The sequence below is a fragment of the Hemitrygon akajei genome, chromosome 17 (assembly GCF_048418815.1).
Source record: "Hemitrygon akajei chromosome 17, sHemAka1.3, whole genome shotgun sequence".
In the NCBI taxonomy this organism is placed as follows: Eukaryota; Metazoa; Chordata; class Chondrichthyes; order Myliobatiformes; family Dasyatidae; genus Hemitrygon; species Hemitrygon akajei.
Window position 1 is genome coordinate 2,451,767 of NC_133140.1, and position 72,089 is coordinate 2,523,855.

The 72,089-nt window shown below is 43.8% G+C and overlaps 1 protein-coding gene across 3 annotated transcripts; it reads right to left on the reverse strand.

Annotated features, from left to right (window-relative positions):
• Positions 1-32,422: 32,422 nt before the first annotated feature.
• LOC140740922 (CD276 antigen homolog) lies at positions 32,423-44,862 on the reverse strand. 3 transcript variants are annotated; one of them, XM_073070557.1, is made up of 7 exons: positions 44,761-44,862; positions 44,217-44,534; positions 37,008-37,286; positions 35,698-35,808; positions 35,195-35,238; positions 33,768-33,875; positions 32,423-33,687 (listed from the first exon to the last, which is right to left on the reverse strand). In XM_073070557.1, exons 1-7 carry the CDS (start codon positions 44,813-44,815, stop codon positions 33,520-33,522), a joined length of 1,083 nt encoding a protein of 360 aa, XP_072926658.1. In that variant the 5' UTR covers positions 44,816-44,862; the 3' UTR covers positions 32,423-33,519. The 3 variants fall into 3 exon arrangements, with proteins under 3 accessions (XP_072926658.1, XP_072926657.1, XP_072926659.1); XM_073070556.1 differs by having other exon boundaries at positions 35,195-35,241; XM_073070558.1 differs by lacking the exon at positions 33,768-33,875 and having other exon boundaries at positions 35,195-35,241.
• Positions 44,863-72,089: the final 27,227 nt, after the last annotated feature.

The window sequence follows — 72,089 nt, forward strand, 5'->3', positions numbered from 1 at the left end:
AGAGAATAAACTAGAACACGGTCAATACTACTACGGCACTGTGAAACTGTGTAATAGTTCCTAATAGATATCGACGGGGGAATTCATAGAGAGTACGCTGCTGTATTTTTCAGAATCATAACTTAAGGCAGTATATATGGTCGCTCACAGGGGTAGAATCATAATCAACGGTTCTTCAGACGGCCTGAGATCACCAGGACAATACAAACACCTTCTCAGCAGTTCGTTGACTACAGCGTTTATCACCAACATTCGTACAGTCTTGTTGATAATCTATTGGTCTCTTTACCTCCCTTTGAAATTCGATTCTCGACTTGCTAACCTGAAGACCACACTTCGTATCAACAACTGCTCCTCAATGAGGATCAACACTGGCGCTCCTCGGGGATGTGTCCTTAGCCCACTTCTCTACTCACTCTATACCCGTGACTAAGTGGCTAGGCATAGCTAAAATGCCATCAATAAATTTGGTAATGATACAACAATTGTTGGCAGAATCTCAGATGGAGAGGGGAGGGTTTACATGAACGAACTATATCAACTGGGTGAGTGGCATTCCAACACTAACTTTTCACTCAACGTCAGTAAGACCAAAAAGTTGAATGACGACTTCAGAAACAGTAGGACGAGGGATCATAAATCAAATATTCAGATTTGGAGAGAGTGGACAATTTCAAGTTCCTGGGTGTCAATATCTCTGAGTATCTAACCTGGTCCTAATATATCGACGTAGCTACAATGGGGGCAAAGTAGTGGCTATATTTTCATTAGAAGTTTGAGGAAATTTGGTTTGTCATCTAAGGCACTCGAAAACTTCTACAGATGTACGTAGAGAGCATTTTGACAGGTTGCATCACCATGTGGTATGCTGGGGAGCGACTACTGTACTGGATCGAAAGAAGCTAAGTAAATTATAAAATGAGTCTGTTCTACCATGGGTACTAGCATCCGTAGTATCGAAGACATCTTCAAGGAGCAGTGTCTCCGGAGGGCTGCGTCCGTCGTTAAGGACTTCCATTACCCAGGACAAGTCTTTGTCTCATTATCACCGTGGGGAAAGATGTATAGAAATGTGAAGACACATTCACAGCGATTCAAAAAACCTTTTCTTCCTCTCTGCCATCCGATTCCTCATGGATAATGAGCCTATGGACACTACCTCAGTGCATCAGCACTGAACTCCAAGGCGAGTGGAACTGAGTTCAAACCCAGCCGGGTCCCAGCCTGGACAGCAGCTGTATCTGCGCGGAAGAAATGCTCGGTAATCTACTTCTGATTCTTGCAAAGGAAACCCTATGAATCGGACTCGACTTAATAAATTTCCCGACATATGCCGGCGATTATATGTACATTCCAGGATTTAATTCTCCAGATAAAAAGCATAAAATTACATGAAATTAGAGAAGAATGCCCTTTCGGAAATTCACTGTTCCACCAACAGTAAACAGTAGTTATTCAAACCCGAAAGGAAGAATACTATTGTGGATGGAGAGGCGGCCCCTTATTATACTTTATCAATATCTAACGCGCTCAGTGGTTGCATTTGTTTAAGACACGCCGAGAGAGAATTACCGTGTACAATAACATTCGTGCCATTGCCTTGGGACAACTTTCCTGTCCAGTCTCTCACACTGCAATAATAGATTCCAGCGTCCCTGAAACTCACTCCAAAGATATGGAATCCGGAAGACCCTTGCTCTGAACTTATATTTATCCTTCTGTCTGCAGTGGCATCTATAGTTCGTTGTTCTCCGACTTTCTTCCAATAAACATCCACCAGTAAGTTCTGAGCGAAGATTGGGTAGGTGCAGTAAAATGACACATTTGCACCCTCCGTCTCAGTCACCTGCTCAGGAAATTGGCGCAAGTTGAACGAGCTCCTGTCAGCAACTGTCAGAATAAAAAAAACATCGTCATCGGACAATAATGTTGGCTTTATTGACAAAAATATTAAAATAAAAATTTGTATATATAATACCACTGTGACTGAATTAGATCGATACGGCTGTGAGTGAAGTAAATCAATTTAAAATAACAAAACCGCAGTTTACTTCTTGGGCAGCTGCTCGTTGCCAACTATTTGTGAATATCTCTTATTCTGGATTAACGACGGAAATGTATACATACCTGTGAAAGTAATCTGGAGGACGAAGAGATTATGCAGCATATCAAATATATGCATTTTGAATAAAAGTGATGAAATCAGTCCGTGTTAACTGTACAATATATCAGAAGTTTAATCACATAACACAGTGATAAGAAGCTTCCAGAGGGTCCTGTGGAAATGGTATTGCAAATAGACAGCACAACCCTTACATCTTGGTTTCACTTTGACGTCATTGCGGCGAAATGCAGACGTTTTAAATAATAGCCGACCTAATGGTACAGATGTTATGAGGAGGATACGAAATGAGATTGGGCATGTAACAGAAATATGTCTGGAGAAAATTGCATCTGGTGATAATTCCATTAGTTTGATTATAATTAGGCGGAAAGATAGGTTTGTTCCTTGCGATGAATATTTAAATTAGATGTAACCCCCAGGTTCAACGGGCTGCTTTAGTCTAGGAGACAGTCGTCGCCCCCGCCAAACTGGTAAAATCTCGATTGTGTGGATGCTGTTGCAAATCAGTCCCACGAAATAACGAACAGTACACTATATGCAATTAAACGATTGAACTTTATAATTCTTATTTTGACGATTAGGGTTAGTAAAGAAAGCAAAAAGAAAAGGGGCCCATTTGAAGGAAACACTCTAATGCACACGTTGGACCTCACGATTTTCCCGTCCACTCGTTCTCCAACGATTTCCGCCGGGCGTCGTCGACTCCCGATCCCATTCCAAGTCCACTCCGTCCTCTAGTCTATCACCTCTCCCTTCTAGCATTTTCTCTCTACATCCTCCACCAAACAAAAGCCGCGACTCCTTATTTCTCAGGAACACAAGAAAGAAAAAATGAGGTATGAAGGTAAACTAGCCAAGAATATAAAGGGTGACATTAAAAGCTTCTTTAGGTATGTGAAAAGCAAAAAAAAAAGTTAAGACCAAAATTGGGCCATTGAAGGCAGAAACGGGTGAATTTACCATGGGGAACAAAGAAATTGCAGATGAGTTGATCAAGTACTTTGGATCTGTCTTCACTATGGAAGACACAAACAACCTCCCAGATGTAATAGTGGCCAAAGGAACTAGGGTAATGGATGAACTGAAGGAAATTTATATTAGGCAAGAAACGGTGTTGGATAGACTGTTGAGTCTGAAGGCTGATAAGTCCCCGGGACCTGATGGTCTGCATCCCAGAGTACTTAAAGAGGTGGCTCTAGAAATTGTTGACGCATTGGTAATCATTTTCCAATGTTGTATAGATTCAGGATCAGTTCCTGCAGATTGGAGGGTGGCTAATGTTATCCCACATTTTAAGAAAGGGGGGGGAGAGAGAAAACAGGGAATTGTAGTCCGGTTAGCCTGACGTCACTGGTGGGAAAGATGCTGGAGTCAATTATAAAAGAGGAAATTACGGCACAGTTGGATAGCAGTAGAAGGAACAGTCCGAGTCAGCATGGATTTACGAAGGGAAAATCATGCTTCACTAATCTTCTGGAGTTCTTTGAGGATGTAACTATGAAAATGGACAAGGGAGAGCCAATGGATGTCGTGTACCTGGACTTTCAGAAAGCTTTTGATAAAGTCCCACATAGGAGATTAGTGGGCAAAATTAGGGCACATGGTATTGGGGGCAGAGTACTGACATAGATTGAAAATTGGCTGGCTGACAGGAAACAAAGAGTAGTGATTAACGGGTCCCTTTCGGAATGGCAGGCTGTGACCAGTGGGGTACCACAAGGTTCAGTGCTGGGACTGCAGCTGTTTACAATATACATTAATGATTTAGATGAAGGGATTAAAAGTAACATTAGCAAATTTGCCGATGACATAAAGCTGGGTGGCAGTGTGAAATGTCAGGAGGATGTTATGGGAATGCAGGGTGACTTGGACAGGCTAGGTGAGTGGGTAAGTGTATGGCGGATGCAGTTTAATATGGATAAATGTGAGGTTATCCACTTTGGTGGCAAGAACAGGAAGGCAGATTACTATCTGAATGATGTCAAGTTAGGAAAAGGGGAAATACAACGAGATCTAGGTGTTCTTGTGCATCAGTCAATGAAAGCAAGCATGCAGGTATAGCAGGCAGTGAAGAAAGCTAATGGCATGCTGGCCTTTATAACAAGAGGAATTAAGTATAGGAGTAAAGAGGTCCTTCTGCAGCTGTACAGGACCCTGGTGAGACCCCACCTAGAGTATTGTGTGCAGTTTTGGTCTCCAAATTTGAGGAAGGACATTCTTGCTATTGAGGGAGTGCAGCGTAGGTTCAGAAGGTTAATTCCCAGAATGGTGGGGCTGTCATATGTTGAAACATTGGAGTGACTGGGCTTGTATACACTGGAATTTCGAAGGATGAGAGGGGATCTGATTGAAACATATAAGATTATTAAGGGATTGGACATGCTGGAGGCAGGAAGCATGTTCCCGCTGATGGGTGAGTCCAGAACTAGAGGCCACAGTTTAAGAATAAGTGGTAGGCCATTTAGAACAGAGATGCGGAAAAACTTTTTCACCCAGAGAGTGGTGGATATGTGAATGCTCTGCCCCAGAAGGCAATGGAGTCCAAGTCTCTGGATGTTTTCAAGAAAGAGTTAGAGAGAGCTGTAATAGATAGCGGGGTCAAAGGATATGGGGAGAGGGCAGGAACGGGGTACTGATTGTGTATGATCAGCCATGATCGCAGTGAATGGCGGTGGTGGCTAGAAGGGTCGAATGGCCTACTCCTGCACCTACTATCTACTGTCTATTGTAAAAAGCTCCCCCCGTTGGACGCCGCACATTCCAAAGCCCCCGTTAGTCATACCCAAACACTGCTGCTGCAGAGGTGTCATTACATTAGCAGTGAAAACTTTCCCAGGGCGTGGCACTCCCCACCCCACTAAATTTACTCATGTCCTCATGACTTTGAGATAATTTGCCAATCCCTTCAGACAGAACACAAAATCCAACCCAGGTGTAAAAGGCACTGACTTAGCTCCCCAAAGCAATAGGGGCCGCAGCCTGTTTCCCCGCTGCTTCAAAGGCAAGCCTATCCAGTAGCCTCCTGATATGTGAGACCTCGATAGTCCCACATCCACCTCTTCATGTTTCGACACTACTGGGGATACTTCTGGTCTACCTGGCAAGGCCTTCCGCGCCTATCACTCGTGCCCACCTGCAACTCGGACCGCTCTGTCCATTGGTTGAGCCCCGCTTCATGCTCTTCCTAGGTGTATCCTAACACTATGAAGTCATCGAGATACACCAATGCTTCAAGAAAGTTCATATCCCCTATGACCCGCTGGAAGGTTGCAGAGGCACCCGATATGCCCTGGACAGCCCTTCGAACGGGAAGAATCCCCGTGGACATATAAATGCCGTCTTCTCTTTGTCAGCCTCACTCATGGGGATCAGGTAATATCTAGTCCTCAAGTCCAGCACACTAAATGACTTTGTACACACAGACAGGCCAGTGCGTCTTCGATCCAAGGGACCGTATACTGGTTGGGGATGGTAAGCCTGTTCAGAGTCCTATAGTCCACACATATCCGTACCTTCCCATTCTTCTTTCTGCCCAACACTATTGAGGACGCATAGGGGCTTCTGGACTCGATGATGATCCCAGCTTTCTTCATCTTGCACAGGTGCTGGCTAACATCTTCCACCTCTGCAGAGGCCAGTCGCAGCGACCTCTCTCTGAACGGGATGCCCTCGGTCACCCGGATAGTGTGAACAGAGCTCTTGGAACAACCCACATCAAACTCGTCAGTGGAAAAGACATCTTCCAGCTTCAACATCTTCTCTATTAACCTGCTCTTCTAACCCGCAGGTACCTGTGAGTCCCCAAAGTTGAATAACCCAGCTGTCAACATTCCCCTCTTTGCCCATAGGTTCTCCCCGGCTCGTCTCACAGGGACACTAGACATTGCCGTCACCGGGAAAAGATGCGCCAGGAGCAACCCCCGCTTGAAGGTGACCTCCCTCTTCGCAGTGTTTCTGACAACCACTCCCATCTTGTTCGCCTGTACAACCGAGGGCTTCTGCAGTTCGGGCATCACCCAGTACCCCAGCAGACACTCCCGAATCCTCCTCGTGGTCTTACAGTGCACTCACCAAGAGGGCCTTGCCCTCGGGCTTTCCGGAAAATTTGGAGTTTGGGGTTTTCCTTTACTCTTGCTGCTTCCCCGGGCCGTAACATGATTGGCTTTGACTGGGTGAACCACACAGTACCTCGTCTATATTCGCTGTCCGGCCCAATGCAGCGACGAACTTCCTCAAAAGCAGCTCGAAACACCGGGTGAACAGACAATGTTCTCAGGAAGCTCTGTCCAGCGTTCTCGTTACAGGCTTCCATGAGCCTCATCACAGTAAGAGCGTTTGGTCGCTACAAGAATTGAATCACCGCCCGTCTCAACGGGGACCGGGCAGCCTAGCGCTAATGTATCAAGGCTCTCAGCCACCCCCACATCAGCCTCCGAAAGCTCTAGCTTCACTGACAATTAGCCATCATACAGATAACCAGCCGCACTAAGACCCCAGATCTCTAGTGCACTGAATGGCGTCAATGTCTGTAAAATGAACGGTACAACAAAGTGACTTGCGACTCTGTGTCAAGTATGGCTCTAGTATAAATACCTTCTATCTGTAGCGATACGCTGGATGTTGGCCCCGCTAAGCCTTCAGGAATAAGTTTCTTTGATTTCGGTGTTCCTAGAGATATTGCTAGCATTGTGCCCCTCCCAACCCCCATTACGCCTTGTTGTCCCTTACTGGGTCTCTCTTTAAGGATTGCCAACGACTCGTTCTGCTTAGGTACCCGGGGACTCCCTCTCCGCAGGGTTTCCTGTCGTTCACACTCCCGCCGGAAGTGTCCCTCCTCACCACAGTTATAACACACAATACCGGCCGCCCCTTCCCTCACTCCTCAGAAACGATAGAACCCTGTCTTTGAAATTTCCGATCCTAGCTACAGGAAGATTGACTTGTGATTCGGCCCGCCCCGCTGCCGTTACGTCAGAGCTAGTCTGCAGTAAAATTAGGTCTGTGCCTCCATTTTATCAAGCCACCGCTCTGCAATCATAACTTTGCTGACAACTTTAACAGTACTTAACAGGTGAATTAACAATTTATTCGGAGTACGAATATCTACCCCACTCAACACGCACGCATTAATTACCGGTAACCCCCTGTGGATGAACACCACCGCTCTATCCGGCAGCATCCATACTAGCACAGACCTAACACACTGTTTAATGCTCAGGGCAATCATACAGCATCCAACGAAATCAACCCGGAACGATACCTCCACAACTGTAACACTCAGTTTCGGGGGGCTGCGTTACTCTAGGAGAAGACAGTCGCCGCCTCCGCAAAAGAGGTGGATCTCCTTTTGTGTGGATCCTGCGTGATAGTTTTTCCCTGTTTCAGTACTACGAAATAACGAACAGTGCACCATATGCAATTAAATGATTGAGCTTTATAATTTTTAATTTGACCAAAAGGGTTAGTAAAGTAAACAAAAAGAAAAAGGGCCCATTTTAAGGAAACAGTAGAATGCGCACGTTGGAGCTCACGATTTTCCCGTCCGTACGTTCTCCATCGATTTCCCTCGGGCGTCGTCGGCTCCCGACCTCATTCCAAGTCCACTCCGTCCTGCACTCTACGACCTCTCCGTTCTGGGATCTACTCTCTCTATCTTCTGCCGAACAAAAGCCCGCCACTACTTCACTCTCGGGCACACGAGAAAGAAAAATTCTCCACTCCTTGGACGTCGCACATTCCAAAGACCCCGTTATCTCTACTTATAACCCAAACACTGCGGCCACAGAGAAACCATTACATTAGCAGTGAAACCTTTCCCAGGGCGTTACATAGAGAGTGGGCAATATGACAGGATTGGCTCAGGTTCTTTTCTGGCAAATGAATGAGAGGTCTTTGAAAATTTTGGGAGTACCTGTCAGAATAAAAGGCAAAGCAAACAGGTTTACGGACCCTTTGTTTTCGAGAGATATCTGAAGCCTGGTTTAAAATAAGCAAGAATTACATAGCATATAGAGACAGCAATGAGCAAATGGGGTACTTGACAAGTGTATGAAATGAAAGAGACAATAAAAAGCCAAATCAGGAGGCCATAAGTTTGCGCTATCAGACATTGTGAAGGGGAATACCAACATTTCTACAGATACAATAAGAGCAGTGGACAGAACTGGTCGTCATGATAATCACCATCGTCATGTTTACATGGAATCGAGAGAGATGAGAAAGATCTTACAAGGCATTGGCGTCGCTGCATTCGTATTGACAACGATGAGCTCATGAATTGATTAACAAGGAGGAGATCTTGGACGTCCTGAGCCAAATTGGGTGAATAAATCCACAGAGCTGACAAGGTTTCTACTTTTACCCTGATAAAGGTGAGGTGTTTCAGGTTGATAGTGTGGTTGAGAAGGATTAGTGATGTTTGCTTTTATTAGTCGAAGTATTTTTGACGATGGAGCTATTTTAATGTAAGACACAGATATGGCAGAGGAACTGAATGCGCAATGGTATCACAGTGGAAGATATCTGCAGTGTACCGGACGTTTAAGAGTGTCAGGGAAGTGAAGTATGTGCAGTGAAAATTACGACTGAGAAGGTGCTCAGGAAGCTTAAGGGTCTGAGCATGGAGAAGTCTCCTGGACCTGATGGAATGCACCCTTGGATTCTGAAGGAAGTAGCTGTAGAGATGGCAGAGTCATTAAAAATGAGCTTTCAAGAATCGATAGATTCTGACATAATACCGGATGACTGGAAAAATTCCAAATGTTACTCCGCTATTTAAGAAAGGTGTGAGGCAGCAGAAAGGAAACTATAGAACTGTTAGCCTGACTTCAGTGGTTGGGAAGTTGTTGTAATTGATTGTTAAGGATGAGATTACGAAGTACCTGGAGTTACATGACAAAATAGGCCAAAGCCAGCATGGTTCCCCGAAAGGAAATTCCTATTTGACTAACCAACTGCAGTGTTTTGAGGAAATTATAAGCAGGGCAGACAAAAGAGATGCATTAGATGTGCTGTACTTGGATTTTCAGAAGGCGTTTGACAAGGTGGCGCACATGAGGCTGTTTAGAAAGATAAGAGCCCATGGAATTACAGGGAAGTTACTAGCGTGGGGGGAGCATTGGCTGGTCGGCAGAACACAGAGAGTGGGAATACAGGGATCCTATTCTGGCTGGCTGCCGGTTACCAGTGGAGTTCCACAGCGGTCGGTGCTTTTTAGTGATGTATGACAATGATGTGGACTATGGTATCAGTGATTTTGTGGCTAAATTTTCCGACGATACAATGATAGGTGGAGGAGCAGGTAGTGTTGAGGAAACAGGGCGCTTGCAGATGGAATTATATAGTTTAGGGAAAAGGGCAAAAAAGTGGCAAATGAAATGCAATTAATGGGGACCTAATTCAAAATGCAGAAAAGCAAAGGGATTTGGGAGTCCTTGTGGAGGATACCCTCAAGGTTAACCTTCAGGTTGAGTCGGTGGTGAAGAAGACAAATGCAATGTTGGCATTGATTTCTAGAGGTATAGAATATAAGTGCAGGGGAGGGCTCAATAAGTCACTCGTTAGACCACACTCAGAGTACTGTGTGCAGTTTTGGACTCCTTATTTTAGGAAGGATATACTGACAGTGGAGACTGTTCAGTGAAGATTCACGAGAATGATTCCAGGAACGAAAGGGTTACCACATGAGGAACGTCCGGCAGCTCTTGATCTGTATTCCCTAGAGTCCAGGAGAATGAGGGCAATCTCCCAGAAACATTCCGAATATTCAATGGCCTGAACAGATTAGATACAGCAAAGTTATTTGCCATGGCATGACTTCAGGATTGAAGGACATCCATTTAGATCAGAGATGTGGAGAAATTACTCTAGTCAGAGGGTAGGAAATCTGTAGAATTTGTTGCCACGATTGGCTGTGGAGACCAAGGTTTTCCGTACATTTAAGGCAGAGATAGATTAGTCAGATGGCACGCATCGAAGGTAAGAGAGAGTAGTATCAAAGGCAACACGAGTGAATCACGAGTGATCAGACATAACTATAGTCGTGTACTCAATTTGTCTAATCATTGGTATCAAGGAGCTATCTATAAAGAAATAGTCTAGCCTGGAACAGGAGTGGTGAACATGAGAAAAGAAAGAAAATTGCCTAAACAATGGATTCATATTTGTTCCATATAAGGATCCATATAACGATGTTGTTGCATAAACGTCGAGCAGACCTTTGCCATGCCAGAAGATGTTCCCCGAGAGCTAAACCTATCAAGCAGTGGGTCAACAGCACAGTTCAAATCTCCTGAAAAGATGAGCTGGTATGATATTCAGGTTAGGTATTAATGACAAAACCTTACTCGCAAAATGGACGTTGTCCCAATTCGGAGCATCAACATTTACATGACAGGTATCTGAAAATGAGATCCAGAGACCATAATAAAGCAACAATTAGGGTCACTGATTACATCAGATGGTGTAAACTGCATTCTTTCGGTGATTAATATTGCCACCCCCCTGGACCTGTTATTAAATCTGGAATGAAAAACCTGACTAATATATGCATTATGGAGTCTATTATGTTCTTCCACACTTAAATGTGCCTCTTGTAGAAATAGTATATCTGTTTTTAATTGTTTCAGTTGAGAGAAAACTTTAGCTCTTTTAACAGGACTATTGAGCCACTCTATGTTCCAAGAAATAAACCTCACAGGATGGCCTCCATCTGTCATATGGGGGACGATGGGAATGGACCCAAATGCAAGACACAGACACTGAAGTACTAGGAACAGGACGGGACAAGTCGCAGACTAGGCTAGGGAAGCAGGACCAGGACGAGGGACTGGGAACATGGAGCCTGGGCATGGACTCCGAGACTGAGTCTGGACAAGGACCCAGAACCTGGGTCTTGCTTCGGGCTCAGACCACAAACCAACGAAGACGCGACGAGGCCTGGGTTCTTAGAGCTCGGAGCTCGAGGCTTGGGTTCGTGGAGCTCGAATAACTCGGAGGCAGACTAGGAACTGTACATCAACATAGAGTCGGGACTTTTCCTTTGACAAGCCGGGACTCATCTTAAACAAGACACTAACATGAGACTGGACAGTACATAGACATAGAGATGGGACTTATCCTTCGACAAGCCGGGACTCAACTTTCACTCTACACCAAGGTGGGGCAGGTCCATCCTTCGGGTAGTGGCAGAATGGCCTGACTTACCCCACGGGGCGAGGACAGGAAGAGACAAACACCGAAGAACGACAGACAGTTCCATCTCTGCATCGGGGTTGCTCAAAGTCGCAGTTACGGCCAGCAACCTTGGCTGGCTACAGCAACAACCGGATCCCTACCGAGCTCAGAGTGGCTACGGCCACCCAGCTGGCCCGGGAAATGGCCGAATCCATACCGCAATGACAGCTCCGACTACTGGCAGCAAGGTTCCAGGAAGCAATGGTTCTCCTACACGGCCTAAAGACGGCGTGGCCGTTCTAGCCTTCCACCGGCCGTTTTCTCCTAGGAAATATTGACAAGACGACCCCCCCCCCCCCCACAGACCACACTCAATCCCAGGGCTACTTATATTCCCAACCAACAAGATGAGCATCAGGTGCTTATGGTTAAGTCCAACCAAAACAAGGGGCAGCCGGAGGACCCGGAGTCTGGAGTCCGCAGATCGGACTGTGAACCAGAATGCAGACTTTGGACCAGACTATGACACCATCACCATCGCCCATGTTAACCATATCAAAAGACACACAGGGCCCACAATCCAAAACAGTGCAAGGGCACAAGCTGCACACAATAACACACAATGAAAAAAAAGTCTGGCCAATCTGTAACAGAAATGAATAAGCTGCCATGGTGATCCCCGAAAACACTGCCCCCACCCCTTTACACAAACAAGAAAAAACAATAAATCCCCGAAACCTAGATCTACCTCCTCAACTGAGGATGATCATAGGTATTACCGAACAGAAAACCTCCAAAGCGTTCCCCATACAACCAAAAATTTCAATCTATCTAGGGTGGCTCTCCTCCTTAAAATTTGTACACTCACTTATTCTACCTTTGATATACATATAGGCTAAAGTTAACGCAGGTCAAGCAAAGCATAAAAAAACTAGGAAACTCAACGCCAGAAATGCAAATCCCAAATACTTACAGTTTGCTGGTTGAAAGTTTTTGTAATCAGATTCCGCAACATAGCTGTTCAACCCGATCGCGTTCCACAAATTAAACTGGAAAAAAATGAACAAAGAAGTGAATTGCGAAAAATAACAGTTCACCTTGCGGTGGTGGGGGGGGGGGGGGTGGTGGCTTCAATGCTGCATGAATAACCTAAAAAAAGTCATTGCTCTTCTCATTCTTCTTCTCCCCAGCGCGAATGGTGAAATCATTTGGCCGCCTCTGGTGTATCGAAATAATGCTTTTTACCTTCATGGATGACCTGGAGCCGGGCAGGATACAAGAGGCCGAACCTAAGTTCTTTCCCGTAAAGCAGGGATATCATCTCCTTGAAAGCTGCTGGTCTTTTTTTCCCCAGCTCCGCCCTAAAATCTTCACAAAAAACATGCGATGCCCGCTGAAATACAGCCTCTACTTCCGTCTATTGATGATGCTTTGCTTATCTTGAAAGAAGTGAAAGGGAACCAGGAATGTTCTTGGTCTCGTTTGCTTGGCTTCAGGGACGCTGGATGGTTTAGGCCCGACTCGGTGAGCACACAAAAGTACGAGAGGTCGTAGGAAGAAATTTGTCCCCAGCACTTCATCAAAAAAACTCGGTCATAAATTTAACAGGGTCCGAACCTTCCGAATTTTCAGTAATGCCGACCACTTTCAAATTGGATCTCCGCGACCGATTTTCGAGGTCATCTAGTCTCCCCTTCAGAAATGCATTTTCGCTCTGCAACGCTGCAATGGGAGCTTCGGCTCTCGCCAGTCGGTCGCTATAATCACTTAGGCCATCTTCAACCTCACGAATGCGTTCATCGTGCGACTCATAAGACATAGTTTGTTCCATGGTAGCATTCACTGGTGACAAAGCATCTTCATGTTCTCTTTTTAGGGCAGAATGCACCTCTTGCGTCGTGTCAGTAAGAAGTACTAAACGAAGCCTCTCCAAGTCATCGGGTAGCGCAGGACCAGCAGCGTGCAACGGCACCATTACTGTAACATCAGCTTTCTTGCTCGAGGCTTCGATATCTTTTCCCCCAGTTTTACATCGAAGGTGCAATTTATTTGCCATTTCAGTGTCCAGCAACATCCCGGGTTGTTCAGAATGTTAAATATTCAGTTATCTCGAGCATACGGCAAAGATGGAAAAAATGTTGAATTTCCTCATGGGGATGAATAAAGTATCTATCTATCTATCTATCTATCTATCTATCTATCTATCTATCTATCTATCTATCTATCTATCTATCTATCTATCTAAACAGGTAGATTTTCAATGAAAATCGGGAGCCACACTCACACACCCCTACTCACTCCATGCTCAAGCCGAAAGTCTCCTGAAAGCAACTTCGCGTAGATTCGAGTGGATTCAATAAAAAATTATATCACCTTTGGCGGCAGTGTTCCAAGGTATCTTTCTTAACGCTACTGTCACAGGATGTGAACCACTTCAAAAGGGCGCTGATCATACGATCGCCCGAGAGGGGCATGGCAGGTGGTTCAACGACTATCTCCCAGTGCAGGAGTGCTATGAGAGTTTGGTTATGGCCTGAATCAATTCCTTCCTTAGCATGGAGCTCGACCCGCTAAAAGTTGCCAAGCACCACAATATGTCTAATATCACTGGTTTGGCATTGGATAATCTGAACATTAACAATACCTACGTCAGCTTGCTGTTTATTGATCACTGATCAGAATAAAACATCATATACTCAGTGCTAGTCAACAAGTTCCAACACCTGCACCTCTGCACTTCCTTCTGCAAGAGGACTCTTCACTTACTCATCAGATCACCGCATTCAGTGCGGATCGAAAATACTTATTACTGACGATTAACACTAGCACATATCAGAGATCCTTGTTTAGCCCACAGCTGTGCTGTCTCGTTATGCAGTTATGACCGTGAAACTAAGCACATCTACTCTTAGATGGTGAAGAGGAGTTGGACAGGAGTGAAAGCGATCAGTTTCTTCAGTGGTGTAGCAGCAACAACTTTGCATTAATGTCACTAGGACTAAGGAATTTATTGTGAACTTCAGGAAGGGGAAGTCGGAGAAACAAATACGCATCATTAAGGATTCAGCAGTGGAAAGATTGAATAGGTTTAAGTTCCTGCGTGTCAGGTCTCTGAAGATGTATCCTGGGACTAACATCTTGGTGCAACTACAAATAAGGCATAGCAGAAGCCATATCTCATTAGGAGTTTGTGGAAACTTGGTACATCACAAAAAACTCTCGAAGTTTTTTTGCAGATGCACCTTGAAGACCATTCTACCTGATTGCATCACCTGCTGGTATTGAGGGGGCACAGCGTAGGATCGGAAAGAGCTGCAGAAATGTGCAAACTCAATGAGCTCCATGATTTTCGTATTCTGAATGAACTCTAAAGAGAATAAGAAGTATGTGTACAGAGCCAGTGTTCTGTTTTGGGTCTCAGATGTGGGATTTCCAGGAGACTACCAGCCTTGCCAGTGGCCACGTCTGCGCCAGTTGCATCAAGATACAACTCCTTAGAGACCATGTTAGGCCACTGGTACTGCAGCTCCATGACCTTCAGTAAAGTTAGGGAAAGTGAAGCAGTGATAGATAGGATCTAGGCGGAGATAATCACTCCAAGGCGACATGAGACAGATAAATGAGTGACGAACATGAAAGGGAAGGGAGACCGTCAGACAGCGGAGAGCACGCTTGTGGTCGTCCTTCTCAACAGTAAGTACTCGATTTTGAGTATTGTTGTAGGGGGAAGCAACAGCTGCAGTACCTCTGGCACAGATTCTGGCTCTGTGAGTCAGAAGTTTAAAGAACTGAAAAGGGCAGCAGCAGTAAAAGCGGAGTCTATAGTCAGGAAAGCAGATAGGCGATTCTGTGGACGCGAAAATGACACAGACAGTAGGTTGCCTCCCAGGTAATAGGGTCCGTGATGTTTTTGGACACGTCAAAAGATATCCTGATACGGGAGGGTGAACAGCCTGAAGTCCTTGTACATGATGGTACCAACGACGCAGGTTAAAAAAAAAGGCATATGAGTTGCTGAGAAAAATAACACAGGGTGTTAGGAAGGTAGCTGAGAAGCAGGAAAACAAATGTAGTAATCTCGGGATTGCTGCCTGTACCACGCGTCAGTGAGGGTATGAATACAATGAAGTGGCAGATAAACGAATGGCTGAATAATTGGAGCAGGTGATTCAGGCTTATGGATAATTGGGACCTTCTCTGCGACAGGTGGCATCTTATAAAATGGATGAGTTGCACTTGAATGGAACGGGAACCAATATTCCTACTTGCAGGTTTACTATAGCTGTTGGGAGTGGTTTAAATTAATTAGTCAGTAGGATGGGAACCGATATAATAAAGCCGTGGATCAGCCAGCAGGTATAGAAGCAGATGATGGACATAATATGGATGTAAGGAAGGACAGACCAATGATCGGGTACAAATGCAGTCAGAACAATCAGTTAAATTGTACCACAGAGGCAAAATTCAAAAGGACGCAGAATGCAGGACTGAAGTTTCTGCATTTAAATGTGCATAATATTTGGAATAATATGGACGAACCTGAGTGTCACGAGCGGACATGGAATGGACCCAAATGCAGGACGCAAGCACTGAAGTACTAGGGGTAGGACAGGGTGGGGATGCCATGGCATGCAAGGGGTAATGCAGGCAGGGCAGGATTCCAGAGTTCTGGCGAGGCAGGGCAATATCCCAGAGTTCCAGTGAGGCAGGGCAATATTCCAGAGTTCCAGCGAGGCAGGGCAATATCCCAGAGTTCCAGCGAGACAGGAGAGCCCCCTGGGGCGGGCGCATAACTCCTGGGCAGGGCTGCCTCCCAGGCAGGAACACGGAGGCCCAGGCAAGACGCAGAACCCTGGGCAGGTGCGGGCACAACCCGTAAGGAGCAATGGGTGGAAAGGGTCGGAGTCCTCAAGGCGGGCCACATGGATCCCAGGCAGAAGCACGGATGCCTGGGCAAGGCACGGACACCCGGGCAGGCGTGGGGCACAGGCCATCAGAACAAGGGGAGGAAAGAGTAGGAGTCCTCAGGGCAGTCCGCATCCAGGGCAGGATAACCTACCAGGCAGAGGTACTGGAGGCCTGGGCAAGGTACGGACACCCGGGCAGGTGCGGGGCACAACCCACCAGGGGTGAGGGGTAGGAAGGGGACCAAGTCCCCCCTCCAGGCAGCAGCAGACAGCCTGGCTTCCCCGACGGAAGCAAGGGACAGGAAGGGACAGAACCACCCAAGGGGTAACGGTGACAACCTGGCTTACCTGACAGAGGCAAGGGAACAGAAGGGAGCTGGTTCCAGGGTGAGCAGCAGGACAACCAGGATACACCAGGAAATAGGGAGAAGCAAGCATACAGCGCAACAGCACAGGTAAGGCAAATACAGCAGAACAGCAGGACCAGCACACACAAGAGAAGAAGGAAAACAAGACAAACCTGGACAGACCCAATACTGAGCAGGTCAGAACCTGGACAGAACAGGATACAGAGCAGACCAGCAAACAGGGCAGAACCAGATTCAGAGCTAACAAACCAGGTACAGAGCAGGTTAAACCAGCTTCAGATCAGGACAACCCCCCAGCTAGGCTTGGTCCCCAAGCCCCTTATAAACAACTGTCCCCTAATAGGCGACAGGTGTACCTTCTTAAGCCAAGATGATCCAATGGCTCCGGGTGACTGGAGGGCTGGCTGCAAGGCCCAGAGTCCGGTGTCTGCAGACCGGAGCAAGAGCCGGAAGGCGGGCTCTGGACCGGACCCTAACACTGTGGCGCACTTGGTGATTGGTCGGTATGGCATTGTGGGCATCACTGAGTCATGGCTGAATGAAGGCCATAGTTGGGAGCTTAACATCAGAGGATATAATTTACATCAACAGGACAGTCAGGAAGGCATAAGCGGTGGGTGGGCTCTGTTGATAAGAGATGGAATTACACCTTCAGAAAGAGGTGACATAGGATCAGAGACTGTTGAATCTTTGTGGGTGGAGTTAAGAGACTATAAAGGTTAAAACAAACCTTATGGAAATAATATATAAGCCCTGAAATAGTAGCTAAAATGTACAGTTGGGATTGTGAAGGGAGATTGAAAAGGTGTGTAATAAGGGAAATGACACATTTGTAATGGGGGACGTTAATATGCAAGGAATTGGGAAAATCATGTTGGACTCAAATCGCAAGAAAGGGAATTTGTTGAATGCCTACGAGAAGGCTTCTTTGAGCAGCTTGTGCTTGAGCTTATTCGGGAAAGGCCATCCTAGATTGGTTGTTGCATTACAACCCAGATCTTATTAGGGAGCTTAATGTACACAGGAGGATACTAGCTGGGATGACGGTAGATTAGAGGTGGCTGAAGTTCACAAAGCACACGATGGACATTTCCCACTGAGGAAGAAGTTCTCAAATGGCAGATGTAGATAAGCGTGGCTGACAAAGAAAGTTAAGGACTACATAAAACCTAAGGAAAGGGCATATAAGGTAACAAGGGTGAGTGGGAAGTTGGATGATTGGGAAACTTTTAAAATCTAACAAAATACAATAAAATGCTATAATATGCTAAAATATGGGGGCACATTAGACATAATATAGAGCAGGATACGAAATGTTTTTTTTCGGTTATGTAAAGGTAACAGGGAGCTGAGAATTGATATTGGGCCACTGGAAAGTGATGTTGGTGTGGCAGTAATGGGCGCCAAGGGATTGCAGATGAACTAAAGAGTATTTTACATCTGTTTGAACTGTGGAAGACACTAGCAGTGTCGCAGAGGGCTGTGATTGTCAGGCAGCAGGAGTGAGTGTCACAGCTATTACAAAGTTAAAATGTGCGAGGTAAACTGAAAGGTCTTATGGTGGATAAGTCCTAGGGTCCTGAGAGAGGTTGCTGAAGAGATAACGAATGCGTTGCTCATGATCTTTCAAGAATCACATGATTGTGGAATGGTCCCAGAGGACTGAAAGATCGTAAATGTCACCCAACACCTTATGAATGGAGGAAGGCAAAATAATGAAAATTATAAGTCTGTTGGCCTAACCGCAGTTGTTGGAAAATCTTTGGAGTCTATTATTAAGGATGAGCTATTGAGGTACTTGGGGACTAATGATAAAATAAGTCAAATTTGGTATGGTTCCTGTAAAGGGAAATCTTACCTGACTAGTCTGTAAGAGTTCATCAAGGATATAAAGAGCAGGGTGGAGAAAGGACAGGCAATGAATGACATTTACTGGGATTTTCAGAAGGAATTTGATAACTTGCCAAACTTGAAGCTATATAACTAGATCCCATGGCATTACAGGAAAGATACTAGCATTGGTAGAGGAATGGCTGAGAGATAGGAGGCAGGAGTGGGAATAAAAGGGGCCTTTTCTTGTTTTCCTCAAAGGTTAGTATTGGGACCACTACTTTTCACAAAATTGGTCAATAATCTGGATAATTGAATTGATGGCTTTGTGGCAGGGTTCGAATGATATGAAGATGGATGGAGGGTTAGGTAATGCTGAGGAAGCAATGCAATTGCAGCGAAAATTAGACACATTAGAAGAATGGGCAGAAATGTCAGATGGAATACAGTGTTGAGAAATGTATGATAATGCATTTTGGTAAAAGAAACAGTAGTGTGGACTATTATATAAATGGGGTAAGGTTTACACATTGGAGGGGCGGAAGGACTTAGGAGAACTTGTGTGAGACTCCCAGAAGGTAATTTTACAAGTTGCGTCTGTGGTAAAGACGATAATTGCAATGTTTGTGTTTATTTCAAGGGGAATAGAATATAAAAACAAGAAGATAATTCTGAACCTTTATAAGACACTAGTCAGGTTGCCCTGAGTGTTGACTGCATTTTTGGTCCCATATCTCAGTAGAGATATGTTGTCATTCATGTTACTGTCAGGCGAGGGAAGGGAAAAGGGCAGGTAGTGCAGGGTTCCCCTGTGGCCATTGCCCTCCAAAACAGGTATACCAATTTGGATGGCTTACCTGGGACAAGCTGCGGCAGCTGGATCTCTGGCACTGAGTCTGGTTCTGCAGTGCAGAAGGGAGTGAGGAAGAAGAGGAGAGTGGTAGTGAAAGGGGACTCGATAGTTAGAGGTACAGACAGGAGATCCTGTGGTCGTGACAGAGACTCCCGGATGGTTTGTTGCCAATCGGTACCAATGGCATAGGTAGAAAGAGTCAGGAGGTCCTGAAGAGTGAGTACAGAGAGCTTGGCAGGAAGTTGAAAAACAGGACCTCGAGGGTAGTAATCTCCGGATTGCTGCCTGTGCCACGTGCCAGTGAGGGTAAGTGTAGGATGTTCTGGCAGATGAACACGTGGCTGAGAAACTGGTGTAGGGGGCAGGGTTTCAGATTTCTAGATCATTGGGACCTCTTCTGGGGCAGGTGGGACCTGTACAAGAGAGACGGGTTGCACCTGAACTACAAGGGGACCAATATCTTGCAGGGAGGTTTGCTAGTGTTATTAGGGAGGGTTTAAACTAGATATGCAGGGGGATCGGAACCAGAGTGCCAGAGTAGATAGTGGAATGGGGGTAAATATATATGATGTTAGTAATTCATTCAAAGTCACAAATAGTAAGGTTGTGTGTGGTGTTAATAATCTTCTGAGGTGTGTATATTTCAATGCGAGGAGAATCGTGGGAAAGGCAGATGAGCTGAGGGCCTGGATTGACACATGGAATTATGACATCATAGCCATTACTGAAACTTGGTTACAGGAGTGGCAGTTCTGGCAGCTCAATGTTCCAGGGTTCCGATGTTTCAGATGTAATAGAGGCAGAGGGCTGAAGGGTGGGGGTGGCTTTGCTAGTCAGGGAAAATATTACAGCAGTGCTTCGGCCGGAAACATTTAGAGGGCTTGTCTACTGAGGCTCTTTGAGTGGAGTTGAGAAACAGGAAAGGTATGACCACATTAACAGGGTTGTATTATAGACCACCCAATAGACAGCGAGAATTGAAGGAGCAAATCTGCAGAGAGATAAAAGACAACTGCAGGAGACAGAAAGTTGTGATTGTAGGGGATTTTAATTTTCTACACATTGATTGCGGCTCCCATACTGTTAAAGATTTAGATGGGATAGAGTTTGTGAAATGTGTTCTGGAAAGTTTTCTAAATCAATATATAGATGTACCAACTAGGGAGGATGCAATATTAGATCTCCTATTAGGAAACGAGTTAGGGCAGGTGAATGAAGTGTGTGTAGGGGAACACTTTGGTTCCAGTGATCATAACACCATTAGTTTCAACTTGATCATGGATAAAGATAGATCTGGTCCTCGGGTTGAAGTACTAAACTGGCAAAAGGCCAAATTTGAAGAAATGAGAAAGGATCTAAAAAGCGTAGATTGGGACAGGTTGTTCTCTGGGAAGGATGTGATTGGTAATTGGGAGGCCTTCAAAGGAGAAATTTTGAGAGTGCAGAGTTTGTATGTTCCTGTCAGGGTTAAAGGCAAAACAAATAAGAATAAGGAACGTTGGTTCTCGAGGGATATTGGAACTCTGATAAAGAAGAAGAGAGAGATGTATGACATGTATAGGCAACAGGGAGCAAATAAGGTGCTTGAGGAGTATAAAAAGTGCAAAAAAATACTTAAGAAAGAAATCAGGAGGGCTAAAAGAAGACATAAGGTAGCTTTGGCAGTCAAGGTGAAGGATAATACTAAGAGCTTCTACAGGTATATTAAGAGCAAAAGGATAGTAAGGGATAAAATTGGTCCTCTTGAAGAGCAGAGCTATGTATGGAGCAAAATGAAATGGGAGAGATATTAAATGGGTTTTTTGCATCTGTATTTACTAAGGAAACTAAAATGGAGTCTATGGAAACAAGGCAAACAAGTAGGGAGGTCATGGAACTTATACAGATAAAAGAGGAGGTGCTTGCTGTCTTGAGGCAAATCAGAGTAGATAAATCCCCTGGACCTGACAGGGTATTCCCTCGGACCTTGAATGAGACTAGTTTTGAAATTGCAAGGGCCCTGGCAGAAATATTTAAAATGTTGATATCCACGGGTCAGGTGCCAGAGGATTGGAGGATAGCTCATGTAGTTCTGTTGTTTAAAAAAGGCTCAAAAAGTAAGCCGAGAAATTATAGGCCGGTATGTTTGAAATCAGTAGTAGGTAAATTATTGGAAGGATAGGATCTACAAGTATTTGGATAGACAGGGACTTATTAGAAAAAGTCAGCATGGCTTTCTGCGTGGTAGGTCATGTTTAACCAATCTAGTAGAGTTTTTCGAGGAAGTTACCCGGAAAGTGGATGAAGGGGAGGCAGTGGATGTTGTATATATGGACTTTAGTAAGGCCTTTGACAAGGTCCCGCAATGGAGGCTTGTTAGGAAGATTCAGTCGCTAGGTATACATGGAGAGAAGCCAGAGAGTGATAGTGGAGGATTGCTACTCTGAGTGGAGACCTGTGACTAGTGGTGTGCCACAGGAATCAGTGCTGGGTCCATTGTTATTTGTCATCTATATCAATGATCTGGATGATAATGTGGCAAATTGGATCAGCAAATTTGCTGATGATACAAAGATTGGAGGTGTAATGGACAGTGAGGAAGGTTTTCAAAGTTTGCAGAGGGGTTTGGGCCAGTTGGAGAAATGGGCTGAGAAATGGCAGATGGAGTTTAATGTGGACAAGTGTGAGGTATTGCACTTTGGAAGGACAAACCAACGTAGAACGTACAAGGTAGATGGTAGGACACTGAGGAGTTCAGTAGAACAGAGGGAACTGGGAGTACAGATACATAATTCCCTAAAGGTGGCATCACAGGTGGATAGGGTCGTAAAGAGAGCTTTTGGTATGTTGGCCTTTATAAATCAAAGTATTGAGTATAAGAGTTGGAATGTAATGGTGAGGTTGTATAAGACATTGGTGAGACCGAATTTGGAGTATTGTGTGCAGTTTTGGTCACCTAATTACAGGAAGGATATTAATAAGGCTGAAAGAGTGATGAGAAGGTTTACAAGGATGTTGCCGGGACTTGAGAAACTGAGTTGCAGAGAAAGGTTGAATAGGTTAGGACTTTATTCCCTGGAGCGTAGGAGAATGAGGGGTGATTTGATACAGGTGTATAAAATTATGATGAGTATAGATAGAGTGAATGCAAGCAGACTTTTTCCACTGAGGCTAGGGTTAAAGGTGAAGGGGAAAAAGTTTAAAGGGAACATTAGTGGGGTGGGCTTCTTCAAGCAGAGAGTGGTGGGAGTGTGCAATGGGCTGCCAGATGAAGTGGTGAATGTGGGCTCACTTTTGACATTTAAGAAAAACTTGGACAGGTATATGAATGAGAGGGGTTTGGAGGGATATGGCCCGGTTGCAGGTCAGTGCGACTAGGTAGAAAATGGTTCGGCATAGCCAAGAAAGGCAAAAAGCCCTGTTTCTGTGCTGTAATGTTCTATGGTTCTATGGTTCTAAAGAGTCCAGAGGATGATTCCAGGAATTAAGTGATTTAAATTTCAGGAGCGTTTGGCAGCTTTAAGCCTGTACTCAGAGGAATTCAGAAGAAAGCGTTGGGATCTCATTGAAACCTACCGAATGTTGAAAAGTCTAGGTATGGTGGATGTGAAGAGTATGTTTCCCTTGGTGGGGGTATTCAGAGATAGATGGGACAGCCTCAAAATTGAGCACATTATAGAAGAGAGGTAAGGAGGGATTGTTTTTGCCAAAGACTGGTAAATCTGTGGAATATTCTGCCACAGACTGCAATGGAGGCCGACACCGTGGATATTCAGGATTTAACGCGGGTCGTTCGTTTCCTGATCGGTCACGGCATCAAAGGGTATGGCAAGGAGGCAGGTGTATGAGGATGAGTGGGATGCGGGATCAGCTTTGATGGGATGGCAGAGCAGACTCAATGGGCTGAATGGCCTAATTCTGTTCAGGTGTCTTATGGTCTATAGGCATATGGGCACGAGTGTCTCCAGTATTGACACGTCTTCAAAAGTCGATGTCACAACGAAGCAGAATTCCATCACTCAGTATCCGCATCACACAGGGCATGCCAATCTCTTATTGCTACTGTCAACGAGGATGTTTAAGAGACTGGACAGACACACTTAACGTTTTTGGAACAGTGCTGTCCCATACTTCTGAACGGATACGGAACCCATGTTCAGTGCTTCCCTATTTTTGCTCTCGTTTTGCACTACCTATTTAGTGTTTTTTTTCCATTTATTTTCTATTGGAATGCAATGCTGCCGCAAAACAAAAAACTTTCGGCATATGCCAGTGACGTTGAACCTGATTCTCATTCTGATTCAGATTTGGAAGTGATAATATTTAATCAGCAGCATGCTTTTTTCCAGCTACTTGTATTCCAAATTGAGATTCATATATGGGATACTGCAGCATGTAGACATTGTGTACAAACATAAAGAACATAAAGTTCCTTCAGTAGGAAAAGGACGTTCTCTGTTACATGTGTGGGATGCATGTTATTTATCCATTACCAGCCAAAATATTCTGAGAGAATGTGTTACTCTAGTATCAGAGCATATGTGAAGAGAGAATGCCACAGTTTAATACGGCAGAATACGGAAAAGGCCAATTTAGATTCTTAAGTCGGTTTATTTGTTGACTATGTACTAGAATTGAAATGAAAATACACATGGACAAAGATGTTAACTGTCCTGTGCTATCCTCAGTGGGATCATCAGTTGATCTGCCACCTGTCTTCAGGAGTTTCGGCCCGTTTATGATCAAGACTCCCTCGAGGTGGTGGGCCAGAAGTACTAAAGCACCAGCTCCCACTGCTGAGCTTAAAAACTTGGCATCTACCTCTATCAGAGTTGTTGGTCGCTTCCATCCAACAGATAGTCTACTCTTCAGGTGTCTATGCAGCTACTATATATATTGTTGCTCTCTATTTACAACTACAGCAAATTAAAATGTTGCTACCGCAACTGTGCTATTGAGCAATCTATCAGAGCACTGGGCCGTTGGTGCAATAGCCGAAATGTGAAATCACCATTTAATCTTCGGTTTCTTGTTGTCACAAGTTCCGAGACACAGGAAGAAACTTGCCTGTAATGCTGTTTACAGAGATTAATTCAATTCATTTAAATTATAATAGTTAAATATACTCGAAAGTAGCAAATTTAAGGTCATTAATGGTAAAGACAAAACTGTCAGATTTTCAGGAAAGGAAACTTGTCAATATGTATCTCCACCACAGAGAGCTTTTATGTTCTTCTGCAGTTCAGATGCAATTATGGTTGGACAATTAATACATTGTCCAGGACAATGAACCACTGTGAAACAAATTAAAATAATTACTCAATCAGACTAGAAATAGCCTTCAATTTATTTGCATCCTTTTCTATTTAGATAAATGATATTTCTTTTATGGTGTTGTCAGCTATTTTGTTTATTAACGAAGTGGTGGATAACACAATCCATACCTAAATTAACGGCAAAATGAAGGAGGGGCAAACTGTGGTGATGCTGCGCAACAATAGACATGAAATCCGGATTTTTATTAATCCCCCAATGGACAATTAAAGCCAAATCAGTTGCTTCTGCAAGATGGAAAGTATAATTAACTAGGAAACTATAATTAACATACCAAATGTTGGACGAACTCAACAATCGATGCATAAGACCACAAGATTTAGGAACAGAATTAGGCTATTTGGCCCATCGAGGCTGCTCCACCATTTCAGCATGGCTGATACAGTTTTCATCTCAGCCTCAATCAGCTGCCTTCTTCTTATTTCCATTCATCTCTTGACCAATCAAAGGCTACCAACCTCTGTCTTATATATAGGTAAACATTTGGCCTCCACCACCACCTATATCAACGAATTCCATAGGTTTACTACTCTGTGGATGAAGAAATTCCTCTGCATATCTGTTCTAAAAGACCATGTGACCTCTGGTCTTAGACTGTCCTACCATTCGAAACATGCTCTCCATATCCACTCAATCAAGGCCTTTCTCCATTCGATAGGTTTAAATGAATTGTAGTGAATACAGGCCCAGAGCCATCAAGTGTTGTTCATATGACAAGCCGTTCAATTCTGGAATCATTGCGGTCAACTTCCTTTGAACTCTTTCCAGTGTTAGCACATTCTTTCTATGATAAAGGGCCTAATCATGCTCATAATACTCCAAAAGAGGCCACGGCAGTACTATATAAAGCCTCAACATTTGATCCTTGCTGTTTTATTCCCTGCTCTTGGGATGAATGCCAACATTGAAATTGCCTTCCTCACCACAGACTCAACCTGCAAACTAACCATTAGGGAATTCTGCACAGGGACTCCCAAGTTGCTCTAACCCCTCAATTTTTTGAATTTACTCTCTATTTAGAAAATAGTCACTCTTTTACTTCTTCGAACCAAATGCATGACCATATATTTTCCCGACACTGTATACCATCTGCCCCTTCTTTGCCCTTTCTCCTAATCTGTTTACGTCCTTCTGTAGCCACTGGGAGACCGTTTCGCTGAACACCTACGCACTGTCCGCCAGAGAAAGCAGGATCTCCCAATGGCCACACATTTTAATTCCATGTTCAATTCCCGTTCTGATATGTCTATCCATGGCCTCCTCTACTGTCAAGATGAAGCTACACTCAGGTTGGAGGAACAACTCCTTATATACCGTCTGGGTAGCCTCCAACCTGATGGCGTGAACATTGACCTCTCTAACTTCCGTTAATGCCCCTCCTCCCCTTCTTAACCCATCCCTGATTAATTTATTTTCCCCCTCACCATTTTTTTTCTCTCTCTGCCCATCACTCTGCCTGTTCTCCTTACATAGACACTTAGAAAATAGGTGCAGGAGTAGGCCATTCGGCCCTTCGAGCCTGCACCGCCATTCAGTATGATCATGGCTGATCATCCAACTCAGAACCCTGTACCTGCTTTCTCTCCATACCCCCTGACCCCTTTAGCTACAAGGGCCATATCTAACTCCTTCTTAAATATAGCCAATGAACTGGCCTCAACTGTTTCCTGTGGCAGAAAATTCCACAGATTTACCACTCTCTGTGTGAAGAAGTTTCTCCTTATCTCGGTCCTAAAAGGCTTTCCCTTTATCCTTAAGCTGTGACCCTTCGTTCTGGACTTCCCCAACATCGGGAACTCCTTCTCCCTCTAGTGCTCCCCTCCCCTTTTCTTTTTCCCTAGGCCTCTCGTCCCATGATCCTTTCCCTTCTCCAGCACTGTATCCCTTTTGCCAAACACCTTTCCAACTCTTAGCTTCACCCACCCCCTCAGGTCTTCTCCTATCATTTCACATTTCCTCCTCCCCCTGCTACTTTCAAATCTCTTACTATCTTTTCTTTCAGTTAGTCCTAACGAAGGGCCTCGGCCCGAAATGTCGACAATGCTTGTCCTTATGGATGCTGCCTGGCCTGTTGCGTTCCACCAGCATTTTGTGTGTGTTGCTTGAATTTCCTGCATCTGCAGATTTCCTCCTGTTTCCCCATTTACCTCCATATTGAAATCCTCCATGACTCTTGCAACATTTAAGTTTTGGCATGCATTTTCTTTCTCCTATTGTGATTTGTAGACCACATCCTTACTACTTCCGAGCAACTCTAGCAAACGTACCCGCGAGGATTATCGAACCCCTCGGTTTCATGTGTAACCTGTCCCTTTACCGCAGAAGAGATTCCAATGACCATAAGTCTGAACCTATATCCCCGGCACTAGTTCTTTAGCCACAGCATTCACCTGCCAAATCGTTCTATTCTTACCCTCACTTGCATGTGGCACAGGCAGCAATTCAGAGATCACTCAGCGTTCAGCGTTCTACCCAATTCCCTAAACTCGTTCTTCCACACCACCTGACTTTGTCAACCTACGTCATTGATGCATAAAGACACCTGGCTCCGCACAATCGTCCTGGAGAATGCCATCGGCCCGATCTGAGACATCCATGATCCTGGCACTGGAGAGGCAACACACAGTTCAGGCATCTCCATCACACCCACAGAATCTCCTCTCTGCCTCTCTGACTATGGGATCTCCTACCATCACTGCAGTTCTGTTCACCTCTCTGTTCTTCCTAGCTACAACAGCAGAGTTAGTGCCAGAGACCTGGTCACTGTGGCTCACCCCTAGTAGGTTGCTGCCTTTAACTGTATCTGGATTTGTATACTTATCGGGGGGAACGGCCGCAGGCGTACTATGCACTGGCTGTTCATTTCCCTTCCTTCAATGTCTCACGAAACCTAGGGGTGACTTCGTCCGTGTGGCTCTTATCTATCAGCTCCTCATTCTTCAGTATGAGTTGAACGCCACAGAGCTGCAGTTCCAGTTCCTTAATACGTTTTCTCAACACTCGGTGCACCTGATGCCGATATGTTTATCCGGGAAAGTGTAGGTCTCCAAGACCTCTTACACCCCCCACACAGTGCAAAACACTGCCCCTGGAGCCATTCTCAGTGCACTATTACGTCCTAATATGCAAGGAATGAACAAATAAGAAGAAAGAAAAAGATGATGAGGGTCATTGATCGTGATTAGCCATTGGTATTTTTCCAGGGCTGAAATGGCCAACACAATAGGGCATAGTTGTAAGTTGCCTGAAAATAGGTACCGCAGGGATGGCCTGGGCAAGTTTTTCGCACAGAGAGTGGTGGGTGCGTGGAATGCACTGCTGGCCATGGTGATGGACGCGGATACAAAAGGGTATTTTAACAGCCTTTTAGATATGTGTTTGAAGCTTAGAAAGATAGAGGGCTATGCGCCAGGGCAATTCTAGGCAGTTTCTACAGTAGGTTATATGGTCGGCACAACACTGTGGGTCGAAGGACATGTAATATGCTGTAAATTTCTATGTTCTCTGTTTTTAAACTAACCAGATACTTTAGTTCGCCAAAGACTGATGAGCCAAAGCCTCTTTAAAGACTGGCGCACTCAAAATAATGCCAACACAAAGAATAGTCACTTCGTTTCCGCTTGCCTTATTTCTATTCGCTCTTGCTCATGATATGCTGACAGCCCGAGTTCTGTAAACAAATGTTCATGCAATATCAAAATTCTGAAATTATTTAAAGAAACAACAGCACCACGGGATTAGAAATTACTGCTAGACGTTTGGCATTTGAAAATCTGCTTGCTAAATTGAACAGATCATAACTATTAGCAGAGTGTAGATCATCAATGAGCTAAAATAAAAATGCTGGCCAAGTTGGTAGGTGGAGGATCTGAAATGTGCTCAAATTCGGAAAGAAAATACAGAGACTCCCGCAAAACTAGATATTTTAATTTATTTTCTACAGCATATGCACACAGCGAGTGAATAAAACATTGTCAACTAGTTATTTTGTTTACTTTGTCTTGAGAAACAGAAGAATAATTTGAACATTTGCTGATGACATGGGTATACCAGTGGCCAATAGAGTAAACTAGACGAGCCGAATGACTAATTTCTGTGCAGTAAAGTGTTCACACTGCAATATTGGGAACTCAGAGAATGGGCTAGAGCAACGCAGTAGATATAGTTTACATAAACTCCTGTAATACTTTTGACAAGATTTCAAATTATACTCAGCTCCTGTAGGATAAAGCATGAAGAAAAACCGAGTTAGCAAACTGGATCTTAAATTGTTTTCTTGATAGGGGACAAACTTGACTACTGGATGTTTTTTTTCAGAATGTTTCTCATCAACAAGTTGTGATTGCAACATGGATACCTAATTATATAATTGGTAAAGCTGTATACAGCTAATTTCATTCATATTGCAGAACATGAATGGACATTCAACCATAAATGTCTGAGCTCTACATTTTGGGTTTATTCCTCTTGTATGAAAAATACAGCAAATGAAAGTACCTTTGGAAGTTCGATCTTACATTGCAAATCCTTACCTCGTTAAAACATTGAAACTCTACGACAGGGTAGTGAAGAAGGCACTTGATAGGTTTGCTTCATAGGACATGCCAGTGAGATAAGACTATAAGATATACGAGCAGAAGAAGGCCATTAGGCTAATCGAGTCTTCTCTGCCATTAAATCATGAGCTGATCCAGTTCTTCCAGTCATCCCCACTCCCCTGTTTTCACCCCCATACCCTTTGATGACCTGGCTAATCAAAAACCTATCTATCTTTGCCTTAAATCCACCCAATGACTTGGCCTCCATAGCCGTTCGTGTCAAAAAATTCCACCTGACCAAGGTAATTTCTCCACATCTCAACTGTAAAAGGACGTCCTTCAATCCTGAAGTCGTACTGTCTTGGCCTAGAGTCCTCTACCATGGGAAATAAATTTGCCATATCTAATCTGTTCGGTCCTTTTAACATTCGGAATGTTTCTGTGAGATGCCCCCTCAGTTTCCTGAACTCCAGGGATTATATCCCAAGAGCTGGTAAAGGTTCCTATCACTTTCATTCTTAGAATCAATTTTGTGAATGTTCTCTAAACCCTCTCCAATGTCAGTATATCCTTTCTAAAATAAAGAGCACAAAAACTGCACACAATACTCCAAGTCTCGTCTCAAGAGTCCCTTATAGAACCTCAACATCACATCTCTGCTCTTATATTCAATACGTCTAGATATCAATGCCAACGTTGCATTTGCCTTCTTCACAACTGACTCGACCTGGTTGTTAACCTTTAGGATATCTTGCACAAGGACTCCCAAATCCCTTTGTAGCTCTGCATTTTGAATTATTTCCATGTCTTAATAATAGTCTGCCTGTTTATTTCTTCCACCAAAGTGCATGACCATACACTTTCCAACATTGTATTTAATTTGCCACTTTTTCGCCCATTCCCCTAAACTATCTAAGTCTCCCTGTTTCAAGAACACTATCCGTTCCTCCACACATCATTGTATCATTGGCAAATTTAGCAAAAAATCCATTAATACGGTATTCCAAATTATTGATATACATCTTAAAATGCTGTAGTCCCAACACCGACCACTGTAGAACTCCACTGGTAACTGGCTGCCAGCCAGAATAGGATCTCTTTATTCCCATTCTCTGTTATCTGCCGACCAGCCAGTACACCCCCACGGTATTAAGTACCCTGTAATTCCATGGGTTCTTATCTTGCTCAGCAGCCTCACGTGTGGCACCTAGTCAAAGGCCTTCCGAAAATCCAAGTATACCACGTCTACTGCACGTCCTTTGTCTTTTATAGACATCCATTAGTCTCATGAGACCATGAAGGTTTTTCCAGGGCGCAGGCCTGGGCAGGGTTGTATGGGAGACCAGCAATTGCCCAAGCTGCAAACCATCCCCTCTCCACGCCACCGATGTTGTCCAAGGGAAGGGCACTAGGACCCATGCAGCTTGGCACCGGTGTCGTCGCAGAGCAATGTGTTGTTAAGTGCCTTGCTCAAGGACACAAGCACGCTGCCTCAGCTGAGGCTCGAACCAGTGACTTCAGGTTACTAGCCTGATGCCTTGTCCACTAAGCCACGCGCCAACACAACTAGTCGTTTGTCTACCCTGCTTGTAATTTACTCAAATAATTGCAGTTGGTTTGCTAGGCAGAATTTTCCTTTTAGGAAACCATGCTGGTTTTGGCCTGTCTTGTCATGTGCCTCTAGGTATTCCGTAATCTCATCCCAAATAATCGATTCCAACAACTTTCCAACCACTGATGCCAGGCTAACAGGTCTATAGATTCCTTTCTGCGGCTTCCCGCCCTTCTTAAATAGCGGAGTAACATTTGCAATTTTGCAGTCACCCGGTACAATGCCAGAATCTATCAATTCTTGAAAGATCATTGTTAATGCCTCCGCAATCTCTCCAGCTACTTCCTTCAGAACCTGAGGCTGCACTCCATCAGGGTCAGAAGATTTATCCACCCACAGACCATAAAGCTTCCAGAGTACCTTCTCATTCGTAATTTTAACTGCACGAACTTCACTTCCCTGACACTCTTGAATGTCCGGTATACTGCAGATGCCTTCCACTGTGAAGACTGATGCAAAATACGCATTCAGTTCCTCAGCCATCTCTGTGTCTCTCATTGCAATATCTCCAGTGTCATTTTCTATTAGTCCTAAATCTACACTCGACTCTCTTTTATTCTTTATATACTTAAAAAAAGCCTTTAGTATCTTCTTTGATATTAGTCGCCTGCTTCCTCTCATAATTAATCTTTTCCTTCCTAATGACTCTCTTAGTTTCCTTCTGAAAGTTTTTAAGAGCCCCCCCTCCATCCCCTTTTTTTCACTAGCTCTGGCTTCCTTGTATGCCCTCTCTTTTGCTTTTACTTTGGCTCTGACTTCTCTTGTCAGCCACAGTAGTGTCCTTCTTCCCCTCAAAATTTCTTATTTGACATATATCTGTCTTGAACTGCCCTCATTCTTTGCAGAAACTCCAGCCATTGCTGCTCTGGTGCCCTTCCTACAAATGTTCCATTCCAGTCAACTTTGGCCAGATTCCCTCTCATGCCATTGTAATTTCCTTTCTTCCACTGAAGTACCGACAAGTTGAATTTTCTTTTTCCATCTCAAATTTCAATGTGAACTCCATCATATTGTGATCATTTTTCCTTAAGGGTTCCTTAATCATAAGCTCCCTTATCACCTCCGGAGCATTGCACAACACCTAATCCAGCGCAGTTGATCAGCTATTGGGCTCGTCGACAAGCTGTTCTAAAAAGACATCCTTTAGATATTCTACAGATTCTCTGTCTTGAGGTCTAGTACTGACCTGGTTTTCCCAAACCACTTTCATAATAAAATCCTCAACGATAATCATGACATTGCCTTTCAGACATGCCTTTTCCATCTCCTGCTGTACTTTGTAATCCACGTCCCGACCATGAGTAGAATTAGGCCATAAAGCCCATCGAGTCTGCTCTGCCATTCCATCATAGCTGAGCCCAGATCATACTCAACCCCAATCATCTGCTTTCTCGCCATGTCCATTGATGCCCAGACTGATCAGGAAACGATTAACTTCCACCTTAAATATTTGCACGAAAATGGCCCCCATCGCATTCTGTGGCAGAGCATTCCACAGATTTGCTACTTTCTGGCTTAAACAAATCCTCCTTACATCTGTTCTAAAGGTTCGTCCCTCACCTCTGAGGCTATGCCCTCTAGTTCCGGGTACCCCACCATAGAAAACATCCTCTCCACATTACCATACACTCCGTAGGTTGCAATGAGATCTCAACCCCCCCCCCCCCCCCCCACACACACACACACACACATTCTTCTAAATTCCAGTGAGTACAGGCCCAAAGCTGCCAAACGCTCCTCATACGTTAACTCCTTCATTCTCGTGAAACTCCTCTGAACTCTCTCCAATTTCAGGACATTTTTTTCGGAGATCTTGGGCCCAAAACTATTGACAATTCTCCAAGTGCGATCTGACTAGTCTCATAAAGGCTCAGCATTATATTCTTGTTTTATTCTATCCACTTGAAACAAATGGCAACATTACATTTGCCTTCTTTACCACAGACTCAACCTCGGATTCTTGCACGAGTACTCCGAAATCTCCTTGCACCTCTAATGTTTGAACCTTCTCCCCATTTAGATAATAGTCCACAGTATTGTTCCTTTAACCAAAATCAATTATCATACATTTCGCAATACTGTACTGTTTTTCCCATTCTCCCAATTTGTCTAAGTCCTGCTGCAATCGCTTTGCTTCCTCAACACTACCTACCTCTCCAGCTTACTTCGTGCCAACGTCATTTTGCAGTTGGACAAAATATATGCTAATGTATTCTGAAGATTTACGTTCTCCGCGTGACGTGGAAGGGTGGTGAGATAGCAGAACGGAATCATAGATGTTGTCTGAAATGGTAAAATGTAGTTGTAAGGAGCAATTGGATAGGTTGGGTTTTCGAAGTTGAGGATGACCTTGTGGGGGTATGAGAGGCACATGTGAAGCAGATAGACAGCGTAATTTTACCACGGCAGGGGAATCCAGAACTTGAGAACAAGTGTTCGAAATGAGGGGGTGAAATTCAAAAGAAGAGTGCGTATTTAAGTAATAGGGCGTAGTTTATTTGGAATGCGCTGCCAGGAGGCAGCTACAGCCAACAGTTAAAATGTATTTGAAATGGTGATTATACAGAAAAGTATAGTGTGATGCGGGCCCAATGCTGCTAATAGGGATTTAGTTTCTATACGCTTGCTGTGCTGAATACAATCTCCGATTCAATGGTTCATTAATCGTACTTTTTTGCTTTGTTGGAGTTGCTGATTTCTCATTAAAATCCAATGCTTACTCCACCGTTGTTACGAAACAGTAACATAGTATGCGTGATCTTGGGACACCAGGATGGCCAGTAACGTGTAATACAATTATCAACGGCTATATGCTACTCTTTTCGTTTCCAGATATCCTGCCTCTTCCTTTATCTTTATTCCTGCATACTCCGTCCCATGATTCTTCGGCACTCTTCTTGCGTTTTTCTGAGAGGCGGTGAGATCCACACATGCGTACGTAAGTTTATTCTCAGTTCCTTGTATGATCTATGGAAACAATTATTAGAGATAAGGAGCTGTTGATCCACTACTTTGATTTGTGCAGTGAAATCTCTCTTTTATCTTACCACTGCATTAGTGGGTTCGGCTTCATATCTGACTTTCTTGTTTTTATCATCCCTTCTAAAGTTTAGATCCTCATAAGAAGAACTGCCGACATCTTGTCTTTCTGAAGCCTGAGAAAACATTTATTATACCTCAATCAACTCTGCAATTTCCAACACGCTGTGGACCAGAACACAAGATCAATCGGGCCTTCTTCGGACCGTGGTGCATTGTATTCCTGGAAAACGTAACATCAGCATGACGGAAATTGGAAAATGTAAATGTATACGGAAAATTTAAATTCCAATCCGTCTGATTTTCCCGAACAATTGGGTTAGCCGATATATCTATATCTATATCTAATCTATATATTATATATATATATACATACACACACACTAACGAAATAAATTTAAGGGTGTCTAGTGCTGAAATCTGACAGATTACGATGCAGACACGTTCTAAAGACGACGCCCATGTCATGTGCTCTGACTGCGTCGACACCATACTCTATCAAATATTAGCACTAGCTACTGTCCAAATATTTATTTTGTTAGTACGATTGCCCAATTAGAACATGACGGGCCTCAAGTAAGATGATTCACGCAGGTTCAGTCTGATTAGGTAAAAATATCAAATGCAGTGTTTTGGAGAACTTCAAGAAGTGGCAGTTTTAAGAACCATGAAACGAGATTACTCACACCAGAGTCGACCAACGAACTGGCAGCTCCTGGTTGTGATCACGGGGTCTTTATCCTGCATTTTCTGATGGAAAGCAGGTGTGTGCAGTTAGTGAAACTTGGGAATGATTGGAAACTAAACAAGGGGATTGAGGCCTAATTACTGCGGTAAATAGCAAGGTGGGCGATTGCCAGAAAGGCCCATGACATTGATGCCATGTTTAATCAAGAAACTATCCATCTCTGGCTTAAGTACACCCAATGACTTGGCCTCCACAGCTGAATGTGTCAAAAAATTCCACAAATTCGCCAACTTTTGGCTAAAAAAAATCTCCGCATCTCTGTTTCAAAAGGGCACCCCTCTATCCTGAGACTGTGCTGTCTTGTCCGAGACTCTCCGACCATGGGAAACGTCCTTTCCACATCTACTCTGTCTAGGCCTTTCAACATTGGAATGGCTTCAGTGTGATCCCCCTCATGCTTCTGAATTCCAGCGAGTACAGACACAGAACAATCAAACATTCCTCGTGTAGTACCGCCTTCATTCCTGGAATCATCCTTGTGAACCTCCTCTGAATAAATAAATCGCTGAAGATGCTGCACTACATAAGCCAGAGATACAAAACAAAAATGAATCATGCAATCCTAGAACAGAAGGTGTTACATGCAAAGTGACAGCCATTCTGTTGCTCTAATTATGTGCTACAAATATTGGGTGCATGTGCAAAATATGTAAACCCCTATATATGTCAAAATAATATTAATCTTACCTGATTTTCCAGGTAGCGAATTAAGTTCTCATCATTTTCGGCAACTACTAGAGGAAATAAAAAGTGACCAATTTCATTCTCAGCATGTGAACAGGTGCAATGTTATTGAATATTCGAGAAGCAACCAGATCCGTTAGAAACAGGCCACTGATGTGATGCCATTCTCGTCGTTTGACCAAACCACCCGATGCTGATAGTACCGGTGATAACATTTGACCTATTCCAACTCTCTCGATTGCATATGTTGTCATGCGGCAACAAACATTCCAACTTTGTAACACTTCTTGCAGAGTTAACAATACCGTTTTTGACCAAATTCAGTAAGATCGCGTAAAATGCGTTTTAAATCTTATTCTCCACACAAACTTCAGCTGACAGATAGACCCTCAAGCACATCTAACTAAATCTATTTCACAGCATGGATGCTTCACCCTTCTCACAGCCATTTCAACTCCAATATGCTATTGAAACTAAATATGGGCCAAGGCAATGTAACGTCTTACCTTCAACACCGTCTGCTCTGCAGCACCTGATAAGTAACACCAGCGCTAGGATAATGACTCCGCATGCTCCAAGTGCACCCGTCAGGATTAAGCTGAAATTGTGTCTGCTTTCTGAGGTGTGCAATAGAAGTCAAAAATTAGCATTTTACAGAAAATTAAACAATTGAATCACGTGCACCACAGCTGAACAGAAGGCGATCCATATGTTCTCTCACATCTTGACCTCATTGCTTTAGTCATAAATCGCAACTTGAAATAAAACGCGGATTATACATAGGACATTAATAAATGATAATATCAACATTAAACTCCACTTATTTTCATCAATAATTATGTACTCTTGAATAAGTTGATCATGCATGGATTTAAGCAGGGGCTGGCAAATATACGCAAGCGACCTCAGGTCAAAGAATAGGATGGTGCCAAACAAAATTTCTCGGTAGTATTGTGAATTGTGCCGGCAAACTTTAGCATGATACGAGCTCTGATATATTGGACAGACAGACGACCATAAGGTGTAGTAGCTTGGTGTGCAGAAGTAGGGATAATAACATGATCTTTTAAGCCAGATGAAGGGGAAAAAACTTGCATTTATTTATATTGAAATGTCAGGGTAAGCTGCGAATGTGATAATGAGGCTTAAGTTATTCGTCGATAGAAATATGGAATCTGAAAGAAGTGAAGTCATGCTGCATTTTCATTAAATTATGGTCTGTCTAGCACTGTGATATTGTGTCCAGTTATGCTAAGATTGTGACGCGTTCGAAACGATCCAGGAAAGTCTATTTATGTTAGATATGAAGTCGAAAGTGCATGCATTCTTCACTTTGCTCCGTCGTGGAGGAGATACCTGAAGACCCACACTCACCGACTATGAAACGTCTTCTCTCCTTACGCTATCATTTTGCTACTGATTTATGTATGTAGTTTATAACAGTTCGATGACTGCATTGTAGTGCCGCCAAACAACAACAAATTTCAGGTCGTATAGTTCAGTGATCATAAGTCCTATTGTGATTGTGCAAAGTGGAGATCTGATAAAATTATATAAAAAAGCAAGTCTGCATTACCGATAACAGAGATTTAGAAAGACATAATCTGCAAAAGTAAGGGATTTACGCTATTATTTTGCAAATTATCCCTTGAAGCAGGAAACAGCACCAATTTAATGTGATATTCAACTCTTCCTTTGTATAGCCACTGCCTTACATTTCCCTTTTCCTTTTGAATGTGTTCTCTTCCTCAGTCTTTGTGAGGAATTTATAAATAGACGTAAAACATGCGGTTGAGAATATATATGAGCCTCTTACCCAATCTGATTCTATATGACTCGGAGGTTGGCGCCTTCATAGATTCATGAAACACCTGGCAAGTATAAAGAGACCCTCTCTCTATTGCACTGAGGGAGCTTGAAACGAGATATAATCCCTCCTCGTTCTTCCTTCTTGTGGTAGTTACCCCCAAAGTGATTGTGGTTTCATTCTTATGCCATCTGAGCTTATAATCCTTCGGAAAAAAAGCAGCAGTTGTGCACGTCAGAGCCACGGAAGGAGCGTTCTCTTCGGTGATTTTCAACGGCGCCGGCGGTACTGCAAATGATTAAAAAAAAAGAGCTGGAATCTCTAAGCGCGCAGTTATCAGAGAAAATAATCTCTGACGGAGAAAAAAATATTCTCCACAAGCTGGATTGTTAATTTGAATTTAACTTGAAAACATTCGACCCAAATCAAGCAGATTAAATATTTTTGTATGACGTTGTACGTGGTGATGTACATTTTCGTTAGTTTTTTTTTCAATGAATAGAGACTTTTCAGGTGAAGGTATCATGGAGAAATTACATAAAATCTTTCAGCGTTACTCCATGATTCCGTGATCACTATTTATTTCTATGCTTTCCATATGCAGAAAGCTGCTATAGAATTAGTTTGTTTCTGTTGGTTTGTCGAATCTTAAATTTACATTTTATAAATTATTATATTTACATGTGATGAAGTTCTGCACGTTCTATAACGTGTTGTGCTGTAAATCTTTTCTGCTCAGGTAGTTGCAATTCTTTTTATATACTATATGTCATAATTGCTATAACGCTAAAACATAAGAACCACACTACCCATTGACAAAAACAAATCAATTATTTCTGCAAATACTGAATACAGTTTGAATCCCAATATATCTTCCATCGATTCTTCATACCGATTGAAACTATATACCCGTTTAATCACGTCAATTACCTTACATCGTATTGCATATAAAAATAATTTAATGGTAGGGCAAACCTATCGTAGCTAACGTATGCAATTAAATTTATCGTGTGTTTTATAGTAATTGTGATTATAAAAGTGTGTGATTATGAAAAGATTATATCCGAATTCGAACACTTCCAGTTATTTCAGGTGGGGAGATTGAGTCAAAACAAAGAGGGAAAACTGGATAACAAAACGCAGGTTAACTAATTTTTGTAGAAACTTGGTGCACGCAAGGTGGACTAAACTATCTAGTATGATTGACGGCTAAAATCTTACAATGCAGAAGGACCTGCGAGATTTTGATAAATGGCACAATGGTGCAAATGATGCAGTGAATAATACACAATACAATAGAGCGTGTTACTACCAACAAGATTTTAAGGAAATAACATTCAATTCAGAATGCCATTCAGCAGCAATAGAAAAACGCAACAATATGATGTTGTGACAACAAATCGCCTTCTTCTACAGAGCGTAAATCCTATGCTAAGTTTAGAGAAAAATAGGTCAATTTATAAGAAGAAACAAAAATGCCACTTTTAAAGCAACTGAAATATTGTTTCAACTGTTCTGTAACTCGCTTAGAAATATGTTACTATTTAGAGAGAATGGAATAAGAATATCTTTCCGAATAGAGTGGAGGTGGAAATCAGGATATATGGAAAGGACATGGAACTTGTGCTGGCTGCGGTGATTAGGTACAATCAGTTCGGCACACATCGTGCTGTACAATCGACAGACATTGAAAATAAATAAATCACTCATAATTCATCAAACATATGATTGCCTATCCAACAATGCTCTAATCCGTGTTACATTTAGACTCCTTATTCCAACATGTCTACCCGGAACAAACCTAGTTGCAATATGTCAAATGGGACATATGTAACAGTGTAAGTACATGTAATGACATGCCCGAGGAAGCTGCGGAAGCGCGATAAAATGGTAATGTCAAAAAAGTTTAGACAGCCGCATGAGTAGAAAATAAGTGTGTTCAGGGATATTGCAGTTTGTTCGGCATGTCAGATTTGGGCTGAAAAGTGTCAGTCTATGTTGTATAAATCTATGATTCATGTGGAAAAAATACAAAACTATTCTTTTGTTATTTTAATAACACCACAAGTGCAGCAGTTAAATGGTTTCCTGCAGTCTGTCAACATGCAAAAGAAACAAAAATTTGTTTTCTGACAGACTGAAAGAACGTGGCCGATAAGCATTTGCACTTTCAATTTGGAAGGTAAATGACTTTGCCACTGGGAGATATAATTTTGTTAAGTCAGCCTGGAGTGGAAACTGATTATGGTCGGCTATGGAAATAAAACATAACATAGATGTAAGAAATCGAGTCAAAGTTAACGTTAGCATTATTTCATGTTGGTAGCAATAACTGTATTGGGAGAATAAAAAAGGCGCAACTCCATAAGAATGGTGAGTAATGTATTTGTCACCCAATCGATTGTTGTCACTGGCCTACTTAATTTTCCTTTTCTTTTTCAGGTCGCCTGAGTCCGCTGTCTTGGAGCAGCCCTTCAAGCTGTCACCAGCTGTATTCCATCACAGATCTTCTTGGCGAAGATCTCTCCGCTCCAAGAGATTTATTTTTGTTTTAGCGATACGGAACGAAGTATACCATTCCGCTCCTCCGAGACAGCCTCAGCAACCCCCGTCAAATCCAAATTGCACTAACCTAATCAGGGACCACTTCCAATGACCAATTCACATACCCGGAACATCTTTGAACTGTGGGAAGAAACCGAAGCACTTGTCGAAAACACACGTTTTACACCCGGAGACCATAGAAAACTCCTAACAGACGGCACTGGAACTTAACTCCAAACTCCTGCTCGCCCCAAACTAAATCGCAGCACGCTAGCTCTACGATATCGCGGCACCCGATATGGTCTTTGGGACTCTGATGATATCTCTGTAACTCTGCATTTTTACGGGGTGGATTTGCCAGCCCTATGCCCAACCCTCCTCATTTCGCAGGCATCCTTGGTAGAGTTCTAGATCTGATTATGAAGAAGAAAAATATCCGATTTAAGCAAGGTCCGATTCAGCAACAATAAGAAAGAAGTGATTGTAATGGCTATTGTCCTGAGCTCGTTAAGGCGCGAATGGTATCAAAGTAAAATTCCAGTTGTCAGTTGCCTATAACAAGAATATATCTCTACATCAATAAAATTAATGAACCAAACATAGCGTAGTGAGATTGTTCCTGGGTAGGGTAATGCCATGGAATATTAGGTGTTGTAATTTATAACGTTTCGATTTCCATTATTTCCTTAATAACCCGTTTCCTCCGTTATTCATTTGCAACCCCTCACCAGTGACAAAATACTCGACCCCTCTATTTGGTTGTTTCAGAGTACATGTCTTTTTATTTAACTCACTATGTTCTGCCCCTATGTTCTGATTCTCTGAACCTGCTGAATGTTCCGTGTAGCCTGAGCATAACACACCGTCACTCGTGAGCTTCCTTTATTTGAAACAAAGGTTGCGAGAAAATTTGATGGAGGCCTGAAGGATTGTGTTTTCACGAGATCCAAAAATGTTGCGAGATATTTCGTCATAACTACAACCCAAACCTATTTAGAGCAAAGACTTCCAATTCCAGAAAAAATACCGGTAGTCACCCAGTGCAAATTGCAACACGATCCTTCCTTGGAAATACTTCACCGATATTACCCGGCTGTCTGGTCCACATCCTGAATCTGCATCCCTAGATGTTCTGTGGTAGATACTCACCAGAGGCTCTGTATGGCACCAGAAATTGCCGTAGAAGTATTGTTCTGGAATAAATAGCATGACAGCTGATAAAGGAATAACCAAAAAGTGCTTGATGGATGCAGAGGATCGAGAGCACATGATTGTGGAAGTCAACATGTTGGACCATGCTGGAAGCAGGAGCAACCAGTGGAATGAAAAAGCATAAGTAACAAGAGGAAAATAATAGGCAGGGATTGCAGCAAGAGTGAATAAATAAAGCTAAATTCTTATGAATTTAGTGAAAGAAAAAGCTAAAACCTTCGGATCAGAACAGAATTTATAGAGCAAATGTGCCAAAGATGTTGTACAATTTTTCATTATTTCCAATGAATCTGGTCAAATATTTATTTTAAAACATCACAAATCATTATTTGTTTGTTGTTTTGGACGCTATATGTTTTTGCATAGTCTCTGAGGTTGCAGCAAGTTATGACAAAATGATTAAAATTCCCTGCAAGTTCATTACGGAATATAAAGAAGGATTTTTTTCAGATTAACCTTTCTTAGTTGAGGGACAGATTGAAAATGATGCTGGAACAAGATGAATAATACCGCCCTTTTTGGGGGCAATATAGTGCTATAGTGCTAGCTTGATGCGGTAATTCAGACGTAAGGTGAAAAGAGGGCACATAGTTTTTAAAAAATGTTGTTTCCAATACATGGTTCAATGATGACCAAAATTGGTGATTTCATCGCTGAGCAATAGAAATTATAAATTTCCCAGTGACAGTTTAGACGGGTATTTCTTCTGTTGACAGTCCATGCTCCGGACTTTTAAACAAGGATATGACATCGCAAGAAGAGTTACAACTGTTAAATATTTAGGAATCCTGAATTTAACAAGTATTTCTATTTTTTACTTCCATTGTTATACGTTGCATTAATTATATGAGCAATGCTCAATTCTGTGATTTGATGCGTTCTGTCTTCCATACCGCACATACTGCCTTTTATCTGCCTCAAAGACAAACGTATATTACATGCTATACCACATTCACGACTGAAACTCACAAAATGTCATGAAACCCTTTATACATTAAAATTATTAATATCATTGTTTTGCTTTTTACACGTTCTACTCTTTTAAGTGACTACATAAGAACATAAATCTGAGTAGAAGAAGGCCATCTGAGCCGGCGAGCCTGCTCCGTCATTCAATAAGATCATGGCTGATCTGGCCATGGACTCATCTCCATACCAACCTGCGTTTCTCCCATAACACTTAATTCCCCACTATGCAAACCTCTTATCCAAACTTCTCTAAAATATATTTACTGAGTTAGCCTCCACAGCTTCACTGGGCAGAGAATTGCACAGATTAACCACTCTGAGCTGCGTAATAAAATACGCTTTTAAATAAAACAGAGAATAAACTAGAACACGGTCAATACTACTACGGCACTGTGAAACTGTGTAATAGTTCCTAATAGTTATCGACGGAGGAATTCATAGAGAGTACGCTGCTGTATTTTTCAGAATCAGAATTTAAGGCAGCATACATGGTCGCTCACAGGGGTAGAATCATAATCAACGGTTCTTCAGACGGCCTGAGATCACCAGGACAATACAAACACCTTCTCAGGATGCTGTTTGCAGTTCGTTGACTACAACGTTTATCACCAACATTCGTATAGTCTTGTTGATAATCTATTGGTCTCTGTACCTCCCTTTGAAATTCGATTCTCGACTTGCTAACCTGAAGACCACACTTCGTATTAACAACTGCTCCTCAATGAGGATCAACACTGGCGCTCCTCGGGGATGTGTCCTTAGCCCACTTCTCTACTCACTCTATACCCGTGACTAAGTGGCTAGGCATAGCTAAAATGCCATCAATAAATTTGGTAATGATACAACAATTGTTGGCAGAATCTCAGATGGAGAGGGGAGGGTTTACATGAGCGAACTATATCAGCTAGGTGAGTGGCATTCCAACACTAACTTTTCACTCAACGTCAGTAAGACCAAAAAGTTGAATGACAACTTCAGAAACAGTAGGACGAGGGATCATAAATCAAATATTCAGATTTGGAGAGAGTGGACAATTTCAAGTTCGTGGGTGTCAATATCTCTGAGTATCTAACCTGGTCCTAATATATCAATGTAGCTACAATGGCGGCAAGGTAGTGGCTATATTTTCATTAGAAGTTTGAGGAGATTTGGTTTGTCACCTAAGGCACTCGAGAACTTCCACAGATGTACGTAGAGAGCATTTTGACAAGTTGCATCACAGGTATGCTGGGGAGCGACTACTGCACTGGATCGAAAGAAGCTAAGTAAGTTATAAAATGAGTCTGATCTACCATGGGTACTAGCATCCGTAGTATCGAAGACATCTTCAAGGAGCAGTGTCTCCGGAGGGCTGCGTCCGTCGTTAAGGACTTCCATTACCCAGGACAAGTCTTCTTCTCATTATTACCGTGAGGAAAGATGTATAGAAACGTGAAGACACGCTCACAGCGATTCAAAAAACTCTTTCTTCCTCTCTGCCATCCGATTCCTCATGGATAATGAACATAAACACTACCTCAGTGCATCAGCACTGGACTTCAAGGCGAGTGGATCTGAGTTCAAACGCAGCCCGGTCCCAGCCTGGACAGCAGAAGCGAGAAGCGTCTCCGCGGAAGAAATACCTGGCAATCAACTTCTGTACCTTGCAATGAAAACCCTATGAATCGGACTCGACTTTCAGACGTATGTCCGTGATTTTAATCTCGATTCTGATTCTGTTTAGAGGTTAATGCGTTTTCCATGTCCTAATTATGTAAATACACACAGCAAACATTTATTCATTTTTTTTCTATTTGCAATGGGACAGGCAGACTCGAGTTTCCAAAACCCAATATCTTTTGGGTCTGGGAACGCTCAAAAATTTTCCTATATAAATTAATGGTAAATGCTTCTTCAATTTACGCCATTTCAGTTTACGAATTTTTTTTATATATTAACGTTCTACTTTTGGATGGTGGGAGAAACCTTCTCGGGCTTTTCTAAAGATGGCAGAGTATGCCACCGAGACATCGGTTACAATTGATATCTGTACCCGGCTGGAAACCCGAGAAGAGTTTATTCGTCGTACATGTCGGCAAAGCACTAGATCTTTTTTCAAGAATCGGTTTGATATTCTGCAGCTAATGGTTGAACTCTTAACTTACGAAGGGCACGTCATCATCTGTAACTTACAGGTCTAGAATCTGATTAAATGATTTCAGTTAACACATGAAACATTCTATTCCATTAACTACCTATCTACCGACTTGAAGTACTTAATTATATGTACATACCAGGATTTAATTCTCCAGATAAAAGGGAGCATAAATTACATGAAATTAGAGAATAATGCTCTTTCAGAAATTCATTGTTCCACCAACAGTAAACAGTAGCTATTCAAACCTGAAAGGAAGAATACTATTGTGGATGGAGAGGCGGCCCCTTATTATACTTTATCAATATCTAACGCGCTCAGTGGTTGCATTTGTTTAAGACACGCCGAGAGAGAATTACCGTGTACAATAACATTCGTGCCATTGCCTTGGGACATCTTTCCTTTCCAGTCTCTCACACTGCAATAATAGATTCCAGAGTCCCTGAAACTCACTCCAAAGATATGGAATCCGGAAGACCCTTGCTCTGAACTTATATTTATCCTTCTGTCTGCAGTGGCATCTATAGTTCGTTGTTCTCCGACTTTCTTCCAATAAACATCCACCAGTGATTTGTGAGCGAAGATTGGGTAGGTGCAGTAAAATGACACATTTGCACCCTCTGTCTCAGTCACCTGCTCAGGAAACTGGCGCACGTTGAACGAGCTCCTGTCAGCAACTGTCAGAATGAAAAACATCGTCATCAGACAATAATATTTGGCTTTATTGACCAGAAAAAAGCATAAACTGTCACTGTATCCTAAAAAGTTCGATTTCCTTGTGACTGAAGTAAATTAATTGCGAATATTTAAACTGTGGTTTACTAATTGAGCAGTTGTACCTCATGAAGATATCCCCTGCCCCGGCTCCGTTATTCCGGATTAACGAGAGGAGCGTATACATACCAGTGTAAGTAATCTGCAGGGCTAAGAGATACCGCAGCAGGTCAAATATGTGCATTTTTAACAAAGTCGATAAAATCGCACAGTGGTGACTGTGTGGCAGCGGCTCAGTCAAATAACGCAATGAAAGGAAGCTTTATGTGTGCCTGATGGAAATGTTGCAACTGATGCCTTTGTTTCACTTTACGTCACAGTGGTAAACAAAAAAAAAACGTCTAAAGTTGCAGGCTGGGTAGATGTAACTGATATTAACAGGATAGAAAACATTTGCATCTCATGAAAATCACAACTCCGATTGGCTTTCTCAGATGTTATGAAATACTTTGAGAAATGGAAATCGAATGCGAGAGTAGCGCAACAGTAATTGATTTACGTGTTCATTTATTGTGTTTTTTAATTTTTTTTCTCTTTCTGTTACATGGTGTATTGCATTGAACTGCTGCTGCTAAGCTAATTAATTTCACGTCACATGCCGGTGATAATAAACCTGATTCGGATTCGGATGCTGAAGATACACTGATGTGGTTTCAGTGTCTATGTGAAAAACGAAAAACACATGTTGTTAGAGTGAAAATGAACGGGCAGAAGAATTGATCCTATTACCTCTGCCTTCGTAGGAGTTCACAGAAGCTTTCAATAACTGGTGTCGCATTAAGAATTGAGTTCAACTGATAGAGGAAAAGAACGCTCTATCAAAACCTAAGAGGAAATATCGAGCCGAAAATTGATGAATCCCAAGCACCGAATTATTCATATCCGGGGCTTTCAAACACATAACTTTGATATTTTATTCCAAAGGTTAAAATTCTGAGCAGAACAGCAATATAGAGGTGGGAGAGGGAGGAGAGAGAGAGAGAGAGAGAGAGAGAGAGAGAGAGAGAGAGAGAGAGAGAGAGAGAGAGAGAGAGAGAGAGAGAGAGAGAGAGAGAGAGAGAGAGAGAGAGAGAGAGAGAGAGATGGCAGAATCAGAGATAGAGACAGTACAGTATACAAATTAAGTATTAAATATCTGTTAGGCGGTGCAGGTGGGTATGTGGTGTGGGATTGTTGGGGTATAACAACCTTTGATTTACTTGAGTTGCCCGAAGGGTTCAGTCAGTTTACAGCTAGGACGATTGTAAAAATAACATATGATTAGCGATTAATGCGACGTATTTATGACAAGTTGCTTAATCTTTAGAATTCAAAAACTTAAAATACAGAAGCATGTTGGTAGGCGATGACCAATGGAATAGAAACTGTGCCTTCGATGAACCGGGTTGATTCATGATTCATAATAGTATATTTGCCCAGGGTACGAGATTAACTTTTCCATTTTGCAGTTTTGCTCAGAACTTCGTCGAAATGTGATCACAGTTGAGGTGAACAATGACTGATCCAATCGCCAATACCATGGCAGGTGATGTAACGTAATAGAAAATGGATGCTATGTACTTCAGTAGAAATACTATACACGAAGGTTGATCATATTTTAATGGTAAGATTAAGAATGGTAAGAAAAGTTAACTTTAAAGGTACCCAGGTATCTTTGTGCACGTATCTCTAAAGCCAGAATTCCAGTAAACGACTGTATATCTTGGGGATCTTGCGGGGCCTCGGTATGAGCGCAAATGTTAAAAACTGCCGGAACTTTCATCGGTCCACGATCTGTATAACTGAGGTAAAATGTGCGCAGTGAATATTCACCAAATTGTTTTGTCGGGTAGTACGTGCAGTCGTTGGGTAGGTATGCGAAGATTAAAGATTGTACAAGAGTGATTTAAGTATGGAATCATACGGCGTCATGCAGAAACATAGAGTATCAATTGGTTCGATTCTCCTATGGCGACCGAGAGGTCTCCCTACGCTTGCGATTCGCTTTCCAGGCCCTAAGATCTGTGCTTCCTGGTACGGCAGCATGACATTCCCCGAAGTCAAAAAATAAGTATTGACAAATTTAAACGTAATACCGCACGAAACACTGATGACCGAAATCTAGACTTTTCTGTAAAGACTAAATAGTGAAGTAAAATAGTCTTTGTAGCGGAGCTCAATACACTATAACCTTGCTAAACTGACATTCCTCCTAGATGCTTATATCGGATACGCCACAATGACTAAATTAAATATAAACTCACGACTGGCACGCTTAATATAATCACAAATGGCGCGCAATGTAGTCATGTTTGTTTTTAAGAAATAGTCCGACCGGCTGCACAGCTGCTCAGGCACACCATCTGTTATTACAAATTACCGATATTATGGTTGCAGTAGTTGTCCAGGTAAATGCAGGTCGATGTTTTGAAAGTGTTAACGAGAGCGAAGGCGGCATTTAAAAAGAAAGGAGGACCGTGCGAAATTTTCATCAGGCTTGAGATATTGGGAGCATTCGTTTTTTTTTCTGGAGAGTGATTGAAGGTGTGAAGGAACAGAGGAACCTTGCATGGCACGTCCATATGCACCTCAGTGTTGTAGTGAAAGTTGATCGGGTTGTTATGAAGACGTATAGTGCGTTGGCTTGTTCATTTGCCTTAGTCGGGGGATTGAGTTTAAGAGCTGCGAGATAATATTCCTGTGAAGTATTCTGATCACTTTATAATAGGAGGTATGTGGATACTTTACGGTGGTTACAGGGGATATTGACCAAAATATTGCCTGAATGGAAGTGCTGGTCTTATGAGGGTAGGTTGAGTAAGCCAGGGCGCTTCTGTTTGGATCGGAGGAGGAGAAAGGTTAATTAACTGTGCTGTACGATGAATAAAAGCAGAGAGTGGATAGTCAGAGACATATTTCCAAGACAGAAATTATTAAGATGAGAAGAAATAAATTTAAATTGTTCGGAAAAAAAGTCAGAGGTAAGTATTTTACGCTTAGTTTCCTGTGTGGGTGGAAGGCCCTGTCAGGGTTGATAGTAGAACATGAATGATAGGAAAATGCGGGGTTATTGAGGAAGCAGACGTTAGATTGATCTCAAAGTAGTTAAAAGGTCGTTAGACGTCGTGGGCTAAAGTTCCTGCAATGTGCTGTAATGTTCTCTGTCCTATAGAAGGAATATGGGATAATACACATGTATGGGATGCTCTTCAAACTGAGCGCAATGAATCCCAGGAAGAATCGGAGGATAGACCTATCTGCGTGAGAACAGTGGGGGGAATTGAATGACTATCTATTAGGAGATTCAGATGTTTATGCCGGACAAAGCAAAGGTAGTCAGCCAAGTGGGCGTGCAGTTTGCATCCGGCCAAACACGCAGCACCGGATGCAATTTTAAAACGCACATTTATCGTGTAAGACTGCTTGATCTGGAAGGACTGTTAGGTCTTAGATGGCGGTGAAGGAAGAGTTTAAGGCAGGTGTTACACGTCTGGTAGCTACATAGCAAAGGTGGGCGTGTGGGGGGGGGGGGGGTGGTGGAGTGCTCGGGGATTCGGCGGAAAGCGAAGAAAGGAAGGTTGTGTTTGTTGGCGAGATACCAATGTGATGTCGGAAGTCGTAACTGATGATATTTTGAGTCCGTAAGCTGTTGAGATGTTATCTGAGGACGATGGAAACTGTCCCCGATCTGTGTGGAGCTGAAAGCAGGTGTAGGAAATAGAGTACATGCTGGTTAGGAGCGAAACACATTTTTTCTGACACAGGAGGATATCTCGGATGCCTTCTGGAGTAGAAGTAATCATCTCGACAACAGAATATCTGGTACAACTGAGATAAAAGACTGATGTCCTGTGAGGGATATGGTGGAAGATGTAGTCAACGTAGTTGTGGGAATCAGTGGATTCGTCGTCGATGTCGCTGGATAGTATGCCTCCGGAGGTGGAAGCATATGTCTATTGAGATCCAGGAAGGTGACAGAGGTGTTGAAAACGGCTTAAGTAAATTTGAGGGCGGGGAGATTGGGAAGCAAAATTGATAAACTTCAGCAGCTCATCTCGGGTACAAAAAGAGGCATCAACTCAACCATCAATCCAGTGGAAGAGTAGTTGGAGTGAGGTGTCAGTGTAGTTTGGAATCAGGACTGCTTCATGTCGCCAAAAAAGATGCACCCATAAATCTTTTGCGTCTGTAGCTGCAAGTTTCAGTTCTAAAAATACTGGGAGCTGATGGAAAGATTGTTCAGAGTAAGCACAATCTCTGCCAGATGCAGCAACGTTTTGTTAAGGGGAAATCTTTGGTTCAGCGTTCCAGAAAGAAACAGCGAGCTCCGCGTCCTTCCCAATGAGAGATAGAAGGATGCAGGGACTAAACGTCCATAGTGAAAAAAACGTGTTGGGGAAGGGAATTAGAACATATCGAGGCAAGTTGACATGAGCTCTAGTTTGCTGACAATGCCACATATGCCATTTGTGAGTGCTGATGATGATACTATGGGAGGTTTGTGGGGATTTGGACTATCTAAGTGAGCGTACGAGTAAATAGCAGAGAAATGCAGTGTGAGCAAGTATAAATTCGTTCACTTCGTTACACCAAGCAGAAAAGAATTAAATACGATTAAACACCGACAAATTGGGTATTGCTAAGACTAAATACGGCCTGCACAGGACAAGGAAATTTACCAACAAGCAGAAGAAGAAGGGAAAACAGTATTGTCGCCTTCATAGCAAGAGTACGACGATGTAGACGGAATTATGTGAGGCCCGGTTAGAAACTGCAATAGAAATTTGTTTACTGTTGTTGCTTCCTCACCAATGGAAGGACGCACTTACCAAAGAACAGGCAAATAAAGAAGTAAGAAAACATATACAAACATATAAGGAGGTAGTTCCGGTCACATGGGAAAATATTGATCCCAGAAAAGAGGAGAGTTAGCGACGACAGTCAAAGCTATCCAAGGAAGTTAAGGAAGATGCATCTGAGCGCAGTCTATCTCACCTGGGCTATGCCTGCAATGGCCATCTTGAGCTCACGGTTGGTCATCATTTCCATAGAGACGTGACTGTCGTCTGTGCCCTCCGCTGCAGGGAGAGTCCAAACACAAATCAGACAAAACCACCTCATATAGTCTCTGTTCCATCAGTTAACAACATTCAAGATTCAAAAAAAAATAATTCAAAAACTTTATTGTCATTCTAACCGTACATCAGCTCTGCAGGGCAGAATGAGACAGCGTTTCCCAGAAGCAGTGCAATCATAACATAACAAACGCAACACTAAATAATAAACATAACAATAAATAGTAAAACACAACAACCACATGTCAGTTAAAATCAAGTTGTAAGTGTCCAGTGCAAGTTAAAAGTGTCCAAAGCAGAGTCAGGTAGAGCAGCTACTTAGCAGTCTGACTGCCTGTGGGAGGAAGCTGTTTAGTAGCCTTGCGGTTTTAGTTTTGATGCTCCTGTAACACTTACCTGATGGCAGAAGAACAAACAGTTCATGGAGAGGGTGTGCGGGTTCTTTAACGATGTACCGTGTCTTCTGGAGGCATCGACTCTTAAAGAGGTCTTGGACAGAAGGTAGGGAGACACCAATAACCTTCTTTGCTCCCCTAACCACCCTCTGCAAGGCTTTTTCATCGGCAGCACTGCAGCTGGAGTACCAGGTTGTGATGCAAAAGGTCAGCACACTCTCAACCACTCCTCTGTAGAATGTAGTTAAGATGTTAGTGGGGAGTGATGCTTGTTTAAGCTTCCTCAAAAAGTGAAACCTCTGCTGGGCTCGTTTCACAATCCCAGTGGTGTTCCTGGACCAGGTGAGATTGTCCGAGATCTGCACCACAAGGAACTTGATGTCTTCCACTCTCTCCATTGTGGAGCCGCTGATGCTGAGCGGTGTGTGCTCAGGCTGAGACCGTCTGAAATCGACGATCATCTCCTCGGTTTTGGTGACATTAAGCATCAAGTTGTTGTCACTGCACCAGCTCTCTAGGTGTTTAACCTCCTCCCTGTACATTGTTTCATCATTTTTGCTGATGAGCCCCACCACTGTGGTATCACCAGCAAATTTAATGATCAGGTTCTCCTTGAAACTGGCTGCACAGTAATGTGTTAGCAGTGTAAACAGCAATGGGCTAAGCACACAGCCTTGTGGGGATCCAGTGCTCAGTGTGATGGAGTCACAGATGTTCCTGTCAACACGGACTGACTATGGTATCTCTGTCAAGAAATCCAGAATCCAGCGACACATGACAGTGTTAAGGCCAAGCAGCGACAGTTTCTCCACTAGTCTCTGCGGGATGATGGTATTGAACGCTGAACTGAAATCAGTGTACAGGATTTTGGCATAAGTGGCACCGATTTCAAATAACCCTTACGTATTTTGGACAGTGTATGTAACGACCAAAAGAAACATAGGCTATGTATCAGTTACAGACCGAAAGAAAAATAGCAGTTAGAATTTAATCCAGCCAATTGTAAATTGTAATACTTTGGGAGATTAGATGTAAAGGGTCTATAGACTTTAGTAGCAAGACCCTTAACAAAGTTGATGTGCAGCGTGATCTTGAGGCCTAAACGTATAGCCCCCTGGAAATGGTTGAACGCGTTGAGAAGATGGTAAATATGTCATCTAAATTACTTGCCCTTATTAATCAAGTCATCGAGTTCAAGAGTTGCAAAACTATGCTGTGCCTCCTAAAACGTTAGTTAGACTGCATCTGAAGTTCTCATCTCCATGATGAATGGGGGATGTGAAACATTTTGAGATGTTTGAAGAGGTTTACAAGGATGCAGACTGGGATAGAAGCCATATGCTTTAAGGAAAGGTTGACCATATGGGTTGTTTGCTCTGGAGCGGCAATGGCTGAGGAGAAACCTGAAGGGTTTACAAAATTATAGGAGGCATGGATAGTGTAGATGTACATTTTTCCATCGTCAGTGTGTAATACTACAGAACATGCACTTAAGGTGAGGAGGGGCTAGTGGAAGGAAGACGTGAGCAGCACGTTTATTTTTACACACCGAAAACAATTGATGCCTGGTATGGACAGCGCTGAGTTAATGTTTTCGGCACATATAAATATATATACTGCATATAGCTAGAGTGCCTAACACTTTTGCACAGTACTGTATTAATATTATGTATTGCACTATACTGTTGTCGCAAAAAAAAGCCAACTTTTTTTTTTGTTGTAAGGGATGATAAACCTGATGCTGCTATAGGTCTCTATTGTGGCAAAGGTCAGTGAGAGGCGAATCATAATTAAGAAAAAGGGAATAGAGAGGGGATGGAGTGGAAAGTACCTGAGAGACATTTTGTAATGACCAATAAATCAAATGTTCGTAATCAAATGACCTTGCTTGCTGTCTCAGGGCTGGGTGTGTTTGCTCCACACCACCCCCACCCCCTGTTCTCCTTCACTGTACCCGCCCCATACCACTCCCGTGGTGCTCCACCCTCGTTATTCCCAACATTCCTTGTCTCCCGCCTGGTTTATAAACTCGCTCACTGCTCCACGTTGACAAATACAGTACTATGGAAAAGACATAGATATGCTCGGAATACTGAGATTTGCACAACCCTGTGCTGCCAAGTTGGTGGTGGAGTCGATTAAGATACTGTTAGATAGGTGCACGGGTGTCCGAAAGTGGAGGGATATGGCCATTATATAGGCTGAAGGGATGGGTTCAGTTAGATTTTTTATTACTATGTTAATTAATTCAGTAGACCAAAGGGCCGGTTCATCTGCTGTATTTGGTTACGTTCTATGTTCTTTCGTGAAGGAAGTACAAGCACGTGAAATGACGACAGAAACAGCAGCGTTGTAAATATGATTGTTGATGATACATACAAGTTTGGTGATAAGATTTGTTTACACCCCTGCTTTGCCTCAATATGTGTTGCCTCGTACCTCAGAGATCTCAGACTCTGAACTCTTAAGATGAAAAAAAAAGCGTCCAGATTCATCGAAAGGAACGCGACACACAAAAGGCAGTTTTAGCCTCCATATGGTATATCGTGAAACATCATCCATCATACCATTAGTACATGATATCTGCATCCAGTAATAAAATTCACCCTCGTGCTTGTCGATTCATCACATTTTACTTCCCAGCAGATGCGAAGAGACATTCTGTGAATGAACATGAAGATGAAAATAGCATATGGCCAATTTATTACCTTTCTATTTCCTTTGACAAATCACCGAAAATATGACGAATTTGTTAAAGCCTAACTCACTTTACTTAAAACTAAAGCGGCAATTATTTTGCTGGGGGAGGTCAGCTGGTCAGCATCGTTTGTGATCGGAAACGAATGCTCCGAAAATGCACCACTATCAGGATCCACAAATCCAGATACCGAAACTCGACTCAAATATCGACGATCACTAACATTCCCCCAGATAATGCTGGATTCCCTGAGCCCATTCACTTACTCCAGATTTCAGCGCATGCAGTCTTTTCTGCCCTTATCTAAATTGAAATTTCCAATTCAAGCCTACCGAGCTCCCATCGTGGACAAACCATATCTAGAATAAAATGAGTATGCACATGATGAAACAGAGTTTTTTTTTCATATACAGTATATTAATAATACATGATTTGGTAAAAAAATATATTTTAATTACATCTTCGGCAAAGTTTTCCTTTTGTTCTGTCCACAAGGAATATTTGCCTCAGGTGAAATAGGTTCGAGATTGTAATCATTCTGACTGAACTGTTTCGAGACTAAATAAAATTGGGTACTCTTATCAATGCATTTGATTAAAAAAAAAAGACCAGCGCAAGGTCCACTAGACCCATCCTTACGATTTCATTTTTCTTTCTTAACATCAATCGAGACTTGTTTAAGGTATGAAAAATTAGTTTTGAAATTCAATGATTAGCAGAAGTATGAGTCTTCCTGCAAGTTGATCAGAATATTTGGACCAATTGATATTTTTTTCAATGATACCCCATCTGTTTCAACCATAGAATCAAGAAGTTCTGAAGCAACATAGTAAGTGCATGATTCGCCAGTTAACTTTGATATGCAATAGCGAAGGGAATGTGGAAACTCGTAAATTAACTTAATCGATACAAAACATTGAATTTCATGAAAGACACTCGTATTTCACCCAGAAAGTAATATATGCTTCCTTGGATCTAGACTGCACCAAAGAAGTTGAAAACCTAATGAGCATGCCGATGTGTACGATCTCCATAAGAAACCGTAAGACCATAAGAATTGTGAGCCGAATTAGACTATTCAGTCCATCAAGTCTGCTCCGCAATTCCATCAAGCCTGATCCCAGATCCTACTCAACTCCATACACATACCTTCTCGCCATATCCTTTGATGCCCTGGCATGTCAGGAAACTATCATTTTCTGCCTTAAATATACCCATGGACGTGGCCTTCACCGCAGTCTGTGGTAGAGCATTCCAGATTCACTACTGTCTGCCAAAAAAAACCGCCTTACCTCTGTCCTAAAAGGTTGCCCCTGAATTTTGAGACTATGCCCTCTGCTTCTGGATACCCCCATCATTAGAAACACCCTCGCCATATCCAAAGTATCCAGTCCTTTCAACATTCGGCAGGATGTAATGAGACCCCCCACCCCATTCTTCTAAATTCCAGTTGTCCCAGGCCTAAAGCTGCCAAGCGTTCCTCATATGTTAACTCCTTCATTCCTAGAATCATCCTTCTGGACCTCAAGAGCCAGGAGGTAGGAGCAGAATGCAGCCAATTCAACAGTACCGTATTATGGGTTGCCAGATACTAAGATGGTGGGACCAGATGTATGAGGAGAGGAGAGAGCTGGTTCTGGCATAATAAACGTTGCTACTGGACGATAATTTGACACCTGATTACCTAAGCTATTGCAGCCGTATTCAAGGATGACGCATGAAGTACATCACCAAACAAGGCTTCACTGTTTTCATTTTGAAGGAAAATGGCCTATCGATGGCGAGAATGCGATGGAGATCTTCAAGTAGGCGACGGTAGAAATTAAAAGATAATTGTTGAGGGAAAGTGTCGGCAAGTATACGAGTACAAGTGATAGAGGAGTATTTTAGTTATATGAACATTCACTAATAGCCAAGCAATTCAGACGGTACAGAGAGCAGAGTAAAAACTGAAATGCTTTCGGCCAATATGTTGAGTGTGGGGGAGGGGTTGCTAGTCATGAACTCAGTATAATGGATTTACAGTGGTGCTAGAAAATTTGTGAAGCCTGTAGAATTATCTCTATCTCTGCATAAATATGAAATATAATCGAAAATGTGATAAGATCTTCCTAAAATTAGTTAAAGAGAACAGAATTGCACAAAACATTATACTTGCTCATTTATATATTGAGAAAAACATCATTACTTTATGCATTTTTGGTAAAAGTATGTGAATGTTTGCTTTCAGTAACTGGAGTGACCTCCTTCTACAGTAACAACTTCAACCAAACATTTACAGTAACTGTTGATCAGTCCTCCACATTGGCTTGGAGGAATTTTAGGCTATTCCTGCTTACAGAACTACTTCAAATCTGGGATGTTGGTGGCCTGTCCTTGCATGAACTGATTACTTCAAGTCCTTCCACAACAATTCTATAGGATTAAGACTCGGCCATTCCAAAACATGATTTTTTTCTACTTTTTAAACTACTCTGTTGTTCATTTACTCTTGTCTTTCGGATCAATGTCTTGTTGCAATATCCAACTTCTATTAGGCTTCCAGTAATGGACTGCACCCTGACATTCTTCTGTAAAATGCCTTAATACAATTTTGAATTCACTATTCCCTCAACGATTGCAAGCCGTCCAAGCCCTGAGGAGGCAACGGAACCCAAAATCACGATGCTCCTTCCACCATGTTTCACATTTGGGATGAGGTCTTGGCATTAGTATGCCGTGCCCCTTTTCCTCCAAACATAGCAATGTGCATATCTGTAATAAAGTTCAACTTTTGTCTCATCTTTCCACAGAAGGTTATCCCAGAAGCGTTATAGAACATCCAGTTCGTCTTTTGCAGATTTGACACGTGCAACAATGTTTTTGGGAGGGGGTGGGGAAGTGATTTCCTCCATGGTATTCTTCCATCTTTCAATGAGCACCAGTAGGGTTCAGTGTTTTTCTTATAGTGGGCACCTGAACTGAGACCTTAGCACGTACTAGAGATTTTTGCAGGTCTTTTTGCTGTTATCCTTGGTTTCCTTTTCAAGTCCTTTAGAATTGCATGTTTTTTCTCTTTCTGTGAACTTTCGAGGATGTCCACTCTTAGGGAGATTAGTAACAGTTATGAGTTTCCTCCATTTGTAGATGGTTTTCTTATGTGAGCTGGTGAATACTCGTGTATTTCAAAATGTTTTTGTAGTGTTTTCTAGCTTCACATTTCTCGACAGTTCTCTCTAAGGTCCTCTGAAAGTTGTTTCAATCGAGGCATGGTGAACATAAACAGATCTTTCTTGAGAAGTGCAGGCTCTGTTAGCAACCAGACGTTGTGTCCTCTTTTTCGCAGGACAGGGCACCTCTACAACCCACACCTCCAATCGCATCTCATTGATTGGACCACCTCAATCCAAATAGCTTTTGCAGAAGGCATTACCCGAAAGGTACACATACTTTTCGAACAAATACTTGCAATAGTAAAGTTGATATAACCAAAAGAAACTGCCTCCGAATAGAGGAGCGTCCTTTATTTCGCCAGGAAGTGTTAAATCTATGGAATTATTTGCCACGGACAGTTGTGGAGGCTAAGTCTTTCTGTATAAGTAAGGCTGAGGTTAATAGGTTTTTGATTGGTCAGGAAATGAAGGGATACGGGTAGAGCCAGGAGACTGGGGCTAAGAGGAAAATTGGATCGGGCATATGAAATGGTGGAGCAGACTCGATGGTCAAATGACTCAATTCTGCTCCTATTTCATATGATTTTATGACTTTATTGTCATGGAAAATAAAGTGATTTTCTATCGCCTGTAGCCTTGTCTTGACACAAGAGTAGGTTGTGGATCCAAACATCAAATCTGGAATGGGAAGTGTAATTAAAATGTTTGCCCAGCGGCAAGTCCCGCTTGTGGAGGATGGATCGACGAAGCGGTCCCTCAGTTTACGACGAGTCTCATCAATAAAGAGGAAGCCGCATCGAGCCCAGCCGACACAGTAGACGACCCCAGTAAATTGCCATAATGGGATGCTGCCACTGACCAAATGGATGCCTGTGGAAAACCGTGGATTAAGACTATAAAACTAACCAAGCGATTCTCTAATTTGTTCAGGGGCTGGTGAATGCAATGCCGCTATTAACTATGTCGTCTGTCGTCTGAAGCTTAGATGGCGGCAGATTAAAGCCAATATGTATGACAAAAAGAAAACCCTGATCTGCAAAAAAATCTATCAACCCTTGAATAATAGTATTAAAGTGGTGGCAGAAAGTATGTGTAGAGCGGGTAAGCAAAATATAGGTGTCCAATAGTGAAATGGTAGAAAGGAATTGTAATATCAAAGCTTCGTCATTAATCCATGAATTGCCGAACGAGCTCATTTCCTCAATTCCAAAATCTTTCAATTATCAGTGGAAAAAGAAAGTCTATGCCTTTCCCGTTAACTATCTCTTAATAATTATGCCTCCATATTAGACCAAAAGACCACAATACATAGGAGAAGCATTAAGCAATACAAAAATAGAAACAGAAAACCTGCAGCCCAAAACAGACCTTTTGCCCACAAAATGTGCCGAAAATATCCCTACCTTAGTAATTACTAGGCTTACTTATAGCCCTCTATTTTACTAAGCTCCATGTACCTATCTAAAAGTCTCTTAAAAGACCCTATTGTATCCGGTTCCGCAACCGTTGCTGGCAGCCTACTCCACGGACTCACCACTCTCCGAGTAAAATACTTATCCCTGACATCTCCTCTGTACCTACTCCACAGCACCTTAAACCTGTGTCCTCTTGTGGCAACCATTTCAGCCCTGGGAAAAGGCCTCTGACTATCCACACGATCAATGCCTGTCATCATCTTATACACCTCTATCAGGTCATCTCTCATCCTCTGTCGCCCCGGAGCGAAAAGGCCGAGTTCACTCAACCTGTTTTCATAAGGCATGCTCCCCAATCCAGACAACATCCTTGTAAATCTTCTCTGCACCATTTCTATGGCTTCGACGTCCTTCCTGTAGTGAGGAGACCAGAACTGAGCGCAGTACTCCAATTGGGGACTGACCAGGATCCTATATAGCTGCAACTTTACTTCTCGGTGTCATACGAGGGGGCGTTGGAAACGGACTCAAATGCAAGACACAGACACTGAAGTACTGTAAACTGGACTGGACTAGAGTTAGGGACGGGACTGGACACAGACTAGGAGCTGGGACGGGACCACAAACATGGGCTAGGACTTTGGCTCGGAAAGCGGGACCAGGACAAGGAATTGGGAACTAGGAGCCTGAGCTTGGACACCGAGTCAGAGACTGGACAAGGACACAGAACCTGGTTCTTGGCTCAGGCTCAGATCCCGGGACTAGGCGAGGACATGACGTGTTAACAGGACTGGACGAGGCTTGGGTTCGTCGAGGTTCGGGTTCGTCGTAGCTCGGGTTTATCGAGGCTCGCATTCCTCGAGGCTAGGATTCTTCGAGGCTTGCCTGGGGAGGATGAGGTACTCCTTCCTAGAGCACAAGGCCGGGACCCTTCCTCGGACGCAGGGTCGGGATGACTGCCGAGGTAAACCACAGAGGAAACTGTCAGAGATTCAGATGGGGAGGTAAAAAGAACAGTCCTGCCTAACGGTAACGCAAAGACGGCTTGACTTACCCCACGGAGGCAAGGACAGGAAGGAAGCTCAGTCCGGGGTGGCTCCGAGTCTCGGGGCAGCCAGCAAGCTTGGCTGGCCCCAGAAACGGCCGAATCCATACCCTGCTGATGACTCTTACTAGAAACAACAAGATTCCATGAAGTGTTGGTCCTACAAGCAGGCCTAACCATATAACAATCACAGCACGGAAACAGGCCATTCCGGCCCTCCTAGTCCGTGCCGAACTCTTAATCTCACCTACCCCACCTACCCGCACTCAGCCCATAACCCTCCACTACTTTCCTGTCCATATACCTATCCAATTTTACCTTAAATGACACAACTGAACTGGCCTCTACTACTTCTACAGGAAGCTCATTCCACACAGCTGTCACTCTCTGAGTAAAGAAAAACCCCCTCGTGTTTCCCTTAAACTTTTGCCCCCTAACTCTCAAATCATGTCCTCTCGTTTGAATCTCCCCTACTCTCAATGGAAACAGCCTATTCACGTCAACTCTATCTATCCCTCTCAACATTTTAAATATGTCGATCAAATCCCCCCCTCAACCTTCTATGCTCCAATGAATAGAGACCTAACTTGTTCAACCTTTCTCTGTAACTTAAGTGCTGAAACCCAGGTAACATCCTAGTAAATCGTCTCTGCACTCTCTCTAATTTATTGATACCTTTCCTATAATTCGGTGACCAGAACTGTACACAATATTCCAAATTTGGCCTTACCAATGCCTTGTACAATTTTAATATAACATCCCAACTTCTGTACTCAAATGCTCTGATTTATAAAGGCCAGCGTTCCAAAAGCCTTCTTCACTACCCTATCTACATGAGACTCCACCTTCAGGGAACTATGCACTGTTATTCCTAGATCTCTCTGTTCCACTGCATTCCTCAATGCCCTACCATTTACCCTGTATGCTCTATTTGGATTATTCCTGCCAAAATGTAGAACCTCACCCTTCTCAGCATTAAACTCCATCTGCCAACGTTCAGCCCATTCTTCTAACTGGCATAAATCTCCCTGTAAGCTTTGAAAACCCACCTCATTATCCACAACACCTCCTACCTTAGTATCATCGGCATACTTACTAATCCAATTTACCACCCCATCATCCAGATCATTTATGTATATTACAGACAACATTGGGCCCAAAACAGATCCCTGAGGCACCCCGCTAGTCACCGGCCTCCATCCCGATAAACAATTATCCACCACTACTCTCTGGCATCTCCCATCTAGCCACTGTTGAATCCATTTTATTACTCCAGCATTAATACCCAACGACTGAACCTTCTTAACTAACCTTCCATGTGGAACTTTGTCAAAGGCCTTGCTGAAGTCCATATAGACTACATCCACTGCCTTACCCTTGTCAACACTCCTCGTAACTTCTTCAAAAAATTCAATAAGTTTTGTCAAACATGACCTTCCACGCACAAATCCATGCTGGCTAATCCTAATCAGATCCTGTCTATCCAGATAATTATAAATACTTCCTCTAAGAATACTTTCCATTAATTTACCCACCACTGATGTCAAACTGACAGTTCTATAATTGCCAGGCTTACTTCTAGAACCCTTTTTAAACAATGGAACCACATGAGCAATACGCCAATCCTCCGGCACAATCCCCGTTTCTAATGACATCTGAAAGATCTCCGTCAGAGCTCCTGCTGTCTCTACACAAACTTCCCTCAAGGTCCTGGGGAATATCCTGTCAGGACCCGGAGATTTATCTACTTTTAAATTTCTTAAAAGCGCCAGTACTTCCACCTCTTTAATTGCCATAGGTTCCATAACTTCCTTACTTGTTTCCCACACCTTACACCATTCAATATCCTTCTCCTTAGTGAATACCGAAGAGAAGACATCGTTCAAAATCTCTCCCATCTCCCTCGGCTCCACACATAGCTGACCACCCTGATTCTCTAAGGGACCAATTTTATCCCTCACTATCCTTTTGCTTTTAATATAACTGTAGAAACCTTTCGGATTTACTTCCACCTTATTTGCCAAACCAAACTCGTAACTTCTTTTAGCTTTTCTAATCTCTTTCTTAAGATTGCTTTTACATTCTTTATATTCCTCGAGCAATTCCTTTACTCCATGCTGTCTATATCTATTGTAAACATCCCTCTTTTTCCGAACAAAGTTTCTAATATCCCTTGAAAACCATGGCGCTTTCAAACCTTTACCCTTTCCTTTCAACCTAATAGGAACATAAGGATTCTGTACCCTCATAATTTCACCCTTAAATGACCTCCATTTCTCTATTACATCCTTCCCATAAAACAACTTGGCCCAAATCCCGGCACATCCCCTCAAAGTTAGCCTTTCTCCAATCAAAAATCTCAACTCTAGGTCCGGTCCTGTCCTTCTCCATAATTATATTGAAGCTAATGCTATTGTGATCACTGGACCCGAAGTGCTCCCCAACACATACATCTGTCAGCTGACCTATCGCATTCTCTAACAGGATATCCAACACTGCCCCATCTCTAGTCGGTACTTCTATGTATTGTTGCAAAAAACTAACCTGCACACATTTCACAAACTCTAAACCATCCAGCCCTTTTACAGAATAAGCTTCACAATCTATGTGTGGAAAATTAAAATCTCCCACAATCACCACCTTGTGTTTACTACAAATATCTGCTATCTCCTTACACATTTGCTCTTCCAACTCACGCTCCCCATTAGGTGGCCTATAATACACTCCTATCAGTGTTACTACACCTTTCCCATTCCTCAATTCCACCCAAATAGACTCCCTAGAGGAGCTCTCTAATCTATCCTTCCAAAGCACCGCCATAAGAGTTTCTCGGACAAGCAATGCAACACCTCCTCCTCTGGCCCCTCCTACTCTGTCACACCTGAAGCAACTAAATCCAGGAATACTTAGTTGCCAATCACACCCTTCCTGCAACCATGTTTCACTAATGGCTACAACATCATAATTCCAGGTATCAATCCACGCTTTAAGCTCATCCACCTTTCTTACATTGCTCCTAGCATTAAAATAGATACATTTAAGATACTCTCCACCTCCGCCTTTCTTTTCATCCCTAACAATGCATTCAAATTTATTATCCTATTCTTTTTTCTCCCCTACATCTTCGGGCTGAGCGCATCCCTTCTCCATCACCTGCCTTTCCTCCCTCACACACTGTCTACTTACTTGCTCTACTGGTGAACTAACCTCCTCTCCCATAGTTTCCTCAAATTGATTTCCGCCCCCCCATCTTACTAGTTTAAAGTCTGCCCTGTAGCCCTAGCAAGCCTCCCCGCTAGGATATTGGTCCCCCCAGGATTCAAGTGTAACCCGTCCTTCTTGAACAGGTCACGCCTGCTCCAGAAGAGGTCCCGATGATCCAGAAACTTGAATCCCTGCCCCTTGCTCCAATCCCTTAGCCACGCATTCATCCTCCACCTAATTCCATTCCTACTCTCACTGTCGCGTGGCACAGGCAGTAATCCCGAGATTACTACCTTTGCGGTCCTTCTTCTTAACTGCCTTCCTAACTCCCTATACTCTCGTTTCAGGACCTCTTCCCCTTTACTACCTATGTCATTGGTACCTACATGTACCACGACCTCTGGCTCCTCACCCTCCCACCAGGATATCTTGGACGCGATCAGAAACGTCCCGGACCCTGGCACCAGGGATTCAAACTACCATCCGGGACTCCCGATCACCTCCACAGTACCGCCTGTCCGAACCCCTGACTATCGAGTCCCCTATTACCATGGTCATCTTTCTTCTATCCCTACCCTTCTGAGCTACAGGGCCTCCCTCTGTGCCGAAGGCCCGGCCACTGTCACTTCCTCCAGGTAGGCTGTCCCCCCCAACAGTACTCAAACATGAGTACTTATTGTCAAGGGGTACAGCCACTGGGGTACTCTCTAGTACCTGCCCCTTCCCCTTCCTGACCGTGACCCACCTATCTGCCTCCCGTGGCCCCGGAGTGACCACCTGCCTGTAACTCCTCTCTATCATCTCCTCACTCTCCCTGACCAGGCGAAGGTCATCGAGCTGCAGCTCCAGTTCCCTAACTCGGTCCCCCAGGAGCCGCAGTTCGGCGCACCTGGCGCAGATGTGGACGTCCGGGAGGCTCGGAGACTCCAGGATCTCCCGCATCCGACACCGAGAACAACAAGCTGCCCTCACACTCATACTTCCCGAATAACTGAAAATAACAAGGAGAACTAAAAGATAAGCCTACTGTGCCCTCTTCCGCCTAATCCCTCTGAGCCCAAGCCCTACACTCTGCTCCCGGCTTACTCCGCTGCTCGCAAACGAAGCTGCCCGCTGCTTAAGGCTGCGTTCTTTTTATATCTTCCCTCCTTCCCAGGCCTCCTACACGCGCCTGCGAAGTCCCGCCTCTCAGAACTCCGATCTGAGAAGCAATTTGAAATTTGAAAAGCAATTTGAAAATGGCCGCCGCCGCACTTCTTCTCAAAGCCTCGCTGTCCTCTTCCAAAAGAGGATGACGAATGGCTGCTCTAGCCTTCCACCGGCGGGTTGCTCCAAGGGGATACTGACGACACGAACCAGCACCCACACTCGACCCCAGGGCCACTTATATTCCTAGCCCCAAGCCGAGAATCAGGTGTCTATGATTAAGCCCAACTGAAGCGAGGGACAGCAGGACGACCCAGAGTCCAGAGTCCACGGACCTAACCGTGAACTGGAATGCGGATTTCACGGACCAGACCATGATACTCGGCTCCTAAATTCAATTCCACGATTGATAAAGGCCAATACACCATATGCCTTCTGAACCACAAAGTCAACCTGCCCAGCTGTTTTGAGTGTCCTATGGACTCGGACCCCAAGATCCCTCTGAACCTCCACACTGCCAAGAGACTTACCATTAACACTATATTCTGCCATCATATTTGCCCTACCAAAATGTACCACTTCACACTTATCTGGGTTGAACTCCATCTGCCACTTCTCAGCCCAGTTTTGCATCCTATCAATGTCCCGCTGTAACCTCTGACAGCCCTCCACACTATCCATGACACCTCCAACGTTTGTGTCATCAGCAAACTTACTGACCCATCCCCCCACTTCCTCATTCAGGCCATTTGTAAAAACCACAAAGAGAAAGGGTCCCAGAACAGATCCCGGAGACGCTCCACTAGTGATTAACCTCCATGCAGAATATGAACCGTCTCCAGCCACTCTTTGCCTTCTGTGAGCAATCCAGTTCTGGATTCACAAAGCAATGTCCCCTTGAATTCCATGACTCCTTATTTTCTCAATAAGTCTTGCATAGAGTACCTTATCAAATGCCTTGCTGAAATCAATATACACTACATCTACTGTTTTTCCTTCATCAATGTGTTTAGTTACATCCTCAAAAAATTCAATCAGGCTCGTAAGGCACGACCTGCCCTTGACAAAGCCATGCTGACTAATCGTAATCATATTATATCTCTCCAAATGTACATAAATCCTGCCTCTCAGGATCTTCTCCATCAATTTAGTAAGACTCACTGGTCTATAATTTCCTGGGCTATCTCTACTCCCTTTCTTGAATAAAGGAACAATATTCGCAACACTCCAATCCTCTGGAACCTTTCCCTTCCCCATTGATGATGCAAAGGTATTCGCCAGAGGCACAGCAATCTCCTCCCTCGCCTCCCACAGTAGCCTGGGGTACATCCCGTCCGGGCCCGGTGACTTATCCAACTTGATGCTTTCCAAAAGCTCCAGCACAACCTCTTTCTTAATATCTACATGCTCAAGCACTTCCGTCTGCTGCAAGTCATCACTACAATCACTAAGATGCTTTCCCATAGTGAATACTAAAGTAAAGTATTCATTAAGTACCTCTGCTATTTCCTTGGGTTCCATGCATACTTTCCAACTGCCACACTTGACAGGTCCTATTCTTTCACATCTTCACACACTTGTAGAATCGCTTGGTGCTTTCCTTAATCCTGCCCCACAAGGCCTTAGAAACCATAGAACATTACAGCACAGAAACAGGCCTTTTGGCCCTACTTGGCTGTGCCGAACCATTTTTCTGCCTAGTCTCACTGACCTGTACCTGGACCATATCCCTCCAAACCCCTCTCATCCATATACCTGTCCAGGTTTTTCTTAAATGTCAAAAGTGAGCCCGCATTCACCACTTCATCTGGCAGCTCATTGCACACTCCCACCACTCTCTGCGTGAAGAAGCCCCCCCCCCCCCCCGATTTTCCATTTAAACTTTTCCCTCTTCACCATTATCCCATGACCTCTGTTTTTTTTCTCCCCTGGCCTCAGTGGAAAAAGCCTGCTTGCATTCACTCTATCTATACCCATCATAATTTTATACACCTCTATCAAATCATCCTTCATTCTCCTACGCTCCAGGGAATAAAATCCTATCCTATTCAACCTTTCTCTGTAATTCAGTTTCTCATGTCCCGGCAACATCCTTGTAAACCTTCTCTGCACTCTTTCATCTTATTAATATCCTTTCTGTAATTCGGTGACCAAAACTAAACACAATACTCCAAATTCGGCCTCACTAATGTCTCATACAACCTCACCATTGCATTCCAACCCTTATACTCAATACTTTGATTTATAAAGACCAATGTACCAAAAGCGCTCTTTACAACCCTATCTACTTGTGACGCCACTTTTCGGGAATTATGTATCTGTACTCCCAGACCCCTTTGTTCTACTGCACTTCTCAGTGTCCTACCATTTACCTTGTATGTTCTACCTTGATTTGACCTTCTGAAGTGCAATACCTCACACTTGTCTGTTTTAAACTCCATCTGCCATTTTTCAGCCTATTTTTCCAGCTGGTCCAAATCCCTCTGCAAGCTTTGAAAACCTTCCTCACTGTCCACTACACCTCCAATCTTTGTATCATCAGCAAATTTGCTGATCCAATTTGCCACATTATCATCCAGATCATTGATATAGATGACAAATAACAATGGACCCAGCACTGATCCCTGTGGCACACCACTAGTCACAGGCCTCCACTCAGAGTAGCAATCCTCTACTACCACTCTCTGGCTTCTTCCATTGAGCCAATGTCTAATGGAATTTACTACCTCTCTATGTACTTCTCCTCTCCTACTACCTCTCCAGGGGCCTTCTCGTGCCCCCTTCTGGCTCTCCTAATTTCCTTCTTAAGCTCCTTCCCATTAGCCTTATAATCTTCCAGATCTCTAACATTACCTAGCTCTCTGAACTCTTTGTAACTTTTTATTTTCTTCTTGACTAAATTAACTACAACCTTTGTACACCATGGTTCCTGTACGATACCATAGCTGCACTCTCATTTGAACGTCCGTACCTATACAGAACTCCACACAAAAATACTCTGAATATTTGCCACATTTCTTCCGCACTTTTCCATAAGAACATTCGTTTCCAATTTAAGCCTCCAATTTCCTGCCTGATAGCCTCATAATTCCCTTACTCCAATTAAACGGTTTTTCTAACTTGTCTGTTTCTACCTGTCTCGACTGGTATTGTAAAGGAGGCAGAATTATGACCACTAACTCCAAAATGCTCTCCCACTGAGAGAGTTGACGCCTGACCAGATTGATTTTCCAATACCAAATCATGTGCAGACTCTTCTCTTTTAGGCTTATCTACATATTGTTTCAAGAAACCTTCCTGAGCACCCCTAACAAACTCTACCCCATCTAAACCCCTCGGTCTAGGGATACGCCAATCGATATTTGGGAAATATAAGTCTCCTATCACGACAACACCGTTATACACCTTTCTCGATATCCCTGTTACTATTGGGCGGCCTATAAAAATCACCCACTTAAGTTATTGACCACTTCCTGTTCGTAGCCTCCACCCACAGAGACTCCGTAGACAATCTCTCCATGGCGCCCACCTTTGCTGCAGCCGTGATACTATCTCTGGTCAACAGTTCCACGCCCCCACTTCTTTTGCCTTCCTCCCTGTCCTTTCTGAAATATACAAAACCTGGCAATTGAAGTAACCATTCCTGTTCCTGGGCTATCCAAGACTCTGTAATGGCGACAACATAATATCTCCATGTACTGATCCACGCTTTAAGCTCAACCGCTTTGTTCACAACACTCTTTGCGTTAAAATAGACACCACTCAAACCTTCGGTCTGAGCTCGTCCCTTCTCTATCACCTGCCTCTCCAACCTCCCGCAATGTCTACAAGCTTTCTCTATTTGTGAGTCAACCGCTTCTTCCCCAGTTTCTTCAGATCGGTTCCCACCCCCAAAACAATTGTAGTTTAAATTCCCCCCAGTAGCTTAGCAAACCTCCCCGCCAGGACATTGGTCCCCCTGGGATTCAAGTGGAACCCATCCTTTTTGTACAGGTCATACCTGCCCCAAAGAGCTCCCAATGATCCAGAAATCTGAATCCCTGTCCCCTGCTCTAATCCCTCAGCCACACATTTATCCTCCACCGCATCCTATTCCTATTCTCACTGTCGCGTGAGAATCGCGAGATTACTACCATTGTGGTCCTGATTCTCAACTTTCTTCCCTAAATCCCTGTAGTCTTTTTTCACGAACTCTTCCCTTTTCCTACCTATATCACTGGTACCAATATGTTCCACGACCTCTGGCTGTTCTCTCTCCCATCGCAGGATATCTTAGACGCGATCCAAAACATCCTGGACCCTGGGACCTGGGAGACAAACTACCATCCGAGTTTCTTTCCGGTGTCCACAGAATTGCCCCGTCTGACCCCCTAAATATAGATTCCCCTATCACTACTGCCTTCCTCTTCCTTTCCCTACCCTTCTGTGCCATAGGGCCAGACTCTGTGCGAGGGGCACGGCCACTGCCTCTTCCCCCGGTTAGGCTGTTCCCCCCAACAGTACTCAAACAGGAGTACTTATTGTCAAGGGGTGCAGCCACAGGGGTTCTCTCTAGTACCTGACTCTTCACCTTCCTTCTCCTGACTGTGACCTACTTGTCTGTCCCCCGTGGCCCTGGTGTGACCACCTGCCTGTAACTCCTATCACCTCCTCCCTCTCCCTGACCAGCGAAGGTCATCGAGCTGCAGCTCCAGTTCCCTAAGGCGGTCCCTCAGGAGCTGCAGCTTGACACACCTGGTGCAGTTATGGCCGTCCGGGAGGCGAGGAGACTTCAGGATCTCCCACATCTGACACTGAGTACAGAAATCTGGCCTCGCACACATATTTCCTCCTTTCCGCAAATAACACAAGTAAACCTACTTCGCCTCGTCCCGTTACCGCCTAAGCCTGTTGAGCACAAGCCCTATCTCTCTGCTGCCTCTCGCGCCGCTGCCCGCTCCGAACGGTGCCCGCTGAATGTGACGGTCTTCTTATTAAACCTTTCATGCTGTACTGGCTGACGTCACGCGCCTGCGCAGTCTCGTCTCTCTGTTGCCCGAGTAGTAAAATACTCCCTCGCTCCGAAAAATCAGCAGGTCGCAGAATTCTTGCTCCGAATCACCGGACTGGAAATAAGATGCAGCTAAACTAGGACACGACTGAAAATAATTAATTATAAGTCAGGGGAGATAAGCGTCGGAACCTGGAGGTCTTTGGCAGCCCCTGGTAACCTGCCAGTATCGTGACTAGACGAACCCCACTCTCACCCTCGCCCTATGGCCGGCAGCCAACAGCCCAGAACGAGTCAAGCGACAGTGGAAGCCGCTGACCCGTTTCAGGTCCATAATATAACTGACAACCTTTCCTCTGACCGTAACCCACCCAATCCACAAAGTACTTGGGCCAGCTAAGAACCTGATGGGAGTCGGGAAGCCAATGGACGATGCACGCTAGTTGACCGTCGTTGATGCGAGAAGCCACGGGCCATCTCAGTACTGGAGCCAGTGACAAAGAAGAGACTTTGGAGGTGGAGTGGTGGTACATAGAAGGTGGGGTTCATGCGTAGAGTTCGTGGCAAGTAAATTCGTAGCTCCGATTGAGAACCTTGAACAATCCGGTGTATCGTGGCGCCAGTTTCCAAGACTTAAGTTCATTGGCGGAGAACCACACTTCTTGCAAAACCCCAGCTTGACCACGACGGGACCAGACTCTTTGACCATGACAAGACTCCGACGTTTGGCATGCCGCTGTTGTTGCAGAGAGTCCTCCAGCAGAGCTGCCCCAGCTCTCCTCCATTTCGGCTGGCAGTGACGAATGAGCTGCTCAGGAGTCGCGACTCCGAGCATCGACTCCTACTTAGGAAACATCGGGAGTCGATAACCAAACTGACATTCGAAGGGAGACATACTTGCAGAAGAGTGCTGCAGAGTGCTATGAAGGAACTCTTCCCCCAACACGTGATCACTCCAGGTATTGGGTTTCCATACACAATGCAACTCAGGCTATTCTCCAGGTCCCGCTTTATTCTCTCTCGATGCACATTGGACTGGGGATAAAATCTCAATAAGTTAATGACCATAGCTCCAACGAGCCAACATGAAGCCTTCCAGAATCCTGAGGCAAATAACGGGCTTCGGTCAGTATAAAATGTCCCGGTGAAAGCCGTGTACTCTAAGCACATGTTACAGCATAAGGTCGTTCGTCACCCGAGCCGAGAGAAGTTTAAGTAGGGGTTCAAAGGGGCGACCCTTGGAGAACAGGTCCACTGCCACCAGCGTAAGCACGGTGTTTACCCCATGACGGTGGCAAACTGGTAACGACGCCCATCGAGATATGGATCTAAGGAGGGGATAGAATGGGCGGTAGTTATAGCAGCCCCTGCGGACATGATCTGAATTCTATTTTCCTGTCGTAGACGTGACACGCTGTTACGCATGATTTGGTATCCCCATACATACTCGGCCACCAGAAATGTCTCTGATGGAAATCCACCGTTCGAGCAATAGCAGGATATCCTGTGATACCGTAATGAGTGCCCCCACTGTAGCACATCTCAACGGACTGAGTTAGGGACAAAAAGGCGAATCGGTGGGGCGCTTCGTGGGTCTGCTTCCTGCTTCTGTGTTCTCCTGACGATAGTCTCGCTCTCCCTTCGGATCGGTCCATCAGCCTGGACCTCAGGAAGATGTATTCTGCATCGGTGACCAGATCTGGTGGTTCAGACTCTCTGGAGATGGCGTCCGGTCTTCAACTCTTCAAACAGGGACGTTACGTAATGGTGAAATCAAAACGGTTTAAAAAGAGAGAGCATCGAGCCTAGCGCGAATTTAACCACCTTGCCTTTTAAATATAGACCAGGTTCTTGTGATCTGGTCGGACTACATATGGACATATACCCATATTCTCCACCCCCAATGCTAATCTGACCGACAACTTCATAATTCCTCTCCGCGGAAGAGAGCCGCTGGGAGAACAAGGGAGCACAGGGATGAAGATTCTGGAGCGATGCGGTCTTGCGAAAGAACAGCCCCGGTCACAGCGTCTGAGGCGTCTACTTCAACAAAGGATAGCAGTTCTTGACAGGAGCAGTTGTGAAACTACGCTTCAACTCTGAAAAGCTACCTCAGCTTCTGATGTCCAGCGGAATGTGCCGGAGTTTCCTTTAGTGAAAACAGTAAAGGCTGCTTCGATCGTACTGAAGTTGCGGATGAACTTCCCTTCATATAACTTGTGAACGCCAGAAAACAATGGAACTGCTTGATCGTGCTGGGCTTCAGCCAATTCCTGACGGGTTGAATGCTACTTGCAGCTGCCCCTTTGAGACAGCAACCACAGGAAGGGACTCCGGATTCTCCCTGACTCGAAAGAGAATTGAAGGGCCGGACGAATATGCAGCACATGTTCCTGGTAGGTCTTGGAAAAATGAGTCTTTTTTCCAGGTACACGAAGGCAACATGATTTACCATCTCTCCGAGAAGGACGTTGATAGCCTCGAAAACCGCAAGAGCGTTTGCGAAACCGAACGGCATCACGAGATATTCGTAGTGGCCAGTGGAGGCGTTAAAGGCGGACTTCCATTCATCACTCCCAACAGCAACCTGCCCCCCATCTGCCGAATGCGGACTTGGTTATATTAATTTCGGATGTCCAGTTTAGTAAAGATAGTTGCTGCTCGCAGCAACTTGAAAGTTGTAGATACTGATGCAATGGATACCAGTGATCCTGGTGAGCTGTCGATAAACTCTACATGGTCTACCTTGCTTTTTGACCACGAAGAAGATAACCGCCGCAGAAGGACGCTAGGGCATCATGGATGTACTCCTGTATGGCGATCCATTCTGGAGCTGACAGGAATTCAAGAGAAATCAGGAGAGGCAAGAGGCAGCTCAGGAGAAGTCCATCCATAATCTATTAGAGGCCTCTAGAGGTTTAAGCAATGGTGTCCTAAATTCAGTGGGAACCCAGGAGAATGAACTGGGCGAAACTAGATAGTCTCGGTATGCTGCTCAATATGTACACAGATGGGAGCTCTGGCGGGTTCTCCCAGTTTTGTGATGTCTTTGGTCAATGCTGTGACCGGTTGTTCAACACGGGGCGGGAAAATTCGGAGATATTTTGCTAATCCAAAGTCTACGAAATTACCTGCTGCCCCAGTTACATGAAGGCTGCAAGGGAATATTCTTGCTCCCTTGACGAGATGGAGTTAGTCATCACGACAGCGGATGTAGCATGCCTGGGAGGAACGGAGGAAGACGTCAATGACCCCACTTCCCTGGACGGGTTTGGATTTTTTTCCCGACAACTCGGAGCTAGTAGAACGGAAATGACACTGCTGAGCAGAACAGAGGCAGAACCATCCCTGTATTCTCCCTTACCGTTCAGATTGAGAGAATCGGGTTGTCCTAGTTGCATCGGTTCCTCTGAAGGAAGTCGAGTGGAGCTGTGGGGTTTCATTATTGCACCGAGGGTGATGAGGCTAGAAGGGCATCCCTAACAACAATCATCTCATTCTCCTTCCTAGAGAGGATTGTCAGTCCCGATGGAGATATCGATGAAAGTCTCTAGATCTGTAATGGGGTCTCTGGAGTTAATTTCACCTGATAACTCATGGAACAACATGGCTCTAAAGGCTTCAGTGATCCATCCACTCTCTTCCGCCACGGTGTGGAGCTCCATTGCGTAGTCCGTCACGGTACAGGTTCCCTGACCAAGTTGAAGGAATCGGTTGTCCACTCTTCATCTTCCTGCCGCAGAGGGATATGTCTACACAGTTTGAGAATTCTTTCCGTGGCGTACCAAAACGAGTGCTTTGCCAGAGAGGAGAGAAACGATGTAGGCCATGTTACTGCTGGTCACTGGAGAATTTAGTGGATTGCAGCTCATAATCCTGCGCATGCATGGTAAGTAACCTTGTACAAGTCCCTGGATTGACATCAAATCGCTTGGGCGCCAGCAAGTGGGAACTGGGGAGTTGTGGTGGCAGGTGTTTACTGGCTCAGCCAGATGATCTCAGTGAGCGTCTACAGGGAGGTCAGAATGTTCCAGACAACACGTTCATGTCCACACACTGTGACACTGATCGGAGGAGCTCAACCTCTGCTGGGTCCATGATTTAGCTCAGAGGTGGTTGTCAAATCGGTTCAAACCGGCATTGTTATGGCAATGTTTTTAACCCGTGATCTTCCGGAAGAGGCGTAGGCCAAATGCAAGAAGAGAAGAGTCGAGGATGGAGTTGAATGAAGAATCTTTACTTCAGGAATGGTTTGTAGAAAGTACAGGCCAGTACGCGAGAATCAATAATTACGGGGTTATGCAAACTCAAAATTGCCAAAATTCAGCACAACAGAGCGATCATAAATAGGGTAGTAAA

What these genes read in the sequence shown, in the direction of transcription:
- LOC140740922 (XM_073070556.1), bottom strand. Translation starts at nt 44,815, where the DNA reads ATGCACATATTTGACCTGCTGCGGTATCTCTTAGCCCTGCAGATTACT. An exon ending in CCTGCAGATTACTTACACTG is followed by an intron (nt 44,535 to 44,760) that starts GTATGTATACGC and finishes TCATTCTGACAG; the next exon opens with TTGCTGACAGGAGCTCGTTC. An exon ending in TTCGCTACCTGGAAAATCAG is followed by an intron (nt 33,876 to 35,194) that starts GTAAGATTAATA and finishes ATGTTTTCTCAG; the next exon opens with GCTTCAGAAAGACAAGATGT.